Genomic DNA, 72,089 nt, shown 5'->3' on the forward strand with positions numbered 1-72,089 from the left:
AACCATATTTAATATTACAGATTAGCACCTATCACAGAATGTTACTGACAAGATTCAGACTAGATTTTTTTCTATAGACTAGTATCTTTCCCCGAGAGAAATAGATGGGATTTGATTCCCACCACTTGTCCTTGTGATGAAGTATCAATGCAGTCAAATTTACATACAATTTTGTTTTGTAAATTTTATCATCCACATAGGAAGGTCTGGTTACTACCTGTATTAAAGCGATGGGGATTAAGACAATGTCGTCCGGCGATGCTACGTCTTCAAATGTTAGAATCTGAATTGATCTGTTATCATGTCCTTAACTTTTTAAGATGAATCGTGAAACATAGGAATAATTTGTAAAATGGATTTTGATTTTAGTCCCTGTTGACGAAGCAAAATTACGTGAATCCTTGGTCGAAGGTTATACGATATCTGTTTGGTTTAAATACCATTTTTCTGTTTTAAAATGTGCTCTCATTATGTATTCTACTGTTTAAAATGTTCTTTATGGTTTTTAAATCTGTACAAAACCGAATAAAGAAGATATTATTAATATTATATTTATAATTAAGCACATGTAAGTAGACACATTGTTCTATCATACCAACATCCCTCCTGAACCCATACTGTGCATCAGTGAGAATATGTTTCTCCTCTGCCCATTGTTGGAGGCTATCCAAGAGGATTCTATCCATTAATTTGGAGCTGGAGTCCAGGAGGGATATTGGGCGGTAGCATTTTCGGTCCCCTCTGTGTCCTTTTCTAAATATTGGAACAATTGTGCTTTCCGTACAGGTAACAGGGAGGAAACATTTAATTGTTGTGTTACACACTTGTGTTAGCAGATGGGCCCGTAAAGCAGCATGTGTCTTAAATGTCTCTATTGGGACCCCATAGGGGCATGAAGCCTTTCCGTGTGCAGCTTTATTTAGGGCGTTCATCATGACCTCTTCTAAACTGATAGATGAGATATCCACAGAATAAGTAGAATATACGGTTGAGGTGGCCAGCTCTATAAGGTAGCTGTTGGGATTAAAAATAGTGCCAAAGTGTTCTATACAGTCCCCCTGTTGCACAAATACATCTACCCTAGGATCATCTATATGTTTCAGGAATGGCTGAGTTATAGTTTTCCAAAAAAGGATATTATCCTTTAGTGCCAGAGCCTGTATTATGTTTTCCCAGATCTTATCTTTCATCTCTATTTTCCTTTCATTCATGGCAGATTTGTAAATAGCTCTCAATCTGCTAATTTTGTCCGTGTCTCATGGGGTATCCTGTAAGGCCATTCTCAGTTTTCTATTGGCCAGTGAACAATCCTGTTTGAACTATCCCAACTTTTATTTCTTTTACAACCAATTGTGTCATGTAGTTCCTTTAAGTCTGTATAGGATCTGCACATTTAGACAACATAAACTGTGGGATTGGTGTCCAGACTGATTACAAACACCCCCACAGGATATGTTTGCCTGTATACTAGCTAGCTCACAGTGCCACTAGAAACTCCTCTTACTAAGGAGAAAATAGTTTCTGGCAACTATTGAACATGACAACCATCTCCCATCAGGGATCGTTGAAACATTACAGTACTTTCGCTCAGTCACTTGTGCTCACTTTGTCTCAGAGAGATACACAGAATAAACAGTGGGATGTTTTCAATAAGCATTTATTGAGCCAGCGTCATTCTAGTGTAAAATAGGTGTGCTGAAACAAGCATAAGACAGAAACAGATATAAACAAGTATAAGAACCAAAAGAGTAAATGGATGGTAGATTTCTACCATAGAGCTAAAACAATGAATATATGGAAGCATATAAATACATGACTTTAATAATGCATACTCCTACGATGCAACCCTAACTAGATGTACCTGAGTGTACTTAGCATGTGTGTAGGTATAGAGCCCAGGATCCCCCTAGGATGAAGCCAACCCCATTACCTGGTGTGAGAGAATAAAGGACCCCATCTTGGTCTTGAGGTGGGCACCCTGCAAGCGATGTCAGAGCACTGCATGCTGGAGTGTCTGCATGCATGAACCTCAGCATCTCGTGTCAGTGTGTTATCATGGAAGTCTTTCTTCTCTGCCTTCCCTAGCAAAGATATGGTGTATATACATGTTATGTTATATTATGTTAGCATTTGGTAAAGCGCAACAGCTGCCCCAGCAAAGTGGCGTCCCGGCACTAAGAACCACGGAAAACTCTAACAGAGGAAGAGAGGAAGACAGCTAGGAGACCTAGGGAGAGGGGAACAGGTGGGTTTTGACGGCTTTCCGGAAGGCAGACAGATTTTCCAATGAGCGAATGTTCAGTGGGAGGGTGTTCCATAGTATGGCTCCCAACACCCTAAAGGAGCGTCCACCAGTGCGGGCAAGCTTTGTCCGGGGTACAATCAGTAGGTGTTGGCCTAGTGAGCGTAGGTTGCGTTGTGGCACATATGGTGTTAAGAGAGGGCGGAGTAGTTCTGGGCGTCCAGTTTTAAGGATTTTAAATGTCATGATGAGTGTTTTGAACTGGATTCGCGATTCGATGGGTAGCCAGTGCAGCTTTCGAATTGTAGCTCTGGCCGAACATCTGCGGGGGAGACCGACCAAGGCTCTTGCCGCGGTGTTCTGCACGCGTTGCAGTCGTGCTATCTCCGCTTTGTTGGCGCCCAATAGTAAAACATTGGCTTAGTCCAAGCGGGAGAGAATTGTGGCTTGGACAATTAGTTGACAAACCTTGGAGTCGAAGAATCCGAGTATTGGATTGAGGCTCCTCAACAGGCCCACACATGTACCCTTAGTGGTTCTACCATGCTGTGTCATGTCAGCTGAGGATGACGGAAGGGATGAACGTTATTCATAGTTATTATGCAGAAGATGTTAAACCATCTGTGATTCTGAGAATCTTCATGCATAATAAATTTCTGGGAAAACCACACAAAATTTATGCAGCATCTAAATAGGTAAATGGTCAATACCAAAAACCGTTATGTAATACAATGGCAAGGAAATTTTGGCGAAAGGTTAAGTGACTACCCAGGCCTATATTGGGGTACGTTAAAAAACCCACTCCTCATCTGACCGGAAGATATACTAAAAGCAAATGTTTCACTAATTAATCGTTTAACATTGTTAAAAAGGTTCCGAATAAAAATGTCTAAAAAGCCTATTAAAAGTGCCTAAAAACTCTATAGATCCAATATATAAGTTAAAAGTCCTACAAGTCCTTTCAAATATGTTCATATATATGGTTGAGCAAGCAACTGAGAGTGTCTGAAAGCCATGGTGCTCAGTAATAGCATAGGAGGAAAGGAAATGTTGGTTTAAAATTCTAATTTCGGTTGTTTTGGCAAAAGGCCGAATTCTTCCCAGCACACCAAGAGCCAAATGTTTGTGTGTCCTGTGTGGGAGACCCAACATCACTGCTGGTTGCCTTCGCAAGTCCCTAGGTTAGTCCCCAGAAAATACGTGTTTTGGATGACCGAAACTGAGGGCTTGGTGTCCCAACCGCTTCCGGACACCCACACAAGATATGTCAGCCGTTAGATCAGCTAGCTATACAGTTTCACTAGTACCCGCCTGTATCTTACAGTGATGTAGGTAGTCTCTGGCAACCATTGAACCATTTATTCTCAGAAAAAACATACGATGGTGATTAGGACATTTCAATAAGTATTTATTGGTCCAGCATCAGTCTTGTGTGAAACATTTGCTGCAACAATCAGGAGACAGACACATACGAAAGAGATTGTAAGTACCAATATAAATAGTAGATACATTTCTACCATAGTGCTAACAAGATGAACATAAGCAGTTCAGATAAAAACAGTAGCACTTGCATATTCCTAAATTGTGCCCCCTAAGTCATTTGCCTAAATGTACCTAGCCTAGGTCTGTATGTGTAGCATGTATATATGTACATGTATATATGTACATATATATATTCACTGAAAAAAACATAGGTTTCAGGGATGTTACAGTTAGAAATTAGCATTTAAAAAACCTTAGAAATTCCCTGAAAAAAACATAGGTTTCAGGGACGTTATAGTTAGTTGGACATTTCACTCATACAAAACCATAGAAATTCCCCCGTTATAGTTAGTTGAGCTAACTATAACTTGCGCCCTAGCAATGCACTGCTGATGACGTCACAAATTACATAATTCATGACATGGTCAGTGATATCACTGATGACGTCTCAAATGACATCACTGATGACATCACTGATGACATCATCCATTGAATGTGTATTTATGTAAAGTTTAAATATGTTTCATATATATTTCAAGGTGTATTGAAGAATAACTAGATGTATAAGTGTCTGGATGAAGGATTTAGTAGGTGCTTGACTGACTGTATAAGTGAGTGATTAAATGTGTCTTACAGAATGCATGGGTTAGTGACTAAACTGTCTGTATGTCTGTATCACTATGTCTGTGGTTGTGTAAGCTGCTGCATGTGTTGGCCAGTAGCTACATGAGTGTCTTTATGGGTTATTGATTGGTTGCCTGAGTATTTGTATGGAATACTGAGTGTGTGTGTGGGTGGGTGGGAGGTGTGTGACTCTGTGCATAGATATGTGAGTGTTGATTCACTGGGTGTATGAGTTTAAGAGTGCATGTGGAAACAGCTGTATGGGTGGGTGAATGTGTGTATGGATGTGTTGGTGAAAGGTTGGATGTCTCAGTGATACATATCCAAGTAACTACATATGTAAAAGGCAGTGTTTGTGAGAGTTGGAGTATATAAATGACTATATGTGACAGTCAGTGATTGTGAGAGTGGCTGTATGGATGAGTGTATACTTGTATGACACGTTAATTATCTCAAAGACCCCTAGCGGACTACAAAAGGCCCTTGGGTGCTTTGAAGAATTTTGTACAGAAAGGGGCCTGGAAATTAATACAGGAAAAACGAAGTGCATGTCTTTCAATGCCCATAAATCCTTTAAAGGAAATTTTTTTATGAATAAGCTACCTTTGGAGGAGGTCACCTCATTCATATATCTAGGTATAACATTACAGAAAGATATGCGGTTGGGTTGCCAACTCAACCGTGTTATGTTGCAACACAAACAAAAATCAGGTGCCCTTATGTCGAGATTTAAATCCTCGTTTACTAAGCCAATTTCTCCAGTTTTAGAAATTTATGGGACAAAGGTCCTGAGCTCTTGCCTGTATGGTGCCGAGCTTTGGGGCCTCGACAATCTGAATAGCTTGAAGACACTAGAAAATGCGTTTTTGCGCAAGGTTACAAACCTACCTTCAAGTACACCAATGCGACCTCTACTTCTGGACCTTGGCAAAAAGCCACTTGAATATCTGGCGAAGCTCCGTCCAATACTATATTGGCGTCGACTTTGGTGTACAGATGAACTTGTCCATTACAGGAGTGGCTTTGTGGACTTAATTGAATATGACAGGTCCCAAAAAATAAAGTGGTTAAACGGGATTAAACTCCTCCTGGGTAGCTTAGGCTTGACTGAACTTTGGAAAAATCCCACAAATGCTGTTTTCCCATCTAAAGAAAATCTGAAAATATTATATTGGGAATGGGCTTACAAGCTGGAACTTTCCCAAGGTCTTTCCTCCCAGCTATTGTGCCGTTTTCTCGATTTAAAAACCTACCCTCTTCTAGAGGAGTATTGGGATATTATCGAAAAAACTATAGATCGCAAGCTATATTTCCAGCTACGGGTGGGTACTTTACCCGTTGCAGAATTTACTTCTAGATGGGGGGGCAAAGGAAGTAAGAATGATAGGTGCTATAATTGTCTGGAAGAATGCGAGACTATAGGACATGTATTATTCTTCTGCCCAATGTATGTAGCACCACGGGAAAGATGGATAAAGCCAATTTGTAAACTCCTGGGTATCAGAAGGTATGCTATAGCTCTTCGCATTCTAAGTACAGACCCTGCACCCCCGATCTGTATAGCTGTGGCCAAATTTATAGGGTGGGCCTGGGGCATAAGGTCAAAAACCTTGAGGAATGTTGTAAACCTCCCCACCTAAAACCTTATGACATTATTGAACTCTATTCGATGTAAATACCATATACAAGTAGATAGGCCATGTGTTCGTAAAACTCTATCTTGCTAATTTCCATGTAACACAAGTCTCCCTGAGCTGACCCTATAAAGAATGTTCCCTCTTTTGTTGTTTTAAACAAGTTTTAAACAAGTTTTAAACAAATTTTGTTAGCTTGACGGTTGTCCAAATTTAATTGTATTTTAACTCTTTTTTAGGTAATTTATTAACTACTATTTTATGTAATTACTGTAAATGTGCTTTTATGACTTAATTGCCGAATAAAGCTTATTGATTGGTATACTTGTATTAGTGATTATATAAGAGAGTAAGTATGCGTTAGTATCTGTATGAATAAATGAGGTGGTGTGTGTATAAGTGTGTAGGTTAGTAAATGGAACTATGAGTCATTCTTTCCATGACTGACTACGATGAGTGCATGAGTGAGTAGGATGAATGTTGGTGTTTCAGTGTCTGTATAGCTGTATGACTGCATATGATAGTGTTGTATTGATCAGTGACTGCATGTATGAATGGTTGTATGGGTGAATGAGTGCATGTGTCTGTAGACCTAGGAATTAGTGAGTGCGTTTGTAGTAACTGGTTTTGGTGTCTTGATGGTTTTGAAAATGGAACTCTGTATTTTACAGGGGGAGTATCAAAGGTTATATTAGGGTGTGAGGAGATGCATCAGATTGTCATGTGGATGATGTCATAAGTGATGTAATCAGTGATGTCATTTGAGATGTCTTCAGTGATGTCATCAGTGATGTCACTGACCATGTCATGAATGATGTAATATGTGACGTCATCAGCAGTTCATTGCGGGGGTGTGAGTTATAATTAGCTCAACTAACTATAACGGGGGAATTTCTATAGTTTTGTATGAGTGAAATGTCCAACTAACTATAACGTCCCTTAAACCTATGTTTTTTTCAGTGAATTTCTAAGGTTTTTTTAAATGCTAATTTCTAACTATAACGTCCCTGAAACCTATAGTTTTTTCAGTGAATTTAAATGGTTTTTTAAATGCTAAATTCGGATTATAATGTTCATTAGGCCTGGGCTAAATTTCTGTTCCGCTCACGGAAATTGCGATAATTTGACATTTTCGCGTTCCGCGGAGAGCGCGAAAATGTCAAAATTTCCGCATTCCGCAGCTTAGCGATAATTTGTTTCTTGCTCATGCTGTAAAATAATACATTCTCGCGTGCACGCGATCGCCTTACCTGAATCCCCGCGTCCGCCGACAAGTTTTCCCGATCCGGTAGCGTTCTCCACGAGATGTTGGATTGTTGGTAGCCATTTGCGCTGTCTCGCGACAGTTCGCGCCCGCAGTAATGTCATTGGTCGCGCGATCACATCTTTCTTCTCGCGATCATGCACCGCGAGAAGAGTGAAAACAAGATGGCCGCACCCGCGAGCAACCGCATGGGTAAGTTGGTGAGCCGTGACCACGCAGAAAATACCGCGAACGGACGGGAAAAAAACTTCCGCATCTTCGCTATATTTCCGCGTGTTTGCGGAGATTTTTAACATTTTCGCGATAATTTGCGACAGTCACTTTTGCAAATTCCGTCCACCCCTAATGTTCATTAAACCTTTCTTTTTTTCTGTGTTTTTAAATTATCATCTCATTCTCAACCTGGTGAAAACTACAAATCTCACCACTTTTCCATCGATACCTTCCGTCAAAAAATCACCACAAATGAGAGCCACAACTAATGTTAATGATATACAGAGTAGGCGTTCCCGTGCAAAAAAACCACGAAATGCTATCCAAAAATCAGGCGATAAGTCGAGTTAGCAGTAAGAATTTAACATCAGCCTTTAACTGGTGTAAAGCAGGACGACTATCTACAGTGTGAATTGGAGCCCAACTCAGAGCCACATGTAAAGACCAACACGTCATAGAGCTACTGATCATGAAGCTCCGACACACAAGAAGGCCACAACACTCACCGCCACCACCCCCAGGGCCTCCCCCCTGACCACACCCCCTAACTACCACCGAGGCAGTGCAGAACAGGACAACGGACCTTCCCAAAACACCATGGCCCCTCAGCCGCACAATAGCTGAATGTTGGGAGAGGTGGGAACCAAGTATGTGTGAAGGATGCAAGTCACCCATCAATAATATGCACACAATACCAAGTGTAGCGGTGATGTGCTAGACAGACCTCACTATGCAAAGCACAAACCTCTCCATGTGAACATATACTACTGATTCTTGTAGTGTTGTGCACAGTGGACGCAACCATGTTACATCAGGCATTGGGGAAGATCTCTGTCATGTAGCTGTGTTGTCCCCCCCTCGAAGCAGAAGCGGAGTGTGCTGGTCCAATGTACGCCATTCCAGCATATGAGTATGAATAAATAAGCTGGGTCTCTGGGCGTGGTTCACTTGTGGAAAGGCCAACGCACCTGACAGAGTGGTGGGCCTCAACCTGCCATGTGGCCGCTGCAATGAACGCAGGCCTCCTCAACACAGGCCCCCTGCGAACCCAGCGGCACAGCACCGCAGACTTATGTCTGTACTGCCTGCTGCCTTCCATCTACAGTGCGCACAGCAGGGCTCACAATTCAGATGCAGTGCCGATTGTAGATGACGCAGTTCAGTATGCAAGACACATTTCTCGCACTGTTACCCATCTGGACCACGCATGATCGCAGGCTGCGAACACGCTGAGCGCCAGAGGTACCACTAACTCAGTGCACCACAAGTCAATGCCACGTGGACTTAATAAGGCAGAATTCATCAGACAAAAGACATTGCTACCAGTGCGGCCCCCTCGGACAATGCATCATCGCAGAGTGTGCACACGCTGAGCGCCAGAGATATCAATAAGTCAGTGCACTATAAGTCATCTCCATGTGGACCAAATAAGGCAGAATTCAGTAGGCAAAAGACATTGCTACCAGTGCGGCCCGATCGCACCACGCATCTTCGCAGGCTCCACACAAGCTGGTTCCTTCACATGCTACAAACTCAATGCATCACTTATCATCGCTGGCTGCACGCACTGTGTTGCCAATGCCTGTGCACCTGTACTCAACACCACGTGCCTGTGGGCCCTTGCTGACCGCTGCCTCCTGCCTACAATGCGGTCATCAGAGCTCACAATTAAATTGACTCTTCATTCATTAATTAAAAGTGCAGTACGGAACTAAGTATAATGTCCCTCAAAACCTACACTATATCCTTTTAATATCCTTGCTTCAAGAACTTGTTTTATATCAGTCATCTTGCAAGTCCAAATGTACACTGAATGGCACTCTACACTTCGGCCAGCACAGCTCACAATTTGAACTATAACATCCCTGAAACCTACATGTTTCGACAATGTATTCCATAGATGTTTCATCGCTTGTTCGAGTCGTGATTGCAGATGACACAGTCCAGTACGCAAAAGACATTGCTCCCAGTGCTGCCAGCCCAGACCATGTATCATCGCTGGCTCCGCACACGCTCATTGTTTCTGATGCCTCTACCTCAGTGCACCACAACTAATGGATCCTTTATGATAGAATCTTTTGTGTATGATTTCAGATCTGCCGTCCCTACCTCAGTGCACCACAAGTCATGGACTCTTTACGATACAATCTTTTGTGTATTATTTCACGTGTAGTGCCCATACCTTACTGCAGCAACAGTCATAGACCCTTTCTGATTGAATCTCTGTGTATGATCCAATAATTACTTTTGTACTTGTTACCACCACCAACCATTCCCGAGCACTGACTTACACTCACCCCACATGCACCTAGCACACTCGTCACTGGACATGTGGCCATGGTAATAAAAAGGAGTCGAGCGCACGTGCCCGTCCCCAGTTCAACTATCTATCTGTGTCCGTGTGTTCATTATGTATGCAAGATGCTGCCCATGGGCCCTACAACATTACATTGTGCTGTAGACAGCGTATGCAACCATGTTACCTCTAGCACTGGGGAAAACTTCACTTATGTAACTTTGTCTCGCTCATTGTACAAGTACGTACGTAGAGACTGGATCAATAGAGTACTGCAAGGAGAGTGTATAGTCAATTTATAAGTGTGTGGGGATTGGCAGAGTTTTTTTCTTTGTTTATTGCATATTTATATAGCGCAAACTCCACCCGAAGGTATTGGAGCGCTTTACTTGAGCACTGTACTTACATCACACATTGAAGCACGCAGAGAATAAGTGATTTGTCTATAATCACAGGATATGTACGCGACCCATAGGCTCGAATGCTGGTTTCCACCACCAAGTTCGGAAGTCTAGACAACGGACTACATAAGTACATATGTTGGAGCAGTCTAACTCCGAACACAAGCTTCGCTCTAAATGGCTGCCCTCCATGTCCTAAAAACTGCAACATGAACTTTCCATGACCCTGTATTGCTACAGCTACAACACTGCAGTGAATGTGCAATAAACATTCTTATCCACAGAAATGCGTCATGTTCACCATCTTTTATGTGTGGAACTATGGATGAATGTAGGGTCAGTGATTCCCGTACCTTCCATGATGGCCATGTTGTGAGACTTCTCTCACAGAATGACACATTTGCGCTTACAACTCAGGTGACGGCAGCACTGCAACACGGACACCCGCATCAGTTAATTCCTCATATACCTCACGACGGAGCCAAACCCATAGTTCCGCTGTCATTCTTCACAGACTCACACAGCACAGGCATACGCTATGCCAGCCCACTCCGCTTACGCTTACAAAAAAGGACAACAACACTACATCACCCACATTTTCATTATAGTGACCTGCTGGTCACAGGTCTAGTTCTCAGCACGCCACAGCCACTCCCTCATGGCTGCTATACACCCACACCCATCCAGCACAGGTTTCACAGGACACGTGACCCTGCCAATAAAAAAGACCGGGCGCACGTGCTCGATGCCATTTTAGAGTTGCTCGCAGTGGATACACTGGGGCCGGCACAGGCACACAGCCATGAAACGGTGAATTTTGGTCCACTGAGGTAAGGACATTGAAGATGCTGAGCGGATGTGGAGCATGCTGTGATGGCCTGTCCCGGTGGTCCATACACCTCATCTATTGTGTGCCCTGCTCGACCGCAGTGTAGGCCTGAGTCATGCACCAGGGGGGCGTTCCGCCACGTGCGGGCCCTAGCTAGTCACTGAGTTAGTGGCACTGCAAGCACTGTGCGGGTGAGAAATCAGCGATGATGATGGGTGCACCAGTATGTCCTCTGGCACGGCGATATCAAGACTCAGCATCAATTGTGAGACTTCTGGCTTGCAGAGCGGTGCTTTATGATGTGGAGGGTGCCCTGTCCGTGAAAAGGTGAGCAGTGAGGCCTAGGTGCGCAGTGGCGGGTAGATACCCCTGGGCGGCGGGAGTGGATTGGGTGCAGCAACTTGGATACAAAAACTCGTCACAGTGATTTAGGTGTACAAAGTCGTATATACCCTGGCTTTACCCTGTCTTATTGCATTTTGATAAAAAAAATTCAATAGCAGGACAGTTTTTAGAGTCGGTCAACTATCCGTCGCTCCCACATCTGTAGAAAACTAGTTGACTATATATTTTTTCATACTTTGTACCCTTAAATTTACCATCAAATTTTGACAACCTTTTCTTTCTCTCTTTTTTTATAAGGAGGTAAGGTGTGTTATGAGCATCGAAGCATGCAGACACGAGGGTGACATTCCTCTCACAGCTCGTGGCTGCCTCACGTCGCTTTGGGAATGTTATGTTTTAAATGTGAGATGGTTGGGAAGTAGAAGTTAACGGGGGTTCACTCATTCTTCCTTCATACTTGCTGCTTAAAAGACGTGTTCTGTCCTTTCATTCCTGCTTATTGGACTTTCCCACAATTACTAATTCTCTACTATCTTTCAGATGTGGACCTTTAGGGTGCACTATGTCCCTGCATGTGCATGGAGACACACCGGTGACAGAAAGGTGAGCTGCGAAGATTTTCTCCAGTGTCACTCTCACTCTTTCTCTCTCTCTCTCCCTCTATCCTTTGATGGACGCATGACGCACAATCTTATCTTCCTTTTTATCTAACAGGCTGTGTTTCACGAATTGGCGCCCCCCCTCAACACTACCAGAGCTGAACACCTGTTTATCCTGCGATGATGCGTGGCCACCCTCAATGCCTGAGAAGGTTGCTTTAGCATGTGGTGGACCCTCTTATGCACATGCCGGTGGCGGAAGGTGGTTCAGAGGAGTGGATATTGTGCAACAGCCTGGCTGCACAAGAGCGGGCAAACACCTCTGGGCAGTGGAAGTGGATGGGGTGCAACAGTCTGGGTGCGCAGGAACAGCAAGTCACCTCTGGGCATTGGGAGTGGATGGGGTACAGCACCCTGAGCGCATAAGAGTGCACAAACACCTTCTTGCAGTGGGAGTGGATGGGGTGCAGCAGCCTGCATGCACACACGCGACACAGAGAATTACACATGTGCAGTTGTATGTACTCTACAATTACTAATTCTATACTATCTTTCAGATCACTAAACTTGAGGGTACACTATGACTCGGCACCTTGTTGGACACACAACGATGGTACAAAGGTGAGCTGCGAAGATTTTCTCCAGTGTCAACACTCACTTTGCATATCTTCCTCTCTCTCTCTCTCTCTCTGGGGCATATGATCAAGCCCCTTATTGCCACCTTATTGGCACTTTTATGCCAATAACGCGGCAATATATGCATCGCTCTATTATTACGTTAATTGCCTTAGCGCTGCCTTGGTAATAGGGCACCTTTCACGATAAACCTATCCTGAAAGGGGTGTGCAGTGGGTGTTGCTGCGTACACCGCAACACCCATTCACTTTGACGCTGCCACCTATTATCAAGCTTGGCATTAATAGGTGGCAGCGCCAAACTTAAGACCAGAACAATCCTGATCTTAAGGTGATGAAACAAGGAGAAATGCTTCATTTCTCCACATTTTGCTTTTTCCATGTGTGCTGCCTTATGCAGCACACATGGAAAAAGCAAAATCCCAAGGTGTCTTTATGTATGGGAAAGTGTCCCTTCCTATACATAAACAAACCTCTTTTTAAAAATGCCAATTTGTAACTTACATGTGTACTGCATGAAGCAGCGCACGTGTAAGTTACAAAATGGCATTTAAGGTTTGTTTATGTGCAGTAAGAAACTCCTTCTTCTACATAAACAAACCTTCCCTCCTCACAGACACCTGCGCTGGCGGTAACTTGAAAAACGTATCGCCATCGCAAGGGGAAACGCTAGCCTGCACCATATCCTTGGTAATATTAAGCCTAGACAGATAACGCCTCTCTTCGCAACTTTGTTGATAATATGCCCCTCTGTCTCTTCCTCTCTCTCTCATTCTTTCTTTCTCTCACTTGCTCTCTCACTCTCTCTTCCTCTCTCTCACACTGTTTCCTCTCTTTTCCTCTCTCACACTGTTTCTCTCTTTCTCTCTTCCTTGTATCTCACTCTTTCTTTCTTTCTTTCTCTCACTTTCTCTTTCTCTCCCTTCCTCTCCCTCACTCTTTCTCTCTCTCTCTTTCTCTCTATCACTCTTCCTCCATCTCTTCCTCTCTCTCAGTGTTTCACTCTTTCTTCCTTCCTCTCTGTCTCTTCCTCTCTCTCACTCTTTCTCTCTTTCTCTCTTCTCTCTCACACTCTTTCTCTCTTCCTTGTATCTCTCTCACTCTCACTCTTTCTCTGTCTTGCTCTTTCTTTCTCTATCTTCCTCTCTAACATAGTTTTTCTCTTTCTATCTTCCTTGTATCTCACTCTTCCTCTCTTTCCCTCTTTTTCTCTCTCCTTTGCTGGACGCATGACGCCCCATCTTATATTTCTTTTTGTCTTGCAGGCTGTGATTCACAAATTGTCGAGGTATGACACGCCATCGCTGTACATAGTTTATTTGTTGTTGTTGTGTTTTAATAAAAAGTTTTACACAGTTTTATTTGTTGTTGCTTTGTTTTTATAAAATATTTTATATGTAAATCCATACATGACTAAGATTCTTATTTTTTCCAACCTCACAAGTATCTTTTTTAATAAACAAAAACACCAGCAGATTTGTTAGGCTCAAGATTTAAAAACGTTCCTGTCACATTTGTTTGTGGGGGGTGAATGGGTATGGTGGACAAGGAGCTGCTTCGCAGATGGAGACTTGCTGGCCCAAGAAGGTTGTTGAGGGTATGCTGCTGATGTGGGGAGAAGCATCGCGAAAGGAATATCTCTCACAGACAGACCTACGGTATGTTCTCAGAATTACCTCAGACAGATGCGAGCTGACAGACTCAATCACAAAATGGCTTTTCAATGTTCATACAGTGTGACTTATCAACAGTTCGCACCCAGGCTTGCAGAGGAACAGCTGCGGACCCTGGGCTCGACTCGCAGAGGAAGAACTACGGGCTGTCCGCTCCCAAAGGAACAGCAGCGTATTAGCTCGAAGACGAAGAGGCACAGCAGTGGCCTAGCTCGCAAAGGTATAGAGCTGCGAGCCGACACAGTGGCTTCTAAAAGCATAGCTGCGAAGTGGTCATGTTGGGCAGAGGGAGCGTGAAGGGGGTATCTCGCAGAGAGAGACCTGCGGTAAATTTCCAGTCTTGGCTTCACAGATACAACTGCAGCCCTGAGAAGTCCCACTGGAACTGCTGCAAGCCCACCAGTGGTTCGCAAAGAGAAACTTGCGCGCCCAATAAGGTTGCTGGAGGTATGCTGGTGATATAGAAACAGGGTGCGGTACCTGCTGATGTGGAAAGAAGCAGCGTGAAAAGGGTATCTCGCACAGACAGACCTCCGGTTTGTTTTCAGAGTTTCCTCGGACGGATGTGAGCTGACAGACTTAATCACAAAATGGCTTTTCAATGCTCATATAGTGTGACTTATCAACAGTTCATGGACATGTTTATTTACGTCAGGGATTATGATAGCCTGGTGTCAAAGAGACAGGAGCAAGCTACTAGGTAAACGGTCACCTGTTCAGAACCTGTCCTTTTGTGTGGATGAGACAATGTTTGTTAAAAGGGGACATGCATGACAGAACTATCCTAAAAGACATGACACCCACTCTTCATCAAAAAGTCAACAGGGTCAGCTTAAATAATAATAAAGCTAAGGCCATTAAAAAGCCTAAAAATCATTTCTCAAACAAAATACTAAAAGTATTCGAAAAGCCTAAAAAAATGTGGATTCCCTAAAAGCAGTCAAAAGATCCTCAAAACGTATATTTGTGGTATTATTACACTGAGCACCTTGAAAGTCATTACGCTCAGTTAGAGCAGAGGAGGAGAAGAAATAAAACAAAGTCAGTTACGACCTTCAATTTTGTAAAGGTTTAAAAATGCTGAATAGTTCCAAGCACAGGAAGGGCCTGACTGTTTATGAATCCTGTGCCGAAGACTCAACATCATTGAACACTGCATCCACAGGTGGCAATCCCTCCATTACTTACAATATAATGTTAAGTGAGCAAAAATGATCATCCCTGGTTCCCACAGCAGCCACCAGGGAAGAATTAGATGCCTGCATGCCTGGAACTGATGCCTGTACCTCTGGAGCAGAGCCGATTTCCCTTCTAACAGGAGCGGAAGCATCCCTTGGAGGCTCAATAAATAACATCATCAACATGGGAATACGCTGTGGACAACTGTACAAGTGGGCATTTAAGGTCTCCAGGAACATGTCTATGTCTAAGAGCGCAAACGTTGGAAGTGTCAGACACTGGTCCAACACGCATCTGAATCTGCAGAAGAGGCAGCAGAACACAGGCACGACACAGTCTAGCCAGACTAGTTTAAAGACAGGAACCAATGCTCACTTAGTTCTCTTAACCGAGGCGCAGTCAGGTGAAACACCATACGCCCACGACAACATCATTCCAGCAGTGTTTTATCCATGTCTTAAGGGAATGAGACGTCCATTGCGAATCATTAGGATTAATATCAGGATGCCCGCCACTGATAGCAGGACCAAAGGAAGCCCTCCACAAACACTTCCAAGTATGGAGTGTATGAAAGCTGTAATTACACCAAAGATGGCCTGAAAGGTTGTTAGGAGACCTGATCCAAGACTCTTAAATAAGTGTATGATCCCACTCGTAACAGACATGTTAAAGATACGATTAACCATTTCTCCAAAATAGATTGGGAGGTTTGCACGGACCAGGGCCTGTATCTCTGCTGAAGACCTTGTGACCTGGAGAGCAAACGTCTCTTGGGCTGAAGTTAAAGCCACATTTGGTTGAAACGAAATGGCTTTCAGTCTACTCAGCGAATCAAACCTTATACTAGAAACATTCAATGAAGGCCACAGTGTTGCCTATCTAACTACGCGAGCCAGAGGAAACAATACTTGCTTCCAACAAACAGCCCTGAGGTTAACTTTCAGTAGATATGCAATGCCTGGTGCCATCAGGCAACAGCCTTGATTGTTCAGCATTGAATAACTCCCATTCAAAAGTAACTCAAAATCTGGATGAATCACTGCAGCTCGGGAGCCTTTCAAGTAGCAAGATAAGTTTGCCTTTGAAGCATTACATGTTCCTTGAATCGAGACCTCCTTACACACTAAAAATCCACTTAAAGCCTTCTCATTGTCTGTTCAGTGTCCTTATTTCTACACATATATCTGTATGGTAACTTCCAACGCTTCATACCTGCCTGCTTAGATGTATCTAAGGCAGTGTTGGAACTGGAATGTCGTGATTGGCAGCGTGATATAGCCATGAATTTACTATGCTGTAGACAGTGACTTTGTACTGTAAAATGTAACTTCAAATGTTTTAATGAGCAGCATGGTGTACTTTGCATCCCTGTGTGCCATAGTCAATTGTCTGATGGTCAGATTATAGTCCGGAAATAGATTTGAGCTGTTAATGTACCGTCATGGCATGTGGCCAGAACGCAATGATTGTAGTGTTCAGCATAAAAGCAAACGGGAGCACAATTGAGATTGCCCATGTTGTAGAATAGACAAAGCTTGTTCCATTTTGTTGATTGCTATGGAGATGTTGCCAGTGAATAAATACACGAAGAAAGTGTGGTTATACCATTGTCTACCACAGCCAAGGCCTTTTCTAGGTTAATCCGATCAATCTCACGTAATCTCTCAGCAGCATCCTGTTAGGAAACTTTCCACAGTTCATTGTAGATGGCAACATAAGAAGTGTTTCTTTTGCGGTTTCTTGGGACCTATCAAGAAATCCCTAAGATCCATGTTTTCATCTTTAAGGGGCAAGTGTTGTTTCACCTCTAATAGTGTTGAGGTGTTTAGCCATTCTAGGCACAACTTCCTAACACTTTAAGAAGTCACTACCCCTGGGTCATCTGTGTGTACAAAGCTAGGGTCAGGCCTATGGATACTAAACCCTCCTGTGGTACCCTTGAATCTTGATTGATACCTATTTGTGTTGCTAGGCCAAACCAACCATCCCTTGCAATTGGGAGCTGATGACTTGTATGTACCATTATGTTTTATTGCACCCAGCATCTCATCACTTAACTTATTAGTGTGTCATCTAAAATATATTTTCAATAGGTGCAGTCATGGGATGTGTGGTGTTTTCGGGTCTTTCTATTTTTGCAATCCTGTAGCAGGTAGTCTGTTGCAAAGTTCTGTTCAGGAAAATGATCTGTAATGGTATGAGGCAAGCTCGAAATAAAGCTTCAAGTCCCTGAACTTGCCATTTATTTGTCCCCAGATGGATTTTGTGTCTATTGTGTCCCTCCAATTGTCAAAACCTTGTATGGACATTTGGGAGATAAAAGGTGCTGAATCTATAAGCTTGGTGTTTGTCAGCATCATTTTCTTCACAGTTGCATTAGTTTGCACAAGCCTATAATAGTATGACATTGAGTCTGATATATTGAACCCTGAAATGTACGCAACTTTCTGTGCGAATGTGGCAAAGCTACCTTTGGGGAATGTTCCTATTGATGGTAATTGTTAACGGTGCGTGGGACCCTTGTTTTGTGCAAAAGGGGTGACAATAATGCTGGTAACAATACATACTGTCAAAGTCAGGTGTATCTTCATACAGTTCCCGGTAAGCAAATGCAGCAGATAGCTCTAAATCTAAGAGCATAGTATTCTCAAAGTTCCAATCATCAGAGAGTATATTCGGGGTAATGATATCATTCAATGAGTTAGGAATTTTCAAATGTTCAGTAGGGCCAAATACATCATATGAAACCCTTTCCCAAAGTTTACCATCCGGTAATAGATCTGCTGTAATGTTCACTAGATAGAGGTCTCTTTGTTCATGATGTGATGGCGTATGTGGTTTCAGGACCAAGTTCACAGGTTTTACTGCAGAGCATTGTGGGAGATAATGTCCATCAATTAGTGGGGAAAAGACAGTTACTATACCAATCCAAATTACCAGGAGCAGGATCCCTAATGCAAACCAAAGATGCAACTAAGGGGATACCATAGATAGAATTGTCAAAATAGTTCTTTTCATGTTATATATTTACCTTTGTATTTTTATCAATATATTGCTGATATGTTTATGTGTCATTAAATGCTAATAAAGCTTTTCAAACTAAAAAAAAAATAGTTATTTTCTGTAAATAGGTGGCGTTTGCTCAGGTTCACTTGGATCTGATGAAAAGTCATGAAAATTGATGAAGTAACCAGATGCAGTTTGATCTATTTTTGGGAGCTCGGCAGTGTTTGTAGAGATGGCAGTTGCTTCATGTGAAAGCACATTGATGAAAAATGTCACTATTGGGCCAAATTGCAATTTGCGTTTCAGTTTCACTTGGATGTTGTTCAATTTCAACAGGTGTAAATAGTAATCCATTATTAGGTACTCCTGCATTTTGTGCAGGTGAGTCTTGAAACGTTATTTGTCTTTCCATCTGAACTTCCTGTATAGTAGCGAGAGGAGATTTGTGGCTACCCAGGATTCCTTGCGGCCTATTGTTGAGGATCGGCCACATAGTGTGGTTTGATCAGATCAATGGAGACTAATCTTTTTTCTTTTTTGCCAGCAAGAGGTGGAAGAAGTACTGTTCTTGTTCCTTGAACCACCAGGACAGGTACAGGTGTTCTGTAGGATGGCCCAAACTCCTTCTTGTCTATGATCTTTTCTCTGACAGGTCCCCAATCTTCAGGACCCAAACAGGTCTTGTCGGTACCGGTTACAATTCCCCAGTGGTGGTGCATTTTACTTCGACGTTGCTTTGTAATGCCCGGAATTTATTGAGTTCCTGTAAAGCAGCCATACGATCATTCAATTCAAATTGTTTTACATCTGCCACTGTGCTGGTACAATCAAGGTCAGGTACCCACATTCTTGTCCCAAGCATGATCTCAGAGGTGGTACGTTCCTCCAAGGACTTTCTTGGCATGTTGTGAAGTACCCTCTGGACCCCATAGAGGTGATTGACCTAACTACTGCCCGCACCTAATACCCTTGCTGTTAAGGATGGCTTTATTTCCCGATTTTTCCTCTCCACCGCCATACCTCCCTCTGGGTTGTATGGGGAGGAGTACCGCAAGGCCACGCCCATACTTTCCATGGCTTCCCTGTAAGCCCGAGAGCTAATCGCAGGGCCACGGTCGGAATATAACTTGACAATTGCTTGTGTCCCGATGAAGACTCACAAATCCTTTATAACAGTTTGAGCGTCAGCCGAGCGCTAAGGCCAAGCCCATAGAAATCTAGAGAATGAATCCACTGCCACCAAGATCTACTTGTAAGCCCCGTCTGAATTTAAGGGGCCGCATTGATCTAAATAGACACATGTGAGAGGTCTGTCTGAAATAAGTAATGGTGTTTGCGGCAGCCGTGCTATGGTGGAACCTTTCATCTGCTGGCCCTCTACAACAACTTCAGCGAATAGCCTCTGGAAACCATGCCCCTCCCCATCACTGGCAACCAGCTGACCATCACCAACTGGAAACCTGCCACCACTGAAGACACCCCCACGACCATGAAGAACACCCACTCAGGAGCCTCCATGGACCCTAGCCCACCGCACATCTACCACAGAGCCGCCAGCGCCATATTATCTGTACTAGGCCAGACCATCAACGCCTCCCTTGATTGTGGCATCTTCCCTGATGACTGGAAGTGGGCAGAGGTCAAGCCTCTCCTCAAGAAACCCTCTGCCAACCTGACTGACCTGAAAAACTACCGGCCAATCTCTCTCCTTCCCTTCGCAGCCAAAGTCACCGAGAGATTCATCAAAGCCCAAATGACCACCTTCATCGAAGAGAATGCCATCCTTGACTCCTCCCAGTCCAGATTTCAAAGCAACCACAGCACAGGGAAGCCCTCCTTGTCACCACTGGTGACATTTACATGCTACTCGACCAGGGCAACACTGCAGACTTCATCCTACTAGACCTCTCCGCAGCCTTCCACATCGTCTCCCACCGGATTCTTGCAGCCAGACTCCATAACGCCGGTACACATTGAAACACCATTGTCTGGATCTGCTCCTTTCTCTCCAGCAGAACCCAAAGGATCAGACTCCTCCCTTCTTCTCCGAACCTACTGAGATCAACTGCGGAGCACCCCAAGAATCTTCGCTCAGCCCCACGCTCTTTGACATCGACATGGCCCCCCTCGCCGCCATCATCAGACAGCATGGGCTCAGTATAGTATCCTACGCCGACGACACCCATATCATCTTCTCTCTCACGAAGAACACCGAAGACATCAGGCTCAGCTTCCAAGAGGGAATGAAAGATGTCACAGCCTTGATGAGCAACAGTGCCTAATACTAAACTTGGAGAAGACAGAGGTCCTTGTCCTCGGACCCTCCCCTACTGCGTGGGACAGCTCCTGGTGGCCCCCTGCCCTCGGATACCCACCCACTCCGATGGACCACGCCCAGAACCTCAGCATCATCCTTGACTCCTCCCTCACCTTGACCTGCCAGATTAACGCCGTCGCCTCCACCAGTTTCAATTCCCCCTGCCTCCTCTGCAAGATTTTCAAGTGGATACCCCCCTGAATGCAAAAAAGCCATCACCCACCAACACATAACCAGCATTTTGGACTACGGCAATGTCCTCTATGCAGCAATCAACAAAACCCTGCTACACAAGCTCCAAACCACACATAACACTGCAGCCAGACTTGTCCTTCGAACCCATGACATGAGCACATGACCCAGCACCTACAAGACCTCCACTGGCTTCCCATCGAGAAGAGAGGGACCTTCAAGCTACTCACCCATGCCTACAAATCCCTCCACAACATCGGACCCATATTCCTTAACGAAAGAGTCTCCTTCCACGTACCCAAAATGAATCTTCCCTCCGCCGACCTCACCCTGGCAGATACCCCACGCATCCGCAGAACTAGAGAAGGTGGAAGAGCCTTCCTCTACATCGCAGCAAAGACCTGGAACAAGCTCCTAGTCAACATCAGACGCTTCCCCACCCTGCACACCTTCAGGAAGTGCCTCAAGACCTGGCTCTTCAACTGATCCGGGGCTGCACACCCCCCAGCGCCATGAGACCCTCACATGTGAGTAGCACGCTTTATAATCCCCTGATTGATTGGCAGATGACACACTTCAAGACATATGCCTTTGTTTGTTTAGACAAACTTTGCCACCAGAATAGCTGCTTGAGCAACATAATTGTAGCAGTGACTCTTGCGCGTGCCGAGCACAGACCCTCGTACGCAGCTAGTATTAAACCTCATCTGCGATCCATGATTGGTATAACTCTATCTCCCACTCCTGGAATTTGAGCATACGGTGTGTTTTGCGCATCTAAGTTTTAGGAATATTTGAGTGGAAAGCATTTTTGGATGACACAGCTGTTCTTTGAGATGTTGACACCTATCAGTATGTCTCTGTCTATCCTCGTGCAAGAATGAGTGATTGCACCAACGGCAGTAGTGCACACTGTCACCTTGGTGGCTTCATAAGCCAGTGAATTCCTTTCAACGTGTACGCCAACACGCTGATGACTCTAGGTGTGAATAACTTGAGCCTGTGGCAGGCATGTTTTCAGCTTTGCTAATTGCTTCCATAACAATCTATGTTTAATTGTGCAACCCTTGGAATCTCAAAAACCCATTCTAGCCCCAGTTATGAAGATATTCATTATAGGACTGTACACAATAAAATTAATCACACACTATCAGTGTGGTGATTTTCCGGTCCGTATATTGTAGTGCTTGTATCGGGGCTTTCAGCTCTGCCAGCTGTGCTGTACAATCTCTTAGTCATTGTGTAGTCGTATTGCTGGGATATATCTTACAATCCACATATGTCCCTTAACCAAAGCACATGCTGTGCTACACTGTTGTTTACGTCTTATGGCAAGCTAAGCAGAACCATCAGCATAAATTATTTATTCATATTTCTCTAGAGGCAAGATTTCATTCAGGAGATGGTATTCTTGTTCGTACTGCAGTTACGCTTGTGTTTTTATTGAGAATCGTATTTGTAATCTACATCTGTTGCAGTGAGAGAATTAGCCCATTGTATGCATTGCAGATGCACTGCTTTTATATTTGGAATGCTTGCTTTGGTAACAGCTTCTAAAGTTGGTACCGGGGTTACAACAATAATTCATTTCCCCTATGCTAGTGCTCTTTTTCTCACTACAGCAGTCTGTACTGCTGTCAACATTATTTCAGTTGCCGCAAATTGCATTTCAGCATTTGTGTAAATGATTTGTATGTAATTGGGAATGTCTCACCTTCAATGAAAGTGATATATGTATATCCTGATAAACCCGGGATCACCAGGTTTGTAGAATTCACACATGTGTGCAAATGTTTGGATGCTATCATGTCAGCCTGAACCGAACTGAGAGTATCTGTGTGTTGCTATGTCTACTGATGTGCTATGCAATCAAGTCTGATTAAGTTGTAAAAAGCATTTACTCTTTCTTTGTAATCTAGAATGCATGTTCTGCCAAAATTTAGAAATCATAATATGGATTGCAAAGCTTTGAGAATCTTTGGAGGCTGGAGCAGGGCACACTTTTCTTAAAAAATTGGCTGCCAAGCTCTTGCCTTCACTTGATAGCTCATATCCCAAAAATAGGACATAGAGATGGACAATTTTAGATTTATTGAAATTAAATTTGTAGCCCAAATTTGCGAATCCCACAATTATGTTGTTCGCCCTGCTCAAGTGTTCAAGTAATTAATTGTCCATCAGATAGATGTCAACCATATAGGACACAGCCTCCTCATCCCATGTTTCTAATATTTCTGTAATCTTGCTGAAATAGCCCCAGGCTCTTCTTATACCGCTGTGGCAAACAACAGAAGCGATGCTGAGTGCAGAGGGCAGAGAATGCTGTCAAATATCTGATTTAAGGAGGTATATTTTGGCAGAAGAACCCATTTGAGATATCTAATGTAATTTTGTATTTCATCTGCACAATGTTTTTTATTAATGCAGCACTATGTGCGTTTTGAACTACAAATGTTTGTGTGCAAGTGTTTAAATGTCTGTAATCTACAACTAGACGATATTTATTGTCAGGTTTCATTACAGGAAACAAAGGATTCCTGATGGGGAGGTGCAAGTCTCAATCACACCTTGGAATTCAAGTTGGTCCAAGATTTCTTTGACCTGTCTTTTTCCATAATTTTTATAGGATACTGTCTCTGTGGATTTGGAGTAGATTTTAATGGGATTTCGTGGTGGGTAGACTCCATGTCCCACCCTACATGGTTGCGGGATAATACCAGAGATAGAGCTAGGGCCCACACCTGAATGTATGGCTGTTTTAAAGATTCTGGAACAAGATCAGAGAAAGCAGGCAAAATTACGCTTTCCCCTTTTGAGCAATCCATCACAAACTCTGGCAGCCAATCTTTCACAGCTAGCGGTTTGTCACATCCATATGTTAAGTTCTCCCAAAAGAGACCTTTAACTTTTCTTGAGATTACCCCCTCTATTTGGAGTATGTCATATCCATATGTTAAGTTCTCTCAAAAGAGACCTTTAACTTTTCTTGAGATTTCCCCCACTATTTGGAGTGTAATTTCATGTAATCGATGTGGGACACTAACGCTTGTATCAGGTGTTTACACCGTGATATGTTTGATCACTACTGCTGTCAACAGAAAATCATTCAGGTTCTTGGGAGCTATATTTACTTATGCTGTGCTGTCTAGCATCCTCAGAGCCCTTTTTACGTTCAGAAGCTGAGTCCTCAGTAATCTGGGCATTTCTAATTTTCATGCCAGCTAAATTCTTATTTTGAATTGAGGCTTTGTTTTAGGTTGCTCTTCTTGTTTGATAATGTGATCTAAATTTTGATGTATTTCCCTTTTTGCCTTTAGTCGATCTTCCTGCTTTTGATCTGATCACCCATCCCTCTCTGAGCTCTTTGATGAACCCTGAAAGGAACGAAAGGAAGGTGTATCAGTGTCCTGATACCTGTCAGTTTTCCTAATGTTATCACGAATCCTATGGTTGTGCCTCTTTTCCGTGGACTCCCGTTGGGGAGACCCACCCCTTGATCGTGAATTATTTTCTGTATTGTTATTTCTGGATTGTTTGTTCTCCCATTACTCATTAGAAGAAGCAGGTGCTTGCCTCGAGTTGTCCTTGTTGGGACTACCTGCCAATTGAGGCTACCTTGCTTTGCTTCCCAAATAATCTCTACCTAATGCAGCATAGGTTTCTTTGGTAATTTTTTGTATTTTTCGCTCCTTATTTATAGGTGCTATTTCCCTTTGGCGGCTGTGTATTGCCATTGCTGCTGCCTTCCCCTTTATGTTGCTCAGAATAATCTTCAAGTCTAGGGCAGATCCAGCCCCGTCCGCATTCTGAATTTGTTTCAATACCTCTGGTACGACAGCTATGGAAGGGGTACCATGTATCCTAATGTATACGACAGCAAAGATTGTTCCCCAAGTGGTACAGTCCTCACTCAACTGAACCATCCCCATTGGCAAGTACATAGATACTGAAATAGATACTGAAATCTATGTTGATGGGAACACTTTCAAACTACATTATATCGGAAAAAACAGCCACTAATTCAGTTCTCCATGCAAATAGTTTCCACCCCGTAAACCAAAAATGGAACATACCTTATGGGGAATTTTTAAGGTTACGGAGAAATTGCTCATCCGATGATGAATTTGAAAAGCACAATCAAGCAGCACAATCGAGGTTTAAAAAAAGAAACTACCCCACTAAGGTCATCGAAAAAAGTCTACAAAGGGAAAAATCAAAAAATTGAACAGAGATTCTTAAAAATCAGAAACAACTTAACAGTGAAAACCCAATAAAAATTAGATTAATCACCACATGCTCAGCTGAAACACGTGAATTAACTAGAATTCTCAAAAAACATTGGGGTATTCTAAAATTGGACTGACTGTATCAGGCTTAAAAGGAAACCATTCGAACATAACATACAGGAGAGCTCCAAATCTTGGTGATAAGTTAACACACAGCCACTTCAAAGCAAAACAAACTAAATCATGGACCTTAATTGAAGGATTTTGGCCATGTAAAAGTTGCAATGCCTGTGAAATTGCGGAGCACACAAAGGAAGCGGAAATCAACAAAGGAGTTAAATGGAAAATCAAACAACACATCACCTGTAAAAGTAAATATGTTGTTTATATAGTGGAATGCCCATGCAGTTTAAAATACATAGGTAGCAAAACATATGAGGTCAAAAAACGCATTCCGGAACACATTAGAGCCATTGTGAACAATGATTGTTCCAATGCTATAGCTAAATATATGGAAAAGACGCATGACAGCAAATGGGAGTCATTACAATTCTTTGCGATTGAACAAATCCCAAATCTGGAGAGAGGCGGTAATCGGGAAAAACTTCTCAGACTGAAAGAATCTAAACACATTGTATCATTTAGGACGTTAACACCATGAGGATTGAACCAGGACAAATAATTATATGTACATCTGTAAATAAACTCATGAAAGATGACTGTGCCAAAAAGACTTCATTTCCTGACTGAACAGTATGATAATTGATAAAATCTTTATTGTGCTTGTTGGTTTTGGAGATACATCAAATAATCAACTAGCAGGTGAAACTGCAACATAATGGTTATCAAAGAAATATCCCTCACCAGAGAGAATATATCTGTAATAACGATCAATAGGTTTCGCCTAACAAATTAAACTGTATAAGAAATCATTTTGCCGCAAGAATTGAAAAAAGCGAAAAAAATTAATTTGTATCAATTTTAACCATTACACTGCGTCCCACACATGATAGCATTATTTGTATTTAGCACTAAAGCACAGAGTCACTTTTCACATGAAATTGAAAATATTGAAAACAAGTAATGCACTGCTCTACAAAGACCATAATGCTATGCGACCTAACAAACAGGAAATACTCTGTGGATTAGAAATAAATGATGTCTGTTTGTTTCTGTGATGAAAACTTCCTGTGATAAAGGTTTGAGTTGTGAACCGAAAAACGTTGGGCATCGCTACTGCTGTCTGCACTGAATAAAGCAACGTAGACCAAGGATCCCGAGTGAGTGCATTTTTCAAAAAACCTCTGAGGTCAGCGGCGTTTTGCTGTGATATTGACCGGCCGCCCTGCCGAAGAAAATACGCACTGCCCCAGATGAGGAGCGCTGGCGTTCTAGGTTCTAGCAAAGGGCATTGGAGAAGTGATATATATATATATATATATAGATTCGGAGTGGGATGACCTTTCACTCTGATCGTGCCGGAGCTGGTGCTTGATTCACGAGGCAGATGGATAATGTGAGCAATATGCCAAGAAATAATAACAACTTGACGGCGTGAGTAAATTTTAGCCACTTGAACATTGGGTGCATGAACGGAAAAAGAAAAGAAATAATGGATTAAAATGAAAGATAACCTGAACTCACTAAGACTCTACAAAGACATTCGTAATACCTGTGAAATGCACCATGGGAACTGTATTTTTTAATGCCAGTCACGTGATCTTTTGAAGTTTAAAAAGCGCGCAGAAACGCACTTGCAACTAATAATCCCCACCTGTGATCAAGGCAATTACATCGCTGAAACGCGTAAGGACAAGGGGTAACCTTTGCGCTGCTGTGCCTGTGAATTAAAGTCAGCATCTCCGGTATTGGGCCTCTTGTGGTGTGTAACGGATGTTAATTGACGGGCTGCTCCGTGCCCGTTGTTGGAGGCCACCCTGTAGGGTTGGAGGCTCTCTGCTCGGAGGCATGTTGTTGAATTTAATCAAGTGAGCATGACCCACTCGCCATTTCAAACCAACGAGGTAACGCTACTACAGCAAAAGTGCAATGGCTGAGGAAGGGATTCGGAGTGGGATGACCTTTCACTCTGATCGTGCCGGAGCTGGTGCTTGATTCACGAGGCAGATGGATAATGTGAGCAATATGCCAAGAAATAATAACAACTTGACGGCGTGAGTAAATTTTAGCCACTTGAACATTGGGTGCATGAACGGAAAAAGAAAAGAAATAATGGATTAAAATGAAAGATAACCTGAACTCACTAAGACTCTACAAAGACATTCGTAATACCTGTGAAATGCACCATGGGAACTGTATTTTTTAATGCCAGTCACGTGATCTTTTGAAGTTTAAAAAGCGCGCAGAAACGCACTTGCAACTAATAATCCCCACCTGTGATCAAGGCAATTACATCGCTGAAACGCGTAAGGACAAGGGGTAACCTTTGCGCTGCTGTGCCTGTGAATTAAAGTCAGCATCTCCGGTATTGGGCCTCTTGTGGTGTGTAACGGATGTTAATTGACGGGCTGCTCCGTGCCCGTTGTTGGAGGCCACCCTGTAGGGTTGGAGGCTCTCTGCTCGGAGGCATGTTGTTGATATATATATATATATATATATATATATATATATATATATATATATATATATATATATATATATATTATTCACCAAGATTGCCCTGCAAGTAAGCCCGTACTCCAAAACAGGTGAGTTGAAACCAGCAACTTTTATTTACAGATGAAGCAGGCATTTTAGTCCATGTTCTCCTTTTAAATCTGCCTGACTCGTTTCAAAGATAGCAATCCTCTTTTTCAAAGGCAAAACGAAGTTCCAAAGTCTTTCCTGCCACTACACCGCTTTCGCTGTTAAAGATTTTCCAAAACGCTTCTGCATGGCTTTCACTTCATTAGCTCATTAAGCTCCGGTGTGTCTTTGCAAGGCATTACGGTATTTGTAGTCTTTAGGCGTTTTCTACCATCCAATGGGTTTCAATGCAACTTCGAAATTTATTAAAATTGAAGAACAGCCCTCCAGTGGGCAAAGGCTGAAAGGCCTGCTTCCATCAACCTTAAATGCCACAGGTTGATGGAAGCAGGCCTTTCAGCCTTTGCCCACTGATCCTAACTTGAAAGGATCAAAATGCCGTCGACCCTCTCCCACGAGCCAAAACGCTTTAGAGGCACATTGTACTTTGGTTCTCCAAATCACAGGAAAATTACAGTTTACCTACTCGCAATAATTATTATGTGAACCATCAATCCTCAGCTTCTCAAAAAGAAAACTCAGCAGAGAACAAAATCTTTTTACATGATTTAGTATTATCTGCTCTTGCAAACTTTCAAGATAAAATACAACATTCAGCACTACTTTAGCGTAGCAGTTGACACCAGAGCTATTTTCAAAATGACAACCAACAACCTCTTCAACATTGTCCTTTTTCTTTTTGCTTGGAATCACATCACTCTCCTTTTGTTTTCTCTTCTGTACATCCTCATTACAGATATTCTCAATTCTCCTTTTCCGACAAACAACACGTTTTTCAAACACAGGATACTGACCTAAATGAGGAGCATAGCTTCTACTTAATCTATTATATTCCTTTATACAGTTTGCATCAGCACTAACTTTTGAGTCATCAAAGTCTATCATGAATAAACCAGATAATTTTTTCACTCATGACAAAGCAACATATGCCATACCTTCTTTAAACACAGTAGATCCAATGTTTACAAAAGCACTATCTACAGTTAATCTGTGAGATTTGTGAATAGTTACAGCATATGCTAGAGAAAATGGAAACTGCTTCCTACGTACATATAAGTCTTTCACAAGCAAGAAACAAACTGAACAACGACAAATGTCTTTAACCTCTTCAATCTGATCAAATTTTATTTTTAAAATTTCAATTCCAACTTTTTTCTGGTAATTAACAAAACCCACAACTCTACCCATAGCTCCATTCACTAAACCTTTCTCTACATCCAAATTATGTCTTAAAATTACTCGACAGTTCATACATACATAAAGATTCTTTTCTAAACCGGCTGTTTTCGAGATGTTTTTCTCTAGAGAATCCAATTTACTTGTCAATTTGCCTGTCAATATAATAGTTATTCCTTCATGCTGTATTTTATCCACGGCTTCCATTTTCATAATCTCTTCATTTTCCAATTTCAAAAGTTCTTCATTGAATATAGAGCATTCAAGTGTAAGGATCTTACCAGGAGCCAATCCTGCAGGGGCGCCACAGAGTCTCAATGAAGATGTTGCAAGGTCCCAACCTTCCACCACCACCTAGTGCCTCTATCGAACCCTAGAGTACACAGGTAATAGGGAAAGAGGGGAAACAAAACAAGGAAGAGGGGGAAACAATCCCTGGAGCTGCAGTCTTCACCCTCTCTGTATATCAGTGGAACTGTGGATCTGAAAGAGTACAAAAGGACAGAAGGATTATCCAAAGGAATGTGAAAAAATAAAGCCTGTACACAATGTGAAGGGTCTCTACTAGTATATACCTAGCTCTCAGAACACGATGACTGCTAAGGAGATGCTGCAGAAATGGACAGGATAGACACAGAGGCGGCTGAAGTATGGAAAGCTTAAAGCCTTACAGAGTCCCTTCTTTTCTGTATTTAGTGTAATGTTCCTAAAACATAAAAGTAGAAAGAAGCTATTGATGAGATTATTACTTGGTTACCCCTAGAGCCCAATACCCAGTTACCGACTTCTCATACAAGGAAGAGTCCGTCGTCCCTCGTTGTGTCCGGATCCCACGAATAGGCTAGAAGAGTTCTTCACCTTGGCTCCTGATATGACATGAAGTGTGTTCCAGGGTTATTTAGGGAGAGCGTGGATAAGCTCGTCCGGCGCTTTAGGCTCCAGCCAGACGGGCAGAGTACTCTTTGTCAGTCCATAGGAGTACTTGGGAGGTTGGAGGCGGGGGTAGTGACACCGGGCCGGCCCACGGGACAATATCCGGTAAGGCGGGCAGAGCGCTCCGTAACCCTCGAGCCTCAAATCAAAAGGGGTATTAAGGTATGTAAGCAATACCGGGCGTGTAGGCACTACACGGTAAACAATAGCAGAGATTCCCGAAAACAACAGAGCTCTGAAACAATTAGCTGGAAGTAAGTTTAGCCAGCTAAATCACGCAAAATCTGCGCCAACCACGAAGGTTTAGCGGAGCAGAACGCCAACAAGACACAGGGAGTCGGAATCCAAAAACAGGAAGCAGGAAACAGGAAGTTGAAAGAACAGCCTGCGGGGCAACACTAGAACGCAAAGCCTCGAGACTACCGGACGTCAGGCTTTTCTACTGGCCTGACGCTATCGCGCATGCGCGATAGCTAGTCACTATGGTGGATTCGATGTCGGCGTCTTGCGTTTGTTTCCGGCAATCATGACAGTATACTCCCCCCAGAACGCCTCCCACGGGTTTGGGCTTGTGAGGATGTCTCCTGTGAAACAAACGTATCAATCTAGGGGCATGTACTTGACTGGCTGGCTCCCAGGTGCGTTCTTCCACACCGTAACCCTTCCAATGTATTAAATACTGCAAACGACGTCTACTCCGTCTAGAGTCAATAATGGTTTCCACTTCGTATTCTTCTTCTCCATTCACTAACACTGGAGTAGGAGTCGCAGGAAGACGAGTGCCAGGTTCTACAGGTTTTAACAGGGATACGTGAAACACTGGGTGCACTTTAACAGATGCAGGGAGCTTCAGTTCCATTGCTACAGGGTTTATTACTCTTGTGATTTTGTATGGTCCAAGGAACTTTGGCTTGAACTTGCAAGGACCTCGTAGTGGTATGTATTTGGAAGATAACCATACCTCGTCTCCTGATTTATACAAAGATTCTGCTTGCCGGTGGAGATCAGCTCCCTTCTTGTAAGCTGCCTTGGCTTGGTTTAAATTGATCTGTGTGAGTTGGTGTATGTTTTGAATGTCTTGAATGAAATCACTGACTGCCAGGGCGGTGCAATCTGACATAGTGGTAGAGAGAAAAGCTTTAGAATGGAAACCGTATGAACAAAAGAAGGGTGTGTATTTGGTGGAAGTGTGTTGACTGTTATTGTATGCGAATTCTGCCACCCACACCATCCTATCCCATTCAGTTCGTGAGTGTAACGATTGACTACGTACATACTGTTCAAAACACTGGTTTACCCTCTCGGTCTGCCCGTCCGTTTGCGGGTGGTGACTAGATGACAGTCTCACGTCAATCTGCAGAAGGGAGCACAGCTGTCTCCAGAACCGGGAAACGAACTGGGCTCCCCTGTCTGAAATCACCACAGAGGGAAAACCATGCAACCTGACCACATGCTGCAAAAAAACAATGGCAAGTTCTGCAACCGTGGGCAAACCCTTTAGGGGGATGAAATGTGCAGTCTTTGTAAAAAAGTCTACTACCACCAACAGAGTAGTATTTCCCTTGGAAGTAGGTGGTAATTCTACAATAAAAATCTAGAGACACCGTGTGCCACGGGAGAGGAGGTGTAGGCAATGGTTGAAGCAACCCTGTGGGATTCTGATGAGATACCTTACTTTGGGCACAAACATAGCAGGTTTTTACATATTGCTCAGCATCTTTTCCTAACGTAGGCCACCAAAACCATCTTTTTAAATTTTCAATGGTTTTCTTAATCCCGGGATGTCCTGCCAAGGGGTGTGCATGACACCACTCTGTTGCTTGTTTCTGCAGTTCTACAGTCGTCAGAACTATTCCCCCTTGTACGTAGAAAATACCTGCTTTAAGAACATGTTCTACGGAATCTATCATTTCTTGTCCCTTCACAGTCTGTTGCTCCATCTGTACCTTCGTTAGGAACTCTTCTTCAGAAATCCCTCCCACGATCTTGTTTTGCGGGATAATAAGGGGTGGTTCCACCCACTCTTCTTGTAGGTCAAATCCCAGTCGAGACAAGGCATCTCCCTTTACATTTTTTCTACCGGCACAGTACTGAATCGTGAAGTCGTACTCACTAAAGAATTGAGCCCAACATAACTGTCTCATGGACAGGGCCTTGGCTGATTTTAAAAACTGCAAATTACGGTGATCCGTATACACGGTCACTGTGTGTCTAGCGCCCAACAGATACTGTCGCCACTCTTCAAACGCCTTTTTAATGGCCAAAAGTTCCTTATCCACCACGGCGTAGTTCAATTCAGCTGGTGTTGGCTTATGGGAGAAAAAAACCACCGGATGCAATTCCCCTGTGGTTTTGTCAGCTTGAGATAGTACCCCACCCACCGCTACTTGTGAAGCGTCCGCTTACAACACAAACGGGTAACCAGGACCTGGGTGTTGAAGTACAGGAGCTTGGGTAAAAGCCATCTTCAAAGCAGTGAATGCCTTGTCAGCTTCTTCTGACCACAAAAAGGGTGTCCCCTTCTTTAACAGTCTTGTGATAGGCGCAACCAATCCTGAAAAGTTTTTAATAAACCGCCTATAGAAGTTGGCGAAGCCAATGAAGCTTTGAATCTCCTTTACCTTCTGGGGAGCAGGCCATCGATAAATGGCATCAACCTTCTGTGGATCCATGCTCAACCCCTGGGGTGAGATGATAAAACCCAAAAAGGGAACCGATTGTACATGAAATGTACACTTTTCCAATTTACAAAACAAACGATTGTCCTGCAATCGTTCCACTACCTGTCTCACGTGGGGTATGTGTTCCTGTAGTGACGGGGAGTATATCAGCAGATCATCGATATACGCAATAACAAATTTATCCAGCATTTCCTTCAGTACTTCATTTATGAAATACTGAAAAGCTGAGGGGGCATTACAAAGCCCAAAGGGCATTACAAGATATTCAAAAAGTCCATACTTGGTACAAAACGCCGTCTTCCACTCATCTCCCTCTACCACCCGCACCAAATGATATGCCCCTCGCAAGTCCAATTTTGTAAACACTTGGTCGTCTTTTACTCTATCCAGAAGAGAGGAGATGAGTGGAAGAGGGTACCTGTTCTCGATTGTTATCTTGTTTAAGGCCCTGTAGTCTATGCAACAGCGTAGACCACCCTCACGTTTGGGGATGAAAAACAGAGACGAGGAAGCAGGAGATTTGGAGGGACGAATAAAACCTAAAGCTAACATAGTGTCTAGGTATTCTCGTAGGTAGAGATATTCCTTCTCAGTCAGAGAGTAGACTCTACTGAACGGTATTTTGGCTCCTGCTTGAAGATCTATTCTACAGTCATATGGTCTGTGAGGAGGTAAAGAAGTGGCCTCTTTAGGGTCAAAGATGGTTCTTAGGTCTTGATAAACCTCAGGCAACACTTCTCTCTCCTCTCTGTCCTTCTCATTTGTAGTCTGACTGGAAGCTAGGGTATGTGTTTTGCAGCACTCCGGTCGAAACTGTAACGTCGCCTTATGCCAGTCTATGAGGGGATTGTGAATTCTCAACCAAGGTAGGCCTAATAAAATCGGAAACTGAGGAGACTGAATCAAATCGAATTCTACCTGCTCTACATGATCTGGTTCGAGGAGTACTTTAATGGATTCGGTCTTATGCGTGATGGGCCCTGATTTTAATACACTCCCATCAATGGTAGTCACTGACTCTCCGTATCCTTTGTCTTGTGTCCGGATGTGTCGTTCCTGAGCCCATGCCCTATCCATAAAATTCCCTGAAGCCCCTGAATCAAGCATGATTTGAATCTTGGCCTTTCCTTGCTCCCAGAACAGTTCGGCTGGGACAAAGAAATGACCAGAAGAACTCGTAATCGGGTCGGAAGAAGAGACACTCAAACCAGAATAACCCGGAGTCCTCGTCTCACAGGGCTCCGGACTTCCTAGTTTTCCGCCCTCTTTGTCTGAATGGGCTTGGTAGGACAAGTCTTTAGAAAATGTCCCGCTTTACCGCAATACAGACATAACCGATTTTCACGCCGTCGGCGTCTCTCTTCTGGTGTCAACGGTCCTCTCAAGATACCTATTTGCATAGGTTCCCCTTCATCTACTACAGGGGTGAAGTCTGTTTTTTTCTCCCTTACTGCTACCTTCCGAACATCAGTCTTTCCCCTTTCCCTCTTACGTTCTTGTATGCGATGGTCTATTTTGACCACTAAATCAATGAGTTCTTTACAGGATCTGGGAGGATCCACTATCTGGGACAAGGCATCTTTTATCTCATCTCTAAGACCTCGGTAAAAGAGAGTACTGCGTTTTTCTTCAGGCCAACCTGCCTCAACCACCAACCGCTGAAAGGAAGTGATGTAGGAAGCAATATCAGTAGACCCTTGCTTTAGGGAGAGTAAATCAGTATCCGCAGAATGGGTATAGGTATGTTTATCAAATAATTTCTTGAATTCTTCTTGAAGCCCCATAATCCTGTAATAAAGGGTCATCCCTTTCAATTAATGGAATCGCCCAAATGGCTGCAGATCCCCCTAAATACGAAATTACAAAAGCCACTTACGCTTGGTCAGTGGGAAAACAATGAGCTTTACATGTGATATGCAGCTGACACTGACTGATGAATGTAGCAAACTTGGATGAGTCTCCTGAAAACCTTTCGGGTGGAGCAAGAGGGATAGATGGAGGAGTAGTAACTTGTATTACTTGTGTGGGGTCCCTAGAACTACCTTCCCCAAGTCTCTCCCTCTGTATGGCGTTAACCCGCGTTGCTAATGCCTGAGTTTCTACCTGGAGATTCCCAATCATGTTAGCTAGATCTGCTAACGTCACCTGTTGTATGTCCATGGCGCTCAGGCAGAATATACCACTTGGGCTTCGCGTTCTGTAAGGATCTTACCAGGAGCCAATTCTGCAGGGGCGCCACGGAGTCTCAATGAAGATGTTGCAAGGTCCTAACCTTCCACCACCACCTAGTGCCTCTATCGAACCCTAGAGTACACAGGTAATAGGGGAAAGAGGGGAAACAAAACAAGGAAAAGGGGGAAACAATCCCTGGAGCTGCAGTCTTCACCCTCTCTGTATATCAGTGGAACTGTGGATCTGAAAGAGTACAAAAGGACAGAAGGATTATCCAAAGGAATGTGAAAAAATAAAGCCTGTACACAATGTGAAGGGTCCCTACTAGTATATACCTAGCTCTCAGAACACTATGACTGCTAAGGAGATGCTGCAGAAATGGACAGGATAGACACAGAGGCGGCTGAAGTACGGAAAGCTTAAAGCCTTACGGAGTCCCTTCTTTTCTGTATTTAGTGTAATGTTCCTAAAACATCAAAGTAGATTGCTCAGATTATTACTTGGTTACCCCTAGAGCCCAATACCCAGTTACCGACTTCTCATACAAGGAAGAGTCCGTCGTCCCTCGTTGTGTCCGGATCCCACGAATAGGCTAGAAGAGTTCTTCACCTTGGCTCCTGATATGACAGGAAGTGTGTTCCAGGGGTATTTAGGGAGAGCGTGTATAAGCTCGTCCGGCACTTTAGGCTCCAGCCAGACGGGCAGAGTACTCTTTGTCAGTCCATAGGAGTACTTGGGAGGTTGGAGGCGGGGGTAGAGACACCCGGCCGGCCCATGGGACAATATCCGGTAAGGCGGGCGGAGCGCTCCGTAACCCTCGAGCCTCAAATCAAAAGGGGTATTAAGGTATGTAAGCAAAACTGGGCATGTAGGCACTACACGGTAAACAATAGCGGAGATTCCCAAAAACAACAGTGCTCTGAAACAATTAGCTGGAAGTAAGTTTAGCCAGCTAAATCACACAAAATCCGCGCCAACCACAAAGGTTTAGAGGAGCTGAACGCCAACAAGACCCCCGGAGTCGGAATCCAAAAAACAGGAAGCAGGAAACAGGAAGTTGAAAGAACAGCCTGCGGGGCAACACTACAACGCGAAGCCTCGAGACTACCGGACGTCAGGCTTTTCTACTGGCCTGACGCTATCGCGCATGCGCGATAGCTAGTCACTATGGTGGATTCGATGTCGGCGTCTTGCGTTTGTTTGCGGCAATCATGACATCAAGTAGTGTTGGCATTAAGCAGATTACAGTATTTTTTTCGGCAATTTCCTTGTATATTTTCTCTGGAACTATTTGTTCTATTGGAAACAAATTACATAGCAATCAACTCTGTAACTTTTCTGCCATGTTCTGTGAGTAGTCCAATTCTGATATCTTTGAGAATACTTGCATAATCATCATCATTTGCTTGCCGCATATTGGTAATGAGTTCTTTGTACTCAAAGTATGAACAAATATTCACATTACATATACTTCCTAATGACTTTTTCGTGTCTTCATGTGCAAGAGTATTAAATACTGGTTGTCCTTTAACTGGAGTGAGCTGCAGTAGATCCCCAAAAACTATAACATGTTTTCCTCCAAATAACACGTCATAGTCTGTCTTTAGAAATTGCTGCATTCTTAAATGCACAAAGGCAAGCATTACGTTTGATACCATGCTTACCTCATCAATAATGAGAACTTTCATTTTCTTCAACACTCTTGAAACTTCAAAACATGCTTCTCCTGTTAGCTTGTGGCATTCCATTTTGTTCTTGTGCTCTACTGGTAACATTAGCAAACGATGTAATGTAATTCCTTTTATGTTATATGCTGCTAACCCAGTTGGAGCAGTAACAACACAAGACAAAGTTGAATCAGTTTTTTCTGTAGGTAACTTCTAATTACTTTATTCAAGAAACTTTTTCCAGTTCCAGCTTGTCCACTCACATACATTCTGATTGGTTCAAATGATGTGCATGAGCACTCTTTATTTTCATGTAGTAATCCATGATCAATTTGTTTTGTGACTTCTTCATAAATTTGTTGTTGTTCATCATTCAGTTGTTGTTCCAAATTTGGTAAGTCTATTAAATCTTCCTGAGCTGTTTCCACTTCAGTCATGGCTATTGCAGCTTCATTTTCAACGATTGGTTGTCCTAGGGGATCTTGACTGAGCGTACCAGAACTTTGCGTGTCTTGAGAACTGTCTCTAGCTACTTCAGCTGCAATTGTAGCTTCTTGTTCAATTTCTTCATTTAACATTTGTACATAATTTGTGAAAGTACTGCATTCTATGCTATCTTTACATGCTTTAAAGGAATCTTCATAGCTCTGAAAATCTCCAAGTAATTCATCCTCTGAACGCCATGGTTTAAACAGCTGTAAAAGTGCTAAGTTGTAAAATTCCTTTTTGTCAGTAGTGTCGCAACTCAGCTTCCTGTGATTAATCAAACTTCCTTTTGTTTGTTTCACCAAACATCCTTCCTCACCAATGACTTTATATTTTCCATTGTAGTTCTGCAGCACTTCTCAAGATGATGACTTCTGTTTGGGTAATATGTGTCCAACATATTTGTTTTCAAAATGTGTGTACTTTCTGGTTCGTTCTCTGCTAAATATTCAATTTCTCGAATAGATTTCAGTACCCTATTTCGCATTCCTGCAAGGCCTAAACTTACCCAAATTATTCTTCTGGATTTGGAGTACAGACTTGCAGATGATAACCTATCTGAGCATTCGTATGACCCAATTTCTCGATGCGATAACATCTTTAAACTGAAACTGTATAGCTTTTTACTGACAGTCTTCTTGTGAGAAATCTCTTCCCACATTTCTTTCAATTCCGTTTTCTCAGATTTAGTGATGTAAGATGTGACATACCGAGCAACGGCAAAAGAATTGTCAGCTACATACTGAATATCCAATTTAGCATTACACATGGATAAAATGACTGGGTTGTAGACATTTATATATTTTGACTCTTCTTTTCTTCTTAGGTTGTAGGTATTTTTCGAGATTTTCTTGTAATGGTATGTCGCACATCTGACATAAAACTGTTTACTCTTCCTTTTGAAAGAACAGGTCGTGGAAATCCAAATCCAAATCGACATTTTGTGTAGAATTTATCTTTACTCTTGTACTTTCGTCGACAGTATTTTCCACACCGATGACTTTGGAAACGTAAAACTTGCTCTTTTAGGTTTTTTTCTTCTGTGCTTTTAGGTATAGCACATGTTGCATATTCTTCAATAAAAGATAAAACTGCATCATCAGAATCTGTTCCAAATTTTGGGGCATCCTTGATCCACAACAGCATATGAATATGAGGAGCACCTCTTGCTTGGTACTCTTTTCTCCAAAAGAAATCCACAACTTCTCCAAGAGGTGGATTTTTTTATAGCAGATGAAGGACATCATAGCCTCAAATCTATGATTGAAATATCTGCAAACATTAACCGGATCCAATGAGCACAATTCTCCTGCTGTCTTGTATTGGATGTTTTCAATATTTGAATCCAGTAAATCATCCCAAGCATACTCAGCACAGCTTAGGGTAAGGAACCATGTAGGAGTTCCTAAATTCCGTAACATACATTTCAATTCTCCATGGCTTCGGTACCAATATTCATTAGTTCCACGCTGACAAGCCATCAGATTAATCAATTGAGATTCCAAATGATCATCTCGCTGTTACACTTTGTTCATAAAATCCTTTGCAGGCACATTATGTAGATGTACTCCAGTTTTTAAAATGTGATTTACTGCATAAGATAGTGCAGACAAGTCACTTTCAAATAAAAGATGGAACAAATAAGGATTATTTTGACGAAATCTTGGATCTTCTGCATATAATCTTGAAGTCAAAAAACAAGCCACAGTGGTAGGGATGAATTGCGCTGAGAAATGTTATATTCGTTCTAAGTGTAAAAAAGAACCCTTGCTACTAGGTTAACAATACGGCAACCACTAATGCCGTAATCTCGGTAAACCAAGTCTACCCCAAACATCAACAATTTTTGAAACCGAGCAATAGGGTTCTAAAGTAAAGTCCAAGTAATGGTGATAGTGCACAACAAAAAGAATATTTTCCAAATTGTTTTCAGTTGTTCAAGTCTTGTCTTTTATTCTTTGACAGAGCTTCTTCGATGTGAGCCCCCTGTCAGCCAACACGTGTTTCGTCCTGACTATATCACGTCATGGACTTCATCAGGGCTGCAGGCAAACAAAAGTATATAATAACCAAAATACATAAGCGTGTATCGCTGAGCAAAATTCATACAACTAAATTAACATAGTGAGCTGTAGTCTTGAGAATACAGTTTATAGTGCCGGATAACCTAATAGGTTTAAGTGGTGATCGGAGCCAGGATTATGATATAGTGTGTTCACCAAAGAGTAGAGAGTATTCCGTGAATATAGGAAAGGAAGTGAAACACCTGAAGGGGAATAGTTTGTTAGAAAAGAACCTGAAGACAAGCCAATCGTAGTGAAAAAAGAAATAAACAAGGCTATATAAGCCATGGAGACGAAACCACTATCTTAACTACTAATCTCCTAGGTAACGGCAAAATAACCCATAAGTTTATAGTAAACACCAAGTGTATTCTTACTGTATATGACAGTACCACTGTGTTGAGTCGTAAACGAAGTATAAACTCACCTATATAAGGTATGATCAAGGGCTTTAACTAATAGGTCCAAAACCTAATGTTGCATTCATGAGCTAAAATAGGTAAACAAAAAATATCGTCTTGAGTTATTATGATCCAATTGGATTTCCTTGTTTGGTGCTAGCTTAATTATACAATAAACGCGTACCGGTAATTTCCAGGAAGTGGACTTAACTCGAATTCTTCACGTTTTACAGATGTTTAGTATTCCGCACTATTAATAGATCTTTGTACCCTAAGGTAAAGAAAAATACCAGACATTAGTATATTTGTCTGATAATAATATGAACATAAATATGTAATGACTATCGTCAACTAGTAAATAAATTTGTAGTAATCTCGACAACAAACAGCCAAGAGAGAGCCTAATATCAATATGGTGTTTAGTATCCTGTAAACACGAAACAAATTGCTTAGCTCTATTGAGCTACTATGCCTTGTCCAATTAGACTTTGTACTTCAGGCGATAGGTGAACCATATGTAATAAATTTCAGTGTGAACAGCGCTTACCTATAAGTGTTCAGACCGGTCCTGTATCTTCCCATTAACCGATCTGATTGATAGATAAGTTCCCTGAAGTAAAGAAATACCAGAATATAACATCCTTATCTAATGAACCACGAACTCAAATGAAATAACTATCATCATTTGTCAGTAAAATAAGTTTATCTAGTCAGCAGGCTGCCAAGAGAGAACCTGATGTCGATATAATGTCTTACCCATGTAGGGTATCCTATCATATAATCGTAAAGCAAATAGTTAGCCCCGTTAAGCTCATATGTCATGTCCAATTGCATTTATCATTTCTAGCAGTCAATATACCATATATCATCAAATATAATGTAAACAGCGCTTACCTAAAAGTATTCAAACCGGCCTTATATCGCGACCGCGTATCATTGTGTCGGCGTCTGCAACCGGCGCCATCTTAGAGTGGAAATAAATAGTCCAATTGGATAACGGACTAACACGTACTGTTCTCATGTCCCCGGTGGGCGCCATCTTAGATTGGTTACTATACTATTATTATATCTTCATCGGGCGCCATATCATAGACGAATAATCTAGATAATATATAAAAACGGTAAAGACCTGCTATATAAACATTCTTTACCGTTTTTATATATTATCTAGATTATTCGTCTATGATATGGCGCCCGATGAAGATATAATAATAGTATTTTGGGTCGTCATTTAATCGGACTACTAATCCCAACACAAGAAGGCGCTCGCTGTTGACGCCGACGCCGAGCTAACGACAGTTTATTGAGACTTAGGTTGTAAATTAACCAATCTAAGATGGCGCCCACCGGGGACATGAGAACAGTACGTTTTAGCTCATGAATGCAACATTAGGTTTTGGACCTCTTAGTTAAAGCCCTTGATCATACCTTATATAGGTGAGTTTATACTTCGTTTACGACTCAACACAGTGGTACTGTCATATACAGTAAGAATACACTTGGTGTTTACTATAAACTTATGGGTTATTTTGCCGTTACCTAGGAGATTAGTAGTTAAGATAGTGGTTTCGTCTCCATGGCTTATATAGCCTTGTTTATTTCTTTTTTCACTACGATTGGCTTGTCTTCAGGTTCTTTTCTAACAAACTATTCCCCTTCAGGTGTTTCACTTCCTTTCCTATATTCACGGAATACTCTCTACTCTTTGGTGAACACACTATATCATAATCCTGGCTCCGATCACCACTTAAACCTATTAGGTTATCCGGCACTATAAACTGTATTCTCAAGACTACAGCTCACTATGTTAATTTAGTTGTATGAATTTTGCTCAGCGATACACGCTTATGTATTTTGGTTATTATATACTTTTGTTTGCCTGCAGCCCTGATGAAGTCCATGACGTGATATAGTCAGGACGAAACACGTGTTGGCTGACAGGGGGCTCACATCGAAGAAGCTCTGTCAAAGAATAAAAGACAAGACTTGAACAACTGAAAACAATTTGGAAAATATTCTTTTTGTTGTGCACTATCACCATTACTTGGACTTTACTTTAGAACCCTATTGCTCGGTTTCAAAAATTGTGTATAATCTTGAAGTCCGATACTCAGAAGCAGGAATCTGTACTGGACGTTCATCATATCGTCCACCTTTTCCTGTAGGAAACAGCTGGGGAAAACAACGAGCTTCCAAGCTCTCCTCCCATACACTCACGGGAGTTCCTTTTGCTTTTTTCATCTAAAACAGATCAATAGTGTTTCCCATAACTTCTTTAGAATGAAGAGGATGTATGCTGAAATGTTCATAAATTTCTTCTTCTTTTGACTTATCCACTTTTTTAATTTGCCCAGTTGGTATTCCTGTGTCTGCTAGTAAAACTTCTTCATCTTCATCCATATAAATTGATTCATAGTACTTATTATTTCTTTTCAAATATAAATCTACTAGCTCCTGCCAAATTTTCTTATTCTTTGTAGGTACACCATTAACCAGAATAACTAATTGTTCAGTTTCCAAACAATCTGCATCAATTGTTTCAATATCTTTTTTCAAATCTAATGGCAAATAGACAACTCTTCCTTTTAAACCTCTTTGTAAATCTGAAGCAGGTAATTTACCTGTTTTGGGCTCCATACGAACTATAGTCTGAAACGGTTGGACACATTGAATGAGTATTGACTCATTCGTATTTAAATCACTAAGTTCTGCAGGAATATCAACCAATTCTAAATTATTATGTACAGCTCTAGCTGGCATTTTATTTTCTTCTAACTTGTTATAACAGTATTTACAAATATGCTGATCTTCACCCAAATCAAAACAATTTTCCAGAAACAAATATGTAGCAAAATCCTTCCCCTCATAAATATTTTCTTTTTCACTTTTTTTATAGAGATCAACATTCCTTGTTTGAGTTTTATAATGGCTTCTCTGGCAACAAACACAAGTAATATTTGGTCTTTCATTAGATGATAGTAAATTTTGTTATTTGATCTCCAAAATTTTTACTAACAGTGGGTTCTACATTCTCTTCCACATTTTCTTCAATAACTGTGTCATTTCCTGCACTTTCTTGTTCTGGACCAAAGTAACAAAAGTGAATATCATCAGTAACCTTCTCTACATCTGATACAGATCCACACAACAGAGCACTATTCAACTCATTTAACTTTAGTGCTGGATTTTTAGCAAAATACAATCGTCTCACAAACTTTCTCATTTCAGTATGATGCACTGCCAGCATCCTAAAATGGTGAAAAACACTTTGACAAACATTCCTAGAAAGACAAGCCAAAGAATGTCCTTGCAAACCAGTATTCTTTCTCACTCTGCATGGATCTAGTCTTTGAAGCACATTAATCTTCTGTTTAACACTTTTTTTACTATATTCTCTTAGAAAGTCACGTAATTTATCAATAGATTCTTGTCGTACAGTACAAATACTACTACAATTCCAAGTGTACACTGGCGCTTTAGGACGTTTCCCCATAACCTCATCAGCTAACACTTCTTCCTCATTTCTTGGAACCATTTTCTCCTTTTCCATTACACAACCATCTTTAACTTCATAACTTCGACCACTGGTGTCAACTGCATGCAGCAAACTATTACTTTGAAGATAACTCTCTTCATTAAAAAATGGTTCAGTACTTGAACTATGCTTCCATTCTCCTAAGAACACATTACAAAAGTTATTTTTTTTCACTACTCTTTTCCTTTTGCTTTTTGACTCGCAACCAGAGGACCAGAGGACCATACCTGAAACTTTGCCACCTTGTCAACGCTATTGCCGTGAGGGGAACGGCTTCCATGGGGGTGCACACGAGCTTTCCAGCAGTTCCGAATACGCCGTGAGGGAAACGGCCAAAGAACTACCTCACCCAGAAGCCTCGGCGCTGGGCGCTCGGCTGTGACGACACCAGCCTGCGCCCAGTCCATTTAAAAATCACGAAGGCACAACGCGGCGCAGGACGAGCGCGGGCAGCGCCCGGGCGAAGCCCGGGCCAAGGGCGGGCCCGTCCTTGCCCGTCTGTGCCCGTGTGAGACCGGACCGGGCCTGCCATCGTGGCCCCACCTTTTATCTTGCCTACTCTGACCTCAGCGAATGGACTAGAACAAATCCGCAGGTATTTTCTATCATTTATTAGATAACTTTGGACTTGGTATATATCGATTGACTCTCATTTAATTTACTGGCCTTATCTCAAACGAAGTAGTTACTGTATTGTGTGCCGGCAGTCAAGCTCCAATAAGGTACTCTTGAGTATGGGCAAAAGGAAAGCGCCGAGCTGTGAACCAGCGGAGGATATGGATATTAAGAAACCCAAGAAACAATCACTCTTAACATATCTGACTGGGGCCATGGGGGCAATAGAAAAACAAATTACCACAGTAGAACAAACCCTAGCAGCATGCTCAATGACAATTAGAGAAGACAGAGAGGAGGGCGGTCTATCTACTCTCATTCAAATCACCACCCCTGTAGTGATGGCTGAGTCCGGAACAGCAAAAAATGGTTCCATACAACATAACATTAGTGACATTATAGTGCACAACCATAGCGACATAATCACCTCACAACCAGATAAGGGGACAAAGGGGACAAATAAGGTTGAGAAACAGTCGGGGAAGTCCGGAAGGGGCATAAGGGAGATAAGTTAATCAAGGACACATAAAGGAAAGGAGATTATAACAAAGAAAAAACATCAAGACCCAGCTACTAGCTCTTTACAAACTCTTTCTACACCTTTAGCAGTAGTAAATACTACTAAAGAACATATTAAGGGGGATGATCTGGTCAGCATCCTCTCATCTTTAAATAGTTTAGACTCTTTTGTGAGAGGAGCTGTTGAGGCTATCGGATCTAGATTAGACAGGATCGAGACACATGTGGCAAAACTTCTTTCCTGTAACGAAGATAAGGGTGTTAGATCTTCTAGCCCAATGCCTATTAGAGACAGCCTGAATAAAGATAGGAAACTATGACAATCCCAACCCTATACTGATCGCACAGGCGAAACCTCTACTATTGTAATCAGCAACCAGATTAGGATTAAAGAGACACAACAAAACCTAGTCCCTGACTCCCGTTCTACCACTGACAAACATACTACACCCGACATCAAACTAACATCCATAAAGGCACCATCCTCTATATATCTGGACCTTCCTCCAGCCTGCACTCCCTACACAGTGATCCTGGGTGACGTCCCTCATTTACGATCTAATGACCAGGAGACCTGTGAATCATTAAGGAACAAAGCACTATATTGGCTGGGGGATAGAATGGGTGACACTCGCATTTTATTTGAAGAATTCAAGATGATTCGCAGAATAGGATGGATGGGTAGATCCAGGAAATTATTTACTGGCGACTGTTTGGTATTGACCTTTCGCTCTCCCTGGTTAGTCAAAATAATTTTGGGGTTAGCGGCCAAAAACACCCTTGAATCAGGAATCAAGATACTTCCCTTGGGCTTCTTTTATCGCCCTCCTTCCGAATTGATGAAGTCAGTCCATCATCAGCTCACGCCCAACCAAACCTTTAACATCCCCACACATAATCGCTTCAGTGCACTTACCTCGCTAGAGAACCCAGATTGACTACCCCCAATAACAATAATAAGAACAACGATTCAGGCTGGGAATTCTGACTCCAGATTGTCTATTCCTCCTCATAGGGGCTCTTCTGAGTCTGAGAGCGAACCAGCAGTTAGAGCTAACTCTGCCCAGGGTCAAACACAGAATGGAGTAACACAGTTGATTATTCCTGCTTCTCTTTACATCAGGGAGGACAATATGAATTCCATTATATCCAAATCTGATGCACCAGGGTTAGCCTCCCAGCCATACATAATATCCCGAGAAGGGGAAGGAGATATAAATATTACATATTGGAACATATGGGGCCTATATTCCAAAATGCATAATGATCTATTTCTCGATTTTGTTAAGAATACGGATATTCTTTGTCTCCAAGAGACTTGGTCGCAAAAAGTCATCAATATTAATGGCTTTAAAACATTTCATACACCAGCCTCTCCTTCTATCCATGGAAGACCTAAGGGAGGCTTAAGTGTATGTGTCTCCAATCTGATAACAGTGAAAAAATTCACATTTGAGACACCAAACCCATACTATCAAATCCTTACTCTTACAATAGATAGGAACAACACCCTAACATTCGTGAATTTTTATAACAATATCCCTAAAGAGAATGAACCTGAAATCATCGATCAACTTAGATAAGTGGTATTTAAAATCCAGATGGCTAACCCAGGAAACACTCAAATCATCTGGGGAGGGGACTTTAATATTAATTTGTGCCCCAATAGTAATAATTATACATGCGGCTTGAATGACGAGGAAAATCGTAATCTAACTCACTTTCCCCATAACATTCTTGGGAGTGCCCTGAACGAGACCATATTTATGTTGAACCTGAGCTTCGCAAATGAATTAGTAAATCCCCAAATTGCCTTCTCACCGACTTATAATGGGAAAGGGACAGGTTCGGTGATAGACTATATTCTGGTTTCAAATAACCTAGGGAACAGGGTAAAGCACTTCATCACCCATAAGATCGCTATTAGCGATCATTTCCCACAAACTCTAACAATCAAGAAGAATAGTTCCATCTCCCATAAAAAGCGTAAAAAGAATAAATTACACCACACCTGTCCGAATCTCATTATGGATAGGATTAATGGCTACTCTTTGAAATGGGAATTAGTTGATCCAGACACCGTCACATATTCTGTAGTGGCTAAAGCCCTACCGCATATCCTGTCCTCTCTGAATGAGAATTCATCGCCCTCGCTCATTCTTGAAAGTTTTAACCATATCACTGCAATAATAAAAAGCTCCCTGTCCGCAGAGAGAAAAAAGGGTGACCCTCAAAAACCAAGATGGTTTGACACCAATTGCACGAACGCTCACCGTACACTAAAAAAAGCGATACATAATAGGGATAGAGATGGTTCTGCAGTGCAACAGGCAAGGAAACTATATAACCAAGCTATCGCGACCAGGAAAAAGACAATGAAAATTTCCTTGTGGGAAGATCTACACAGGGCTAGTAACCAGAATGATAGCAAGGCATTCTGGAGAGTAATTAGGTCTCCATTCCTTCTTTCCGATAACTCTCCCTCTATAGAGATTGCGATAGATGAGGCACAATGGGTGAGCCATTATACAAAAATTTTCGGCCTTCCAGATTCGATAGACACTACAGCCATGTTACTTCCATCTGCATATGTACATAACACCTCTTTCCCTATAGAGATATCCTTCTCACTTGATGAAGTTTTGACTGCACTAAATGAAAGCAAAGGTTCTAAGGCCCCAGGACCTGATGGGGTCCCTGTAGATATATATAAACACAATACAGATCTCTGGGCCCCAATTTTGACTCGCGTCCTTAACGCAACTTTCTCACAGGGCCTTATTAATAGTTGGTCAGAATCCATCATGGTCCCTATTTTCAAAAAGGGCAATAGACAGGATCCTTCCTGCTACAGACCAATTTCACTCCTAGACTCACTAGGTAAAGTAGCAGGAAGGATCCTTCTCACAAGGTTACAAACTTGGGCTACAGAAAAGAATGTACTGTCCGATCTACAGTTCGGTTTTAGGGAAGGTCTGGGGACAATAGACCAGGGGCTCAACCTGGCGATCTTGCTGGGTAAATATACGAGGGCGAAAAGAGAGAAAGTTTATTTAGCGTTTGTCGATCTCTCTTCGGCCTTCGACTGCGTTTCTCTCGGGAAACTATGGCACACCTTAAAAGAAATGCAAGTAGAAGAATCACTAATAGACTTCTTGAAGGCTCTATATAGTAACGCCACAGCGCGAGTCCGATTTGGTAGTGCTGGTGAATGCACCTCTTCATTTAAAGTTCTTAGAGGGGTACGACAGGGCTGCGTCCTGGCTCCATTCCTTTTCACACTATATACTAATGGCCTTGAGAAGGCCTTACTGGAAGGAAGTCAGGACGCTCCCCAGGTCCAACAAGATCAGGCCCCTAGACGCATACCAGCACTGCTATACGCGGACGACGCTGTTATTTTAGCCAGGACCCCCTTAGCCCTACAGCAGGCATTGGATTTGTATAACAAATATATGCAAGATATTGACTTAAATATCAACGCCTCAAAAACCTTTGTGATGAAATGTGGTAAAGGTAGCAAAAAGAGTAAAGATATCTATTTAAATGGGAGCAAATTGGCCACCACATCCACTTACTCATATCTGGGAATCCTCATAGATGACAAGGGCCTATGGGGCCAAGCAATTACATTAAGAAAATTTCTTTTTGTTAGAGCCACTACTGCCCTTGTTAACTTTGCCCAAAAACTAGGAAGAAGACCGCCCCTGGAATTGATAAAAATATATAAGGCAAAATGTATGACTGTAGCAACATATGGGGCAGGGATATGGGGCCATCGAAACGTCTCCGAACTACAAAAAGTGGAAAACGCTTTCTTTAGATACATATTGGCGGTTCCGGTTTCCACATCCACCTACGTCTGCCATGCTGAGTTGGGAGTTCCTTACATTACGGACATTATAAAAATCCAACCCCCAATTCTCTGGCATCGTATTTGGAAGTCAGAGTCAAACTGTTTCAATCAGGCAGTTCTTCAGGACGCTCTCAAATTGGACCATTGCCTCGATATAAAATGGATCAAATACGTGAAGGATTTTATGACAGACATTGGCAACCCTGAATATTTTAATAACCCTCCTTCCATGTTAGCCATCGCAAGGAAAGATTTTAAGAAACGCTGCATGAACCACATGGAGAGCCTGAGATTTGCGAGTGAAGCCACAAAACTGTCCGTTTGCCACAATCTTATGATATCAACTTCATTTGGCATGCAATCATACTTACAAAAATCCGATAAAAGATACGATCGATTTGTTCTAACTCGCTTTCGATTGAACATTTTCCATAGGCTGGTGACATTTCCAACTGTTAATAACTGGACAAATGAATTACCACACTGCCCATGTGATTCTGTCTCCGTGCAATCAACTATCCACGCCATTTTATTTTGTAAATTTTATGAAGAATTGAGAAGGAAATGGATAAAACCAATTCTTAAAATTTGGGGCATTCGCCAATGTCGCCCAGCATTTTTGGCCCTTCAATCTCTCGATAATGATTGCATAAATTACAATATTATTGCCTTTTTAAAAAGTTTGATCAAATGTCGAAATAATATTGACTTAGGCACATCGTGATTAGAACAAATAGTAGAACGCCAGACAATCGATACCAAACGCTGTTTTGGATTTATCCCCCAAAGCATCATAATAATGCAGTAGGGGGTGTTTGTTTCTTCTTTTTTGTCCTAAAGCCGTAATTTAGTCTCATTGCCCCAGTAAAATTGAATGTTAAATATGGGACTAACGTTTCGTATATTTATCATCGTCATCGCCCACCCACCATTTTAATTGCTTATTTATTAAAATGAAATGTTGTCCTTCCGTGCCTACTTGCTGCTACTTTTTGTATTAATACTAATTAGAGCTATGTAAATGAGCCTTTGCTGGTATATGTTTTGTACATATATTTTTACTAAGTATCTGTTTTTAAATGTTTAAGATGACTTGTCAAATTGTATATGCTTTTATGGATAGAAATTAACTTTCCGAATAAAGCTTATTCTGATTCTGATTCTGACTTCATTACATTGACTATTTTATCTAATGTACGGATCCTGTTCAAAATTAAAATGAATAGTTTTCTTTTTAATTCCAAAGACATTGCAACAATTGATTCAATATGTTTCTTTTTCTTATAAAATATTGCTTTCTTCCTATATTTTTTCACATCCTTTAGCAAATTGAACACCACTCTTCTCTGAAACATTTTTTTACGAATGCTTTGAAATTCTGTTTTTCTTTTTAAGTCATTCTTTCTTGCTTCTGATTGTACATTAGCATTTAGTAATTTCTTTCTATTGTGTTGTTGTTTTCTTCTTGAAACACTATTTGCAGTGGATATACTTTCTACATTTTTTCTATGTTTGAGGATATTTAAAAAAAAATCCTTAGTCTGCTTACCAGAAGACTTTTTCTTTTTTCCATCATGAGGTTCTTCAACTAATTTCTGTTGTCCAGTTGTCTTCAAATATAGATGTTTTTGCTGTTCTTTTCTCTTTCTTGATTTTATAGGCATGTTTAATTTATTTCTGTGTTGTTCAGCAATACCTAAAGGAAACTAAAAAAAAAATACCTTTATGTAATTTAAATATATTACTATATTTTTTTGAGCTTTTCAAATCCTATTATATGAGCTGCTCCTTTCCTACGAGTGCAAGTCTTACAGAACAAGACCAACACAAATTAAATCTCTGACAACAATTCCTGTGTGCAGACAGACTCATAGTGTGATTCTAGACAGAAAACGATGTTTGATTGGCAATTTCAAAGCACATTTACTACTGTGGTAGAGCAAGTCATAATAACTGTAACAGCCTGACACATTTTCCTTATAGTTTAGAGAGGCAGAAAAGAGCACATGTCCTAACAGCTACTTGAGACCATGAGCATGTGGAACCTGGGTGAGTGATTAGACTAGAGCAAAGGAAATGAGCCTTGGTGATGTTGAATGTGTCAGCGTTACACACTGCTATCTGAAATACCACACAGTGCTGAATAGTAAGCATGGGAATGGAGGAGAAGCAGCTGCCTGTGTGCTAAGAGTGTGTTTCTGGAGACTGTGTATTGTCAGGTGCAAGAGAGAACTGCATGGACGGTTGCACAACTGCATAAAGACTGCAGAGATGTATGTAAGATCACCTGTGGTAAGGGTTAATTGGAGTTTTGAACATGTAGGAACTACCTCACCCATTGCAGGAGTGAAAGGAAAATCTACCCTGTTGTTTTCAAATGTGTTACCATTTGCCTCTCATCTGTGAGATAGTGATTTGTGCTGAATGCTAACCATCACAGTTCAAGAAAACAAGCTGCCCCTTTCCTACGAGTGCAAGTCTTACAGAACAAGAGTAACACGAATTAAATCTCTGACAACAATTGCTGTGTGCACACAGACTCATGGTGTGATTCTAGGCAGAAAACGATATTTGATTGGCAATTTCAAAGCACATTTACTACTGTGGTAGAGCAAGTGATAATTACTGTAACAGCCTGACACATTTTCCTTATAGTTTAGAGAGGCAGAAAAGAGCACATGTCCTAACAGCTACTTGAGACCATGAGCATGGGGAACCTGGGTGACTGATTAGACTAGAGCAATGGAAATGAGCCTTGGTGATATTGTATGTGTTAGCGTTACACACTGCTATCTGAAATACCGCACAGTGCTGAATAGTAAGCATGGGAGTGCAGGAGAAGCAGCTGCCTGTGTGCTAAGAGTGTGTTTCTGGAGACTGTGTATTGTCAGGTGCAAGAGAGATCTGCATGGACGCTTGCACAACTGCATGAAGACTGCACAGATGTATGTAAGATCACCTGTGGTAAGGGTTCATTGGGCTTATGAACATGAAGGAACTACCTCACTCATTACAGTACTACTAGGAAAATCTACCCTGTTGTTTTCAAATGTGTTAGCATTTACCTCTCATCTGTGAGATGGTGATGTGTGCTGTATGCTAACCATCACAGTTCAATAAAACAAGCTGCCCCTTTCCTACGAGCGCAAGTCTTACAGAACAAGAGCAACACAAATTAAATCTCTGTCAACAATTCCTGTGTGCACACAGACTCATGGTGTGATTCTAGGCAGAAAACGATATTTGATTGGCAATTTCAAAGCACATTTACTACTGTGGTAGAGCAAGTGATAATTACTGTAACAGCCTGACACATTTTCCTTATAGTTTAGAGAGGCAGAAAAGAGCACATGTCCTAACAGCTACTTGAGACCATGAGCATGTGGAACCTGGGTGAGTGATTAGACTAGAGCAAAGGAAATGAGCCTTGGTGATGTTGAATGTGTTAGCGTTACACACTGCTATCTGAAATACCACACAGTGCTGAATAGTAAGCATGGGTGTGCAGGAGAAACAGCTGGCTGTGTGCTAAGAGTGTGTTTCTGGAGACTGTGTATTGTCAGGTGCATGAGAGATCTGCATGGACGCTTGCACAACTGCATGAAGACTGCAGAGATGTATGTAAGATCACCTGTGGTAAGGGTTAATTGGGCTTATGAACATGCAGGAACTACCTCACCCATTGCAGGAGTGGAAGGAAAATCTACCCTGTTGTTTTCAAATGTGTTAGCATTTGCCTCTCATCTGTGAGATGGTGATGTGTGCTGTATGCTAACCATCACAGTTCAAGAAAACAAGCTGCCCCTTTCCTACGAGTGCAAGTCTTACAGAACAAGAGCAACACAAATCAAATCTCTGACAACAATTCCTGTGTGCACATAGACTCATGGTGTGATTCTAGGCAGAAAACGATATTTGATTGGCAATTTCAAAGCACATTTACTACTGTGGTAGAGCAAGTGATAATTACTGTAACAGCCTGACACATTTTCCTTATAGTTTAGAGAGGCAGAAAAGAGCACATGTCCTAACAGCTACTTGAGACCATGAGCATGTGGAACCTGGGTGAGTGATTAGACTAGAGCAAAGGAAATGAGCCTTGGTGATGTTGAATGTGTTAGCGATACACACTGCTATCTGAAATACCACACAGTGTTGAATAGTAAGCATGGGTGTGCAGGAGAAACATCTGGCTGTGTGCTAAGAGTGTGTTTCTGGAGGGGAACAACCTTTACAACGCAACTTTTACAACGCACTACACTTACAACGCATTTTTTACAACGCAACATCCACTACAACGCATTCCATTACATCGCATGACACTACAACGCATTTTTAAAAACTACCTTTACAACGCATTCCATTACATCGCATACTACCTTTACAACGCATACCATTACAACGCATAATATTACACTACACTATCCAACACTTACCCTACTGTTGCACCCCCTGGAGTTAGAATAGTCATTTTTACCCCTTTACTATCCAACACTTACCCTACTGTTGCACCCCCTGGAGTTAGAATAGTAATTTTTACCCCTATGCTATCCAACACTTACCCTACTGTTGCACCCCCTGGAGTTAGAATAGTAATTTTTACCCCTATACTATCCAACACTTACCCTACTGTTGCACCCCCTGGAGTTAGAATAGTAATTTTTACCCCTATACTATCCAACACTTACCCTACTGTTGCACCCCCTGGAGTTAGAATAGTAATTTTTACCCCTATACTATCCAACACTTACCCTACTGTTGCACCCCCTGGAGTTAGAATAGTAATTTTTACCCCTATACTATCCAACACTTACCCTACTGTTGCACCCCCTGGAGTAAGAATAGTAATTTTTACCCCTATACTATCCAACACTTACCCTACTGTTGCACCCCCTGGAGTTAGAATAGTAATTTTTACCCCTATACTATCCAACACTTACCCTACTGTTGCACCCCCTGGAGTTAGAATAGTAATTTTTACCCCTATACTATCCAACACTTACCCTACTGTTGCACCCCCTGGAGTTAGAATAGTAATTTTTACCCCTATACTATCCAACACTTACCCTACTGTTGCACCCCCTGGAGTAAGAATAGTAATTTTTACCCCTATACTATCCAATACTTCCCTTAAATGCAATGTAATATTATGCGTTGTAATAGTATGTGTTGTAAAGGTAGTATGCGATGTAATGGAATGCGTTGTAAAGGTAGTTGTTAAAAATGCGTTGTAGTGTCATGCGATGTAATGGAATGCGTTGTAGTGGATGTTGCGTTGTAAGTGCATGCACTGTAAAAGTATGCATTGTAACGTCATACATCCGTTTCTGGAGACTGTGTATTGTCAGGTGCAAGAGAGATCTGCATGGACGCTTGCACAACTGCATGAAGACTGCACAGATGTATGTAAGATCACCTGTGGTAAGGGTTAATTGGAGTTTTGAACATGTAGGAACTACCTCACCCATTGCAGGAGTGGAAGGAAAATCTACCCTCTTGTTTTCAAATGTGTTAGCATTTGCCTCTCATCTGTGAGATGGTGATGTGTGCTGTATGCTAACCATCACAGTTCAAGAAAACAAGCTGCCCCTTTCCTACGAGTGCAAGTCTTACAGAACAAGAGCAACACGAATTAAATCTCTGACAACAATTCCTGTGTGCACACAGACTCATGGTGTGATTCTAGGCCAAAAACGATATTTAATTGGCAATTTCAAAGCACATTTACAACTGTGGTAGAGCAAGTGATAATTACTGTAACAGCCTGACACATTTTCCTTATAGTTTAGAGAGGCAGAAAAGAGCACATGTCCTAACAGCTACTTGAGACCATGAGCATGTGGAACCTGGGTGAGTGATTAGACTAGAGCAAAGGAAATGTGCCTTGGTGATGTTGAATGTGTTAGCGTTACACACTGCTATCTGAAATACCACACAGTGCTGAATAGTAAGCATGGGAGTGCAGGAGAAGCAGCTGCCTGTGTGCTAAGAGTGTGTTTCTGGAGACTGTGTATTGTCAGGTGTAAGAGAGATCTGCATGGACGCTTGCACAACTGCATGAAGACTGCAGAGATGTATGTAAGATCACCTGTGGTAAGGGTTAATTGGAGTTTTGAACATGTAGGAACTACCTCACCCATTGCAGGAGTGGAAGGAAAATCTACCCTCTTGTTTTCAAATGTGTTAGCATTTGCCTCTCATCTGTGAGATGGTGATGTGTGCTGTATGCTAACCATCACAGTTCAAGAAAACAAGCTGCCCCTTTCCTACGAGTGCAAGTCTTACAGAACAAGAGCAACACGAATTAAATCTCTGACAACAATTCCTGTGTGCACACAGACTCATGGTGTGATTCTAGGCAAAAAACGATATTTAATTGGCAATTTCAAAGCACATTTACAACTGTGGTAGAGCAAGTGATAATTACTGTAACAGCCTGACACATTTTCCTTATAGTTTAGAGAGGCAGAAAAGAGCACATGTCCTAACAGCTACTTGAGACCATGAGCATGTGGAACCTGGGTGAGTGATTAGACTAGAGCAAAGGAAATGTGCCTTGGTGATGTTGAATGTGTTAGCGTTACACACTGCTATCTGAAATACCACACAGTGCTGAATAGTAAGCATGGGAGTGCAGGAGAAGCAGCTGCCTGTGTGCTAAGAGTGTGTTTCTGGAGACTGTGTATTGTCAGGTGTAAGAGAGATCTGCATGGACGCTTGCACAACTGCATGAAGACTGCACAGATGTATGTAAGATCACCTGTGGTAAGGGTTAATTGGAGATTTGAACATGTAGGAACTACCTCATCCATTGCAGGAGTGGAAGGAAAATCTACCCTGTTGTTTTCAATTGTGTTAGCATTTGCCTCTCATCTGTGAGATGGTGATGTGTGCTGTATGCTAACCATCACAGTTCAAGAAAACAAGCTGCCCCTTTCCTACGAGTGCAAGTCTTACAGAACAAGAACAACACAAATTAAATCTCTGACAACAATTCCTGTGTGCACACAGACTCATGGTGTGATTCTAGGCAGAAAACAATATTTGATTGGCAATTTAAAAGCACATTTACTACTGTGGTAGAGCAAGTGATAATTACTGTAACAGCCTGACACATTTTCCTTATAGTTTAGAGAGGCAGAAAAGAGCACATGTCCTAACAGCTACTTGAGACCATGAGCATGTGGAACCTGGGTGAGTGATTAGACTAGAGCAAAGGAAATGAGCCTTGGTGATGTTGAATGTGTTAGCGTTACATACTGCTATCTGAAATACCACACAGTGCTGAATAGTAAGCATGGGTGTGCAGGAGAAACAGCTGCCTGTGTGCTAAGAGTGTGTTTCTGGAGACTGTGTATTGTCAGGTGCAAGAGAGATCTGCAAGGACGCTTACACAACTGCATGAAGCCTGCAGAGATGTATGTAAGATCACCTGTGGTAAGGGTTAATTGGAGTTTTGAACATGTAGGAACTACCTCACCCATTGCAGGAGTGGAAGGAAAATCTACCCTGTTGTTTTCAAATGTGTTAGCCTTTGTCTCTTTTCTGTGAGATAGTGATTTGTGCTGAATGCTAACCATCACAGTTCAAGAAAACAAGCTGCCCCTTTCCTACGAGTGCAAGTTTTACAGAACAAGAGCAACACAAATTAAATCTCTAACAACAATTCCTGTGTGCACACAGACTCATGGTGTGATTCTAGACACAAAACAGTATTCCTGGGTGATACCAGTACACCTTAACCTATGGTGAAGACATACTCCATAATATCTTACAAGTTTAAGGCAGTTAAATATCTTCCAAAACATAAAATGGAAAACACAACTTTAAAAGAAGAAACAAATTTCTATTATTTATATCAAAATACACCACATACATCCCCTCTCAAATTCATAACTCACCTTTAAAAGTAGTTAGTTGAGAAAGAAATGTGCCTCTCACACAGCAGATTATCAGAGCCAGAATCTCCGAGCTGTACTCCTCTCACCAAAACTACTAAATGGCAAAATGTCCCTCTCTTTTTTCACACATATACATGTTAACTTCAAATCACATTGCTTCCCACATTTTTTTTAAATGGAAACACACATTTCTATTGGTTGCAAATTTCAACCCTTTACAAATGATTCCTACCCCCAACATGACTTCTGCCTGCTACCATAGCAACAGATCATGGAACACTGGTGTGAACAGAGAGGTCAGAAGTTCAGCACACAATGTTTCTAATCCAAAGAGCAAGAGTGCTTGACATTTCAAACCTAACAGCATATCCAAAGTAATCTTCTGTGGGAACACATTTTTCTGAACCAATACAAAACATGCTTTTAAAAATTTAAACATACAGCCTAGTTTTTAGTGTTGAATGGTCTGAAACAGCCAATGAGCTCTTTTTATTAAAAAAAAAGTATGTAAGCCTCCATTTTACAACTATCTTTCTATTCATATTGCCATTCTACCGAAAGACACCTTCTGAGTGCATCCAGATCTCCTTGAAAGATGTTCATAGTGTGGATTGTAGGGCATAGCTATGTCTACTGGAGTGAAAAGTGTGCAGAAAAAAAAAGTATTGTGAAAGACCTTGCTTTGCCAAATGTAGACATTAAATGGATTGGTCAGAGAGGGTTAAAGTGGCACCAATTAATGCCTTTGGTGAAATCCTTTCTACATCTCCCACAGCCTGACTTTATAAATCAAAGGACACCCAAGGGAGAAAAAAACAATTGATATTTTGTAAAAAATGGCGAGGCGTGCACGGTACGAAATGCGCAACGTGGGCGCTCGGTGCGGGAAGCGCACCGAGTGCCCACAGCGCGCGCACGGTGCGCGAAGCGCACCGTGCGCGCAAAAATTAAAAATAAATACATAACTTAGCATTTAAAAAAACGTACAACTTCACTGAAAAAACCATAGGTTTCACACACGTTATAGTTAGGAATTAGCATTTAAAAAACCTTGCAAATTCACTTAAAAAAACCATAGGTTTCACACAAGTTATAGTTAGCTGTACATTTCACTCGTAAAAAAACTATGAAATTCCACGTTATAGTTAGATCAGGTAACTATAACTTGCGTGACCGCCACTCTATCAAAAGGATGATGTCATCAGTGATCTCATGAGTGATGCCACTGACCATGTCATGAGTGATGTAATATGTGACGTCATGAGCAGTGGATTGCGGGCGCGCAAGTTATAGTTACCTGATCTAACGATAACGTGGAATTTCATTGGTTTTTTACGAGTGAAATGTACAGCTAACTATAACTTGTGTGAAACCTATGGTTTTTTAAGTGAATATATATATATATAAATGTATATTATCTACTGGCGGTCGCCAGTAGATAGTTATAGTTAGGACCGTGTTTCCATAGGAAATCTCAAAATTCTAAGTGGCACCAATTAATGCCTTTGGTGAAATCCTTTCTACATCTCCCACAGCCTGACCTTATAATTGTGCACTGTGGTGGAAATGACCTAGGCACTTTAACTGGGGTAGGTCTGGAAATGCTTGTTAAGGACACCTTTGTGCAATTGATGTCACTTTTTCCACAAACTACCTTTGTATATTCTAATATATGCCAAAGGCAAAAGTGGAACTGGTCCAACCAATATTGTCCGCAGTTTGAGAAAGCAAAAAAGCACGTTAATAAGTCTGTTTCTGCTTTCCTCAGAGACTATGGTATGGGTTCTATATACCACAACAACTTGCGTTACAACATGCAAGGCATTTATAGAGGAGACAGTGTTCATTTCACAGATGAAGGGAACAGAGTCTTCCTCTTGAACTTTAGACTCTGCATCGGTACTTACTTGTAGGTACAAAAAAACACTCAATGAACACAACGGCTCTTTTTAGGGCCAACCAACATCTAAACACTTAAACTTGATTTTTGATTCTATTTTTTTTATGAATTTTTTGCCGCCGTGCAAGACCCATGCGCGCACTGTGCGTGCACCGTGTGCGCACCGTGCAATATTTATAATTTTCTTTCTTTTTTTTGGGACCTTAGGGGTCTTTCATGGTCTCCCTGAGAAGGCCTAGGGGGTCAGGGACTCTCTACCCTGCCCCCTTTTCACGTTCTCCACTTGTATTTTTAGCTCTCTTCTGCCTCTAAAACTCAAAATGGCGTGCACCCTGCGATTTTTTGAAAAAAAATAAAATGTTTTTTTCACCCTTCGGGGTCCTTTAGGGACCCCCTGACAAAGGCTAGGGGGTCAGGAACTCTCTACCCTGCCCCCTTTTCACGTTCTCCACCTTTCTTTTTCACTGCCACACACAAAATGGCTTCCGACACTTCCTGATTTCGACCGATTCGAATGTTGACTGACATCTAACCACCAATCAGAATTATGCTTGCGCACGGCACCGTGCGCGCACGGTGCGCGCATATAGATATTTATGTACATTTAACTGCAATTTTCTCAGGAACTACTGAACAGATTGACACCATATATGCAAAAGGCACATCCCTGACCTGAGGACTACCTCTTTGCCAAATTTCAAGTAATTCTGTTCAGCCGTTCGGACTGTACCTTCGACTAAAGGTCCTACGGGAAAATGCATGGGGAAAACGTGTTTTGGGACCCCCCTTTTTTCTCAGCCCCCACTTGACGAATCACCCCAAGACTTTCAGGGTAGGAGCTGAGCGGAGCGCCCCATTAGTTTTGAAAATTTCACGAAGATAAGTCAACCAGCACCAAAGTTATTCAAAATAGAATTTTCAGATTTCCTATGGGAACTCGGTCCTAACTATAACTATCTACTGGCGACCGTCAGTAGATAATATATATATATATATATATATATGTTTATGTATATATATGTATATATCTGTATGTATATATATATATATATATATATATATATATATATATATATATATATATTATCTACTGGCGGTCGCCAGTAGATAGTTATTGTTAGGACCGTGTTTCCATAGGAAATCCGCAACATTCTATTTGGAATAACTTTGGCGCCGGTTGACGAATCCTCGCGAAGTTTTCAAAACTAATGGGGCGCTACGCTCTGCTCCTACCCTGAAAGTCTCGGGGGGATTCGTCAAGCGGGGGCTGAGAAAAAAGGGGGGTCCCAAAACGCGTTTTCCCCATGCATTTTCCCATAGGACCTTTAGTCCAAGCTACAGCCCGAACGGCTGAACAGAATTACTTGAAATTGGGCAGAGAGGTAGTCCTCAGGTCAGGGATGTGCCTTTTGCAGGTCTGGTGTAAATCTGGTGTAAATCTGTTCAGTAGGTCCTGAGAAAATAGCATTTAAATCAATATATATATCTGTAAGCGCGCTCCGTGCGCTTACGGTAAGCTTACCGTACGCGTACGGTGCCGTGCGCGAGCTCAATTCTGATTGGCCGCCATTTTCTGTCTCTCGCACTGAAAAACAAAGGTTGATAACATGAAAAATGGGCAACGAAGAGAGTTGCAGACCCCCTAGCGTTCGTCAGGGGGTTCACGAAGGACCAAAAAGTATGAAAAATAAATGTAATAATATTTTTAAAAAATCGCGGAGTACGCGTACGATAAGCTAACCGTACGCGTACGGTAAAAAAAAAGAAAAAAAAAAAAAAAGAATTAACAATCACATTTAATATATAAATCAAAGGACCCCCAAGGGAGAAAAAAACAATTGATATTTTGTAAAAAATGGCAAGGCGTGCATGGTACGAAATGCGCAACGTGGGCGCTCGGTGCGGGAAGCGCACCGAGTGCCCACAGCGCGCGCACGGTGCGCGAAGCGCACCGTGCGCGCAAAAATTAAAAATAAATACATAACTTAGCATTTAAAAAACCGTTCAAATTCACTGAAAAAACCATAGGTTTCACACACGTTATAGTTAGGAATTAGCATTTAAAAAACCTTGCAAATTCACTTAAAAAAACCATAGGTTTCACACAAGTTATAGTTAGCTATACATTTCACTCGTAAAAAAACAGTGTGGCTTGTAGGGCATAGCTATGTCTACTGGAGTGAAAAGTATGCAGAAAAAAAAAGTATTGTGAAAGACCTTGCTTTGCCAAATGTAGACATTAAATGGATTGGTCAGAGAGGGTTAAAGTGGCACCAATTAATGCCTTTGGTGAAATGCTTTCTACATCTCCCACAGCCTGACATTATAAATCAAAGGACACCCAAGGGAGAAAAAAACAATTGATATTTTGTAAAAAATGGTGAGGCGTGCACGGTACGAAATGCGCAACGTGGGCGCTCGGTGCGGGAAGCGCACCGAGTGCCCACAGCGCGCGCACGGGGCGCGAAGCGCTCCGTGCGCGCAAAAATTAAAAATAAATACATAACTTAGCATTTAAAAAACCGTACAAATTCACTGAAAAAACCATAGGTTTCACACACGTTATAGTTAGGAATTAGCATTTAAAAAACCTTGCAAATTCACTTAAAAAAACCATAGGTTTCACACAAGTTATAGTTAGCTGTACATTTCACTCGTAAAAAAACAATGAAATTCCACGTTATAGTTAGATCAGGTAACTATAACTTGCGTGACTGCCACTCTATCAAAAGGATGATGTCATCAGTGATCTCATGAGTGATGCCACTGACCATGTCATGAGTGATGTAATATGTGACGTCATGAGCAGTGGATTGCGGGCGCGCAAGTTATAGTTACCTGATCTAACTATAACGTGGAATTTCATTGGTTTTTTACGAGTGAAATGTACAGCTAACTATAACTTGTGTGAAACCTATGGTTTTTTAAGTGAATATATATATATATAAATGTATATTATCTACTGGCGGTCGCCAGTAGATAGTTATAGTTAGGACCGTGTTTCCATAGGAAATCTCAAAATTCTATTTTGAATAACTTTGGCGCCGGTTGACGAATCCTCGCGAAATTTACAAAACTAATGGGGCGCTCCGTTCAGCTCCTACCCTGAAAGTCTTGCGGTGATTCGTCAAACGATGGCTGAGAAAAAAGGGGTGTCCCAAAACGCGTTTTCCCCATGCATTTTTCCATAGGACCTTTAGACGCAGCTACAGCCCGAACGGCTGAACAGAATTACTTGAAATTTGGCAGAGAGGTAGCCCTAAGGTCAAAGAAGTGCCTTTTTCAGGTCTGGTGTAAATCTGTTCAGTATTTCCTGAGAAAATAGCATTTAAAAGCATATCAATATCTATACGCGCGCAGGGTGCGCGCACTGTGGGCACACCGTGCGAGCACCCTAACGTGCGCGAGCGTAATTCTGATTGGTGGTTACATGTTAGTCAACGTTCGAATCGGTTGAAATCAGGAAGTGTCGCCGCCATTTTGTTTGTTTTCAGTGCGAGAGTAAAAAAGGAAGGTGGCGAACGTGAAAAGGGGGCAGGGTAGAGAGTTCCTGACCCCCTAGCCTTTTAAATCACGGGGGTGCACGCACCGTGCGCGCACGGTGAAAAACCAAAAAAAAAATCAAAAAATTCTTTTTTTACAAAAATCGCGGGGGTGGGCGCACCGGGCGCGCACGGTGAAAATAGAAAAAAAAAAAAAGACATTGTAATACGTAGTTTATTGTAAAATAAATATATAAAAAAATAATAATACATAAATAAATTAGCATTTAAAAAACCGTACAAATTCACTGAAAAAACCATAGGTTTCACACACGTTATAGTTAGGAATTAGCATTTAAAAAACCTTGCAAATTCACTTAAAAAACCATAGGTTTCACACATGTTATAGTTAGGTGGATATTTCACTCGTAAAAAACCAATGAAATTCCCCCGTTATAGTTAGTTTAGATAACTATAACTCGTGCGACCGCCACTGTATCACAAGGATGATGTCATCAGTGATGTCATGAGTGATGCCACTGACCATGTCATGAGTGATGTCATATGTGACGTCATGAGCAGTGGATTGCGGGCGCATGAGTTATAGTTATCTGAACTAACTATAACGGGGGAATTTCATTGTTTTTTTATGAGTGAAATATCCACCTAACTATAACATGTGTGAAACCTATGGTTTTTTAAGTGAATATATATATATATATATATATCCTACTGGCGGTCACCAGTAGGTGGTTATAGTTTGGACCAAGTTTCCATAGGAAGAGCACTTTTTGTTTTGCTTATAACTTTAGCGTCGTTTGATGAATCTTTATGAAATTTTCCAAACTAATTCTTTGTTCATATCAGCTCCTGTATTGAAAGCTTGGAGGTGATTCGTCAAGGGGGGGCAGAGAAAATAGGGGGTTTTCTCTATGTTAATTTCCATAGGAAAATTTAGACAAGGCTACAGGTCGAAAGGGGGAACGAAATTACCCCAAATTTGGCAGGGAGCAGGGTCTTGGTCTAGAAAGCATTCTTTTATTTATTTGGTGTAAATCCGTTCAATAGTTTTGGAGAAATATCTAAATTTACAGATATTGATATTTGGGAATTCTGCCATCTGATTGGCTGTGGCGTAACAAGCACAAGCTTGCTGCTTATTGGCTGCGAGCGGTGCAAGCGTTTGCAACTAGGAAGTGTTGGCAGCCATTTTGTGAATCCATTGAAATGAGTAAGGGGGAAAAAGGGTGAAAAGAGTAGGAAACAGGAGGATAGGAGCACTGTAACCTCTATGGGGGAGTGCGGAGCAAAGTAGTAATTCCCACCGGACTGAAAGTGCGGTGTTGCTCAGAGTGACATGGTGCTGAGATGAAATGCAGCTACACTCGGGTATGAAACCGAGAGCCTAAACCGTGAGGTTATTGCTGTAAAGTGATGTGCTTTGTTGTTTGTAGCATACCTGTGGAAGTAGTGTTAGTAGGCGTTTATACTACACAGGGAGTGGGAAGCGAACTACTGACCTCTATCGTGCATTTACTATACCGGAAGTAGGAAACAAAGTACTCATGCCTACCGGTGTGAAGACTTGGGGATCAAACCGAGCTGATTGATGTAAAGTGATGGGCTGGGGGCACTGTAGCATACTGGCCGCTGTAGTATAACTGTATAAGTAGTGTTAGTATGCGTTTATACTATACAGGGAGTGGGAAGCAAACTACTCACCTCTATTGGTCTGAAGACTCGGGGATTAAACCGTGAGCTTAAATCATGAGCTCATTGCTGTTAAGTGATGTGCTCTGGGTGCTGTAGCTTACCTGTGGAAGTAGTGTTAGTTTGCGTTTATACAAAACAGGGAGTGGTAAGCGAACTACTCACCCCTACCGGTCTCAAGAATCGTGGATGAAACCATGAGCTCATTGCTGTAAAGTCATGTGCTCTGTGTAGTATTCCAATGTAAGTCAGAGTAGAATGTTAGTATGTAATGTTAGAATGTAGGGCTGTAATGAGGGGAATCTTGGGGAGTTTGTACACTGTGCTGGAGAAGACTTTTACCTTGCTGTCTGGTCCTGTTGGTGGCTGTTTAAGCTGTCTTCTTTTCCTGCAATAAATCTACTTATCGGATCCACTGCTGTCTTCCTCTTCACTACATAAATTTGGCGACGAGTGGGAGAAGGTAAAAAGAAGGCAGCACTCACCAAGATTTTGAGATTGCTTGTGTTCTGCTGAAGACCCGTTTTCTTGGTGAAGCTGTTTCTACTCATCACAGGGTCGTCGGCTGATCGAACTATGTGAACTATGTGTGACTGCTTGAGCACCTCCTGAGGCGGAAGCCGGGAGGCTGTGTTACTTAGCATTGTTTCTGATTTTACTTCCTTTTAATTGTACAAACTGCTAAATCGGCGTTTTATCCACTTTATTGCAATTCTAAGCAATCTAGCTTGATTTAATAAGCTCTAACCGCCCACTTCGTTTCCCCTCTTTCCAGCTGCCCTGGGCCACTCCCAGCCGAGCATTGACACTGTGGAGCCGGTCCCGGGCACTGAATAGCGGTGGCCATCTTGTGTGTGGGTGGGATTGACAGCGCTCTCGTTGCGCATAAAAGGGGATGTCCTTGTCTTCGTGCAGCGAACGCGCACAGAGGGCGCATCTGACTCACGCCGGAGTCACGCCAGAGTCAGACCCGTCTACGCCCGTCCACGCCAGGACGGGCCCAGGGACACTGGACCCGGTTCCGCTTCCTGCAATCCCTGTCCATCATGGTGCTAGTTACATCTACACTGGTGAGGAGTTAAAACGGCTCAATTACCACCCCTCCGCACAGTGCACTACATGTGTATTGCCAGTTTATAATTTTAAATGCACCCACTGCGGCTTTATCATGGGCCGAATGTCAAGGTGTAATCAACTGAAAGCATTACATAAACGGGAGAAACCGAGGGGTAGAACTAGGGCTACTAAAACTCCCTCCTCCCTTAAAAAATTGCAGTTTTGGAGTGTGAACTGTAGATCACTTCCAAAACATAAGACCAACCTTTATGACTTTCTTTGTAGTAGACGAAAATCCTGACGCCATGTTCCTTACAGAAACCTGGCTTCAGGTTAGTTCGGGGCCTGATATTGCCATAACGATTCTCGATGGTTATAAACTGGTTAAAATAGATAGAGACACTGGTAAAGGAAGTGGCATTGCGATCATTTTTAAGTCAAACTATACACGTACTCTTGATGCTTTCCCCATGTTTGGATGCGAAGCCGGACTTTTTAAGCTCGCTATTAGCCCTCAGTTCACTTTGTCTGGTCTCCTGATTTATCGTCCCCCCTGTAACGCCAACACCTGGATAACTCCCTTTGAAGACATTATTGCTCCTCTTTCCCTGAAAGCGGCCAACTTTTCCATTCTTGGTGAGCTGAACCTCCATCTGGAAGATGGTCAATCTAATGTCAGCAAATTGTTTTTATCTGAATTGGAAGCCTTAAACATCTTATTATGCAATTCTGGTCCTACACATTCTGCCGGGCACTTATTGGACCCTGTCTTTTCAAATCTTCCTTTTGAATGTTCTTCTCTTGCCCGTCCATTGGAATGGTCGGACCACTATGCTGTACACTTTGCCTTATCTCAGACAGAAATTCAAAATAAAAACAGCAGCAGTAAGGATGTGTTTATACGTCGTTAGCACAAACTTAATACTATCGATCTTAACGCACGTTTATCGAATACCCTTCCTAATACCAACACATCCACATCTGTATTAAACTCCGAAGTATTCAAATGGCTGAATTCAGCCATTGATGAACTTCTTCCCCTAACACCTAAAAACTCTCCATCTCATCGACCTCCTGCACCTTGGTTTTCTGAAGATCTAAAACGCATGAAATCTAGTTGTAAGATTTTTTAGAGAAAATGGAGACGTTCTTATTCCGCCTCCCGTAAAATAGCCTATAAGAAAGCCCTTAGGGACTACCATCATCATTGTAAAATTGCCAGAGCTGCCTTTGTTTCGAATACAGTAACCAATGCACAAAATTGTCCCCGTTCTCTCTTTTCGGTTGTGAAGAAATTAACTGGAGCAGATACGGTACCAGCCCCTCCTGCACTAGAAGAGGCTCAATGTAATTCTGTTGCTAATGTTTTCATATCTAAAGTAGAGCGCATCTATGACTCATTAAGTCCTTCTACATCTAATGATACGCCTCCGCCAGAACCTATCCTGACTCCAGATGTTTCACTCCTCACAAGGACGAAACTTGCAAACTGGTTACCCTTTGATGATGCCTCTTTTTCCCATTGCCTAAATAGCATTAAATCTGGCTCCCCATGGGATCCGGTACCCGCCAAGATTTTAAAACTACTTGAACTCAGCCCACGTCAAGTGCTAATGCAACTTCTTAACTCTTCATTACTTGAGTCATATGTTCCACAGGAGTGGAAGCATGCAATGATAATTCCTTTATTAAAAAGGCTGGAGCAGACATCACCAATCTGTCTAAATTCATTGCTCCCCATTCTATCAAAGATCCTGGAAAGGCACATTAATACACAATTGACACATCTTGTGGAGAGCTCGAGCTTTTTACATCCGTCCCAATCAGGCTTTAGAGCGCATCATTCGACTGAAACCACACTCCTAGGAGTCACCGAGAGTCTGCGACACAGTGTCGATCGCGGAGAAACATCAGCCTTGATCCTTCTCGATCTAAGTGCGGCGTTCGACACTGTGTCTCATTCCATCCTTCTCGCGACTCTCCGGTCCCTGGGAGTAGAGGGTGCGGCTCTTGCCTGGATAGCCTCTTTTTTAAAAGATCGCACTTTTCAGGTGTTTTCTGCTTCTGCTTCTTCTACAACTTATCCCTCTGCGTATGGTGTTCCCCAAGGGTCGATACTCAGTCCCTTATTATTTAACATTTATGTAAGACCTCTAGCTACTATTGTGGAGGAAGCTGGTCTTACACTGTACTCCTACACCGACGACTCACAGATCATTTTTTCTCTCTCTAATAAAGAGTGCAACAACACTTCTGTTCTGAAAGAAGGTCTGATTCGTGTTTCCAAATGTATGAAGAGTAACTTTTTGAAGCTTAACGGTGACAAAACCGAGGTTGTGATACTAGGCAAGAACAAGGATCTCTGGGGCCCCCACCATTGGCCCAATGATATGGGACCTACCCCGCAACCTGTAACTGCAGTTCGCAATCTCGGGTTTCTCATTGATGAGAAACTCACAATGAGACAGCAGGCTGTAAAGTTGGCCTCTATCTGTTTTTCCACCCTGAGATGGCTTCAGAAGATTTTGTGGATGTTGCTCCTTTCCACACAAAGAACGGTAGTCGAGGCGTTGGTTGTTTCCCGCCTGGACTATAGCAACGTCCTATATCTTGGAGCCGACCTAACAACCATAAAAAAACTTCAGGTTGTGCAGAACACTGCTGCCCGACTGCTCTGCAATGTTCCTAGGAGAACATCTGCTTCCACAGCACTTCGTGACCTTCATTGGCTTAAAATTCCAAACAGAATTAAATTCAAAGCCCTGTGTCACGTTTTTAAAATCAAACACGGCTCAGCCCAAAAAAACCTTCAGGGCCTTATCCAGGCCTATAAACCCAGTCGAACTCTAAGATCATCAGTACACGGTGATTTTTCTGTTCCCAGATTTAGGCTGGCAAAAATGGGAGGCCGTTCATTTGCCGATTTAGGTCCTAAATTTTGGAATGCTCTTCCTTTGACCCTAAAGACAGAAACCAATCTCTTTCGTTTCCGCAAGGGACTTAAAACTTGGCTCTTCCAGCAGTAATTTGTAGCCCAGTAAAATCAGCTTGCTATTTTTTTTTCTTCTTCAGTCTGTCCCTGAGCACCGGGAAACCCACTGTGGGTAGCTGCGCGCTTTAGAAGTTTAAATAAATAAATAAATCCTACCTCTGGTAGGATTTATATTTTTTGATTTTGGGCTTTCTGTGCCTCTTCACTACACTTTGGTTGCTGTACTACACGTGTGCAATTAGTGTTAGTATTCGTTTATACTAATTCTGTAGTTATGCATTAACCAATGCATCATGGCCCTATGGAGCGCCACCTCCCAGGCGCAGGTCATAGAATGTCCCAGGGTGTGCAACCGCAGGACATTTATGTTTGCTATTGCAGGGCGGGAGCATTGCTTCCACCCTGTGATAGTAAATTATTGTGTGCCTCGTTGAAGCGAGAGGAGGAAAACCTCGTATCGCTTCAATAAAGCGGATCCGGATGGTAAAAATGGAGAAAAAAAAATGAAGCGGAGTCTCACCCATTCATTTAAATGAGCCCACTGGTGGGTAATGTCCTGGGCCAATCCCATTATTATATTACGGGGTCTCTGCAGCATTGGGGACCTTAATCTCACATGTAAATTTGGTGCGGGAGGGCATAGAGATGTTTTGCAGACTAGGGGATCGACACCTCCCAGGGCATTGTTTACAAATTGTTCGGGGGGCTTCGAGGCCAACTCAAGACCGGGAATCGGCAACCTCCGGGGCTTTACTTAAATATGCAGGGTGGGCCTCGCCAGTCCTTGAAGCCTTGGTAGCCCTAGGCAGTGCCTTTTTGGTTCTGAAATCACACGAGCAGTACTCATGGTGTTATAAAGTGATACACTCATAGAACCCTTGCTGTTGTAGAATTACCCAGGCTTCATTTATGTAATAGTATGTTGGTTTATTTTTGGTAGGTGCACCGCAAAATTAAAAATGTTTTCCCTCATAAACTACTATCAACCGCTGATTTTCACAATAAACTACAGACAAGTGTTGTCAGAAAAAGAAGACCCATACACTCACCTATTTATTGGTAAAAAAAAATAACTTTTATTAAAACAACACAAATAAATGGAAATGTAACTTTATTCGAACAACAGTAAAACATGAAAGAAGTGGTTGGGAATCATCCGGAAGCAGCATACAAAACCTGCAAGAGGAAAAAGAAACCTAAATATGTGTGCCGTGTCCAAGAGAACAAGCATTTGCAATGCAATAGGTCTCGCATTAACGTGAATTTAAGCTTTTGGCATTGTAAATGACAATGCCTTTTATTGACTGTTTTAACCCCTTCGCTGCTGCGGACATTCCGCTGCAGCGCTGGGGGGGGCAGGGGGGCAGCGCGGCGGGCCTGTGCTCATGACGGAGCCGCTCCGTCATGAGCCACAGTTGAGCTGTGCTCATGACGGAACGGTTCCGTCATGACTCCGCCCATTTGCGTTGTCGCCCCGCACAGGCGGGGAAACAGTGCCGCGCAGGCGGAGCGGCCGCCGGCAGGATTGTCATGACGGAACCGTTCCGTCATGAGCACACGGCAACCGTGGCTCATGACGGAACGGTTCCGTCATGAGCAGGGAAGGGGTTAAAAACGAAAACAAAAATAAAAGGCATTGTTATTTGCATTGTCAATAGCTCCAACTCGCGTAAATGTGAGACCTCTTACATTGCAAATGCTTGTTAATTACTGGCATGTCTACGACCACGAGGGACTTGGCCCACTTAAAGCCCTGCGCACTGTACGTTTCAAGCAAGCGCCCTCTGCATGAGACTAAAGGCTCCTTGCCCTTTGACCCAAGGCATCCTGCCCAGTGACACTGGCTCCTGCTCAGAGTATGAGGTCCCTATCCCTAAAACTCACCACCACTGGCTCACTACATGAGACCAGAGGCAGCCTTAAGCCGCGCTCATGAGCTGGCATCAGAAAAGAGGCAATACCAGCCCACGCCCTGAAGTTCTCGTAAGGCGCCACTTAGGCGCTCTAAAAACGTCAAAATAAATACAATGAAATAACAAGCCCGGGAGTTGTGTGCCCGCGCGCTAAAAGAAAATTGAAAAAAGCATGTGAGTGGTGCTCGGAGGTGCTTGAGTGAGTGCGCTGGCGATGAGTGGGTGCGTGATCGCGCATCCTGCTCTTTTTCAAAGCACATACTTGCTTGTGGCGCATGGCTGAGCACTCTCGCAAGCCGTATGCCGCCACAAGCATGAGTATGTGCTTTGTAAAAAGATCTGCATGACGACTAAAGGTCTCCAATGCAGTGCATGCACATTGCGTAGGCGAAACCTAAAAAGAAAGGTAGTCAGAATGAAAGGAAGAAAGTGAGAATGGGACAGAGAGCAAGTGGTTGGAAGGGAGAAGGGGAGGGAGCGTCAAAAGAACAGAGAACGAAGGAGACAGCGTCGGCCTACTGCACCCAGCCCTCACTGTTCATCTCCCATCACCCGTGTGTCTGGGACGCTGGGGTCCACGAGAAAGAGTGCGATCCAGCAAAGTCTTTCAAATGAAACAGAGATATGAATGAGGCCAGAGATTATATTATTATCTACGGCAACATTGCTTGTCTGCACCTGTGCACCCAGGCTGCTGCACCCCAGCCTCTTCCCCCAGACTGTGCTCAATTGCAGCTCCTGCGCACCGAGGCTTCACTGCTCACCTGCCACAACCGATGTGTCCAACGACGTGCCGGTGCAAGCTCCGACTCCGAGGTGCCTCTCATGGTGGCACAGCAGGTCTCCGGTTGGGGACGGTGTCTTGATAACACGATGGAAGGCGTCAGAAAGGCCAGAGCAACTAACTCAGTGTCTGAAAAGGGAGAAATAATATAATGGTGGAAACGTCTTAAGGTAAATGAAGGTTTATTTCAAGCTTAAGAGAGAACACCAGTTGAGTGCATCCTTTCTTCTTGAAGTATGATCCACCAACTGTTAGTGGTAACCGTGGTTCAAAGAGGAGTTAAAGTGCACAAAAATAAACAAGAGTAAATAATAATATATTATGCCAACGTTCACATACAAAGGAACAGAGCGCATGCTAGAAGGATAATGTGTGCGTGCAATGCAGTTGGGCAAGTCTGTGTGCATGTACACTCAACTCACTACAGTGCCCCAAAAGCCAACGCCACGTGTCTGTAAGGCAGCGCTGCCCACTGGCTCAGGCCTACAGTACGGTCCAGCAGGTCCTTAAAATGAGAGAGAGATGTGACTGAATGAGGTCAGAGATCACATCATTACCCACAGCAACATTACTTGTTTGCACCTGTGCACCCAGGCTGATGTACCCCATCCCTTCTGCCGCACCGCGCTCAATTGCAGCCCCTGTGCACGCAGGCCCCACTGCTTACCTGCTGTCATTGGTTTGTGTCCAAACATGGGTTCACAATTCAGATGTAGTTTTGATTGCCAGGATGATGTACACCTCATTGATCCCTTTTTGTTTTATTGCGCATTATGATTTGCGAAGTGGATGTGGCCATTTCACCTGAAGCAGTGTGGAAGAAATTGGACATGTGGCGTCGTCGTTAACCTAGTTATAGGTACGCAAGGTGGGCTGTGCTTGCATACGCCAGGCCAGCGTAGGGGTGTGGATAATTATTCCGGGGACCTGGGCGTTGTTCAGTTCCTGCCTGGGCAGGAAGTGTACTTATATGTGTGTCCCTGTTGCAGTTTTGATGTCGCACAATCCGCAATTTACATTAATGTAGCAAGGATCGGGAGGGCGGCAACTATCGCTAATGAAATGCTGTCCGAAAACGTTGAATGGACAACAACACATGTTGTTGTCAAGCTTGTGGATATGCGCAGACAAGCATGTCAATGGTGTGCGGTATTATTGAAAGTGTTGCTATCGTGAAGAGCACACATATGAATGTGCTCGGATGGAGGGAGGATCAGCAGTGAGGCTACATCATACACAGTGATAGCGCTCATTACAGTCAAGCAATGCATATCAAACGTGAATCTGAATGTCTCACATATGACTCACCTATGCTGGTAAAGCCTGACAATAGAGCATACTGCAACACAAAACTACACATTACTCTTTTCTGTTTTCACATGTTATCTAGGATGTGCACTCTGCCCGTGGCTGATAATACCCCTTTGGGCCGCCAATACCCAGGCCGAAAGGCAGCACAATAATGCGCGTACACACACACCAGGGGCATCGTGTAACACACATTTGTTTTTTGATGAAACGTTTCAGATGTATGGCTATCACTCGTGGAAGGCTACTGTACAGAACATGATTATTGATCAAGATGATCGTTGCATGTTGTGTGTACCAGAAGATATGTTACACAGCAAAAAAGTTTTCAAAAAAGTTCTGTTAGCAGAAGAGGTGTCTCTCATCAAATGGTGTAGAGAGAATGACTAAAATGGGAGTGGTCCTCCAAATGTTACAATGGGAAATGTTATGAACCAATCAAAAGCTTTTTTTTAGGTCACGTGGCAATCGCGCACCGAGCGCGCAAGGAGACCGCACCCGACGCGATTTTGAGAAAATATATTTACCATAATATAAGTTTATATATAAAAGTGGAAAATATTTTAGATTATCGCTTGCTCTCATATACACTTTAAACTTATTTAGATATAGTTTTGAGACATAAAAGAATGAATGAGGGAATGGCGTACCCGGCGCGATACCATACATCTATGATGTAACACAGCGCATGGCAGCATGCACTCGTCGCATACGGAATGCTCAGCCAGCGCGACCCTATACGTAGATGACGTAACACGCGTATTGGAACCGCGCAGCTGTCGCATACCAAACTAGGAGCTGGCGCAACCTTATACATATATGATGTTTGGCGGGACATGGTGCCGTCGGATAGGAAATGCGCATCCTTGACAAGTTTCACAATATCGCAGATAGGATTTGCGTGATGATGGAGCTTGGTACACTACCGGTACGGGAGTCTAGTTAAAAAAAATATATATATCTATATATACATACTTTTTTAGGAAGATATAAAAAAATTACATAATTTTTCAAAT

The sequence above is a fragment of the Triturus cristatus genome, chromosome 4_1 (genome assembly GCF_964204655.1).
Source record: "Triturus cristatus chromosome 4_1, aTriCri1.1, whole genome shotgun sequence".
NCBI lineage: Eukaryota > Metazoa > Chordata > Amphibia > Caudata > Salamandridae > Triturus > Triturus cristatus.